The sequence below is a fragment of the Castanea sativa genome, chromosome 1, assembly GCF_040712315.1.
Source record: "Castanea sativa cultivar Marrone di Chiusa Pesio chromosome 1, ASM4071231v1".
NCBI lineage: Eukaryota > Viridiplantae > Streptophyta > Magnoliopsida > Fagales > Fagaceae > Castanea > Castanea sativa.
In genome coordinates this window covers 45,425,440-45,497,528 of record NC_134013.1, presented here as the reverse complement: position 1 = coordinate 45,497,528, position 72,089 = coordinate 45,425,440, and the positions used below count along the sequence as shown (strand labels likewise).

General features: G+C 36.0%; 2 protein-coding genes and 1 pseudogene across 2 annotated transcripts; 1 reads left to right on the top strand and 2 right to left on the bottom strand.

The window, feature by feature from the left end:
• Positions 1 to 30,915: 30,915 nt before the first annotated feature.
• On the bottom strand, positions 30,916 to 31,521 carry LOC142628012 (uncharacterized). The gene has a single exon (XM_075801944.1). The coding sequence runs from the start codon at positions 31,519 to 31,521 to the stop codon at positions 30,916 to 30,918; it is 606 nt and encodes a 201-aa protein (XP_075658059.1).
• Positions 31,522 to 61,900: 30,379 nt separating this feature from the next.
• On the top strand, positions 61,901 to 63,457 carry LOC142628006 (uncharacterized; annotated as a pseudogene).
• Positions 63,458 to 63,852: 395 nt separating this feature from the next.
• On the bottom strand, positions 63,853 to 65,302 carry LOC142627997 (uncharacterized). Its single transcript, XM_075801920.1, has 3 exons — positions 65,261 to 65,302; positions 65,073 to 65,148; positions 63,853 to 64,490 (listed from the first exon to the last, which is right to left on the bottom strand). The coding sequence occupies exons 1-3, from the start codon at positions 65,300 to 65,302 to the stop codon at positions 63,853 to 63,855; spliced, it is 756 nt and encodes a 251-aa protein (XP_075658035.1).
• Positions 65,303 to 72,089: the final 6,787 nt, after the last annotated feature.

The following is a 72,089-nucleotide window of genomic DNA, read 5'->3' as shown; positions in this document are numbered from 1 at the left end:
AGTATGTTGGGCAGCAACATTTAGTGTTTATGGAACATATATTCTCAAGATAAAATTTATAGTCTCTTAACGGAGATATAAAATATTCTCTTGAGATAAGTTTAATAGGTTCAGTTATTCAGAGAGTTAGGCCTAACCACTTTGGTAAGAGGTTACTAAAGTATATATTTATAAAATTGGATTTCAGAAATATATAATGAATAACTTTAAAGGATTAAACCGGGTACTCAAGGATAAGATGTAGTAATTTACAAAGTGGCAGTTTACATTCATGACTTTGTATTATTACGAATATTTTATAAAGGGGTTGCATGTACAATAAAGTCTTCGGATATAATTTATAAATAAGGCATAGAGTACAACTATATTTATATAGTGGTGTTAAATATAATTAATGGTAACTTTGAACTTGTCAAAAGTTGATAGAAAAGCCCAAGGCCCATTGAAGCTAGTGTCTTATTGGTCCCTTTTTGGTCTTACTCTAAGCCACACACTAAAGCCCAATTAGAAAGGCCCAAAAGGCTAGACCAATTAGATAATTAGTTATAAGGAGATAAACATACAGATTTTTAATGTATGAAAATGAGAGACATCAGTGTGAAATGATGTGTATGTGAGAGAGAGACACTCTATCATTCTCCCTTGAAAACTATTTGAGAGACCACACATCTTGGGCAAAAAGTGGAATTGGAGTGAAGATTAAAAGTGTTCCTGTGTACTTCAATCTTTGATTTTGAATTTCATCGCACCAAGGTACGCTCTCTTGTTCTAGAATTCTGAAATTTATATAGCACATGTTATCAATTGCGAATGAAATAGATCCGCTAATTTTCCGCTACGTAAATGCATATTTCCTTCAGTGATATCTTATTTGTTGGCAGCCTTGGATGAAATGATTTGATATGCATGATAGATGTATGCTAGGTTTAATATGAGTTGCTATGATATATGTATGTTAGGATTTTGGGATGATTGATGCCATGTTGATTGCTAGATGTATGCTAGCGTATGTGTGGGTATAGATAACAATATTGAATGAGTCTTTAATGAGATTAATGTTGGGGTTTATGCCCTAAAATCCAATTTATTGGCATGTTATAAATAATTAAATTTTGTAATTATATGAGACTATTTATAAATGAACTAACGGGACATTATCTTAGTCCATGAGATGCATTGTATGTGATTTAGTCATAGAGGACGTAAATCACAAGTTCTTTGTAAACTCAGAAGTTCTTTGTAAACTCAGAAGTTCTTTGTAAACTCAGAAGTTTAGTTCATAGTCGGTGATGAAATTGGGTGTTTCATCTGCGAAGACTATAATATATCAACTAAGATGATTTGTCTTGATCATGGAAATGGAGATTTCTAGTTGGTATGTTGATATGTTTTAAGAGTTAAGACATATTGAATTGGATCGCTATGAGATTTATTTTTCTCCTAACGACTGTCAAGTAAATAACAAATCTCATGACTTTTATTTACATCAACTCTAAATCCTGAGAGAATAATGGACCTGATCATGAGATGTAGGTTGCTTTGATATATCAAGAGTGAGATCTATTAGTAACGGTTAAAACCTCAGTATGTTGGGCAACCACATTTAGTGTAGATGGAACATGTATTCTCAAGATGAAATTCATAGTCTCTTAATGGAGATACAAAATATTCCCTTAAGATAAGTTTAATGGGTTTGGTTATTCAGAGAGTTGGGCCCAACCACTTTAGTAAGGAGTTACTAAAGTATATATTTATGAAATTGGATTTTGTAAATATATATTGAATAACTTGAAGGATTAAACCGGGTACTCAAGGATAAGATGTAGTAATTTACAAAGTGGCAGTCTACATCCATGACTTTGTATTACTATAAATATTTTATGAAGGGGTTGCATGTATAATAAAGTCTTGGGATATAATTTATAGATAAGGCATAGAGTGCAACTATATTTATATAGTGGTATTAAATATAGTTAATGGTAACTTTGGACTTGTCAAGAGTTTATAGAAAAGCCCAAGGCCCATTGGAGCTAGTGTCTTATTGGTCCCTTTTGGTCCCACTCCAAGTCACACACAAGAGCCCAATTGGAATGGCCCAAAAGGCCAGCCCAATTAGATAATCAGTTAGATACAAAGGGAGAAACATACAGATTTTTCTATAGAGAATTGAATGAACACTATTGTGAAGTGGTGTGAGACATCATTCTGAAATGGTGAGTATATGAGTGTTGGACACTTTCCTATTCTCTCATTGGAAACTGATTGAGAGACCACACATCTTGGGTATTAAGTGGAATTGGAGTGAAGATTAAAAGTCTTCCCAAGTGCTTCTGATCTTTGGTTTTGAATTTCACCACACCAAGGTACGCTTTCTTGTTCTCTAATTCTGAAACTTATATAGTACATGTTATCAATTGCGAATGAAGTAAATTTGTTAATTTTTCCGCTGCGCATGTTTTGTATGAGATACAAACAAGTATTTTCCATGTATTTTTCCAACAATTAAGATGCAAGACACAATGATTAGAAGCCAACCCATAGGTCGGGTGAAGTTGGGTGCCTAACACCTTCCCATTTATAATGTTAGGACATATTTTATGTAATTAACTAATCCTTTGACAAAACAGACTTTACTTATAATTGGATAGATCTAAGATGAGTTTAGTACTTCAAGAAAACATGTTATTCAAGCCAATTACTAAAGCCATGAAGATTGGACCAAAAAACAAGTGCAGAAAAGTTGTTCATTAAAGCTTGATAGATACCTCGATAGAAGCCTATCTATCAAGACTTAATAGAGAAAGCTCGACAGATGCTGAATCTGTCAAGATCTACAAAATCTGATTTTTCAGATTTGATTTTTTGCCCATGCTGAAATATTTGTGTAAGGTTTCTTTTCTCACAACCCTAGACATATAAAAGGCTTATTTTAAAGGCCATCACAGTGGGTATGCACATAGAGAACAGAAGAAAAAGTGATCGAGTGCCTTATTCTCTTTGAAAGAAGTTACTGCGTCTTTTTCGCCTCAGGGTTTCGTAACCAAGTACTTCTTGATCTTCATTGTTAATGAAGTGAAGAACTTTGCAACCAACAACATCTTCTTTAAGTTGCTAGAGTTAGTCACGTATTGGGATCCATGCATCATTGGTTAGTCACGTACTGGGATTTGTCCAAAAGGGTGGCATTCATATATTGAGGAGTTCAGAGGTTCTGAAGCGGTAGAAGGTTTTTGCTGTAAGTTCATCTACGTGTTTTGTACTAGATCTAAAATTTCTCTTTATTATAGTGGATTGCTTTTCGGGAAAGTTTCCCCCCAGGTTTTTTACTACAAAACTAGTTTGTTTCATTGGTTTTCCTAGATTATCATATCTTGTCTTATTTACTTTTCCGATGTGCATGATATTGATGTTTGTTTGTTTTAACAAGATTTATTCATAATTAATCTAATTAACAACTTGGGTTTAAAACTTGTTAATTCTATTAACTGGGGTCTAAATTTCCCAACAAGTGGTATCAGAGCAGGTACACTCTGATTGGATTAATTTCTTGAGTGTGATCCTTGATCCCCGTTGTCATGGATTGTGGACAATCTCTTTTGATTCCTCCTTTATTTGATGGCACTAATTATGCATACAAAAAAGTTCGTATGAAAGCTTTCTTTGCTGGCTTTAGGTGAAAAAGTATGGCAAGCTATTGAAGTTGGCTAGATTAAGCCAAATGAAGTGCCGGTGGATTGGGATGAAGCAACAATCAAAGCGGAAAATTTCAACAGTAGGGCCTTGAATGCTTTGTTTTGTGGGGTGACCAATGAGGAATTCAAGAAAATATCATCCACGGAAGTTGACAAGGAAGCATAGACCATCCTTGAGACCACCTATGAAGGTACCAAGGCAGTAAAGGTTGTGAAGCTTCAAAGACTCACTAGTAGTTTTGAAGAAATAAGGGTGGAGGAGGATGAGACCTTTGATGAGTTCTATGGTAAACTCAAGGATATATAGCATAATCCAAAATTGTTAGGAAAATCCTTAGGTTCTTACTTGAAAGATTCCATACCAAGATCACTGCCATTGAAGAAGTGGAGGACATTGATCAAATTCCTTTGACCAAGCTTGTAGGGAACCTTCAAACCTATGAGATGGGATTAGGTTTAATGGGAAAAGGGGGAAAGAGTAAAAACTTGGCTCTTAAGAGTATAGAGGAAGAGATTGATGACTTTAAAGATGAAGATGAAGATGAGGATGAAGATGAGGATGAGGATGAGGATCCAACTTTCATAGCTAATGAAATTATCAAGCTTCTTCAATATAGGAAAAAGGATAAGGACAAACCTCCTAGGAAATCTAAATCCTCTAGGAAGGGAAAGATAAACCCCTCATCCAATGCCATGAGTGCAAAGGTTTTGGTCATATGAAGATAGAGTGCCTAAACTACCTTATAAAGAAAAACACCAAGAAGTCAAAAGATAAAGGGTTGGTTGTTACCTTGAGTGATATTGAGAATGGCTCTTCTAATGAGTATGTGGATGAATGTGGTCACTTTATGAATTTTGTTGTCACAACCAATAAGGTGATTATGGAGAGTGCTGGCGACAATGAGGATTCTTCTGATGATGAAGTACCTAAGAAGTTGACCATTCAGGAAGCCTATGATAAGCTATGCACTAAATTTATAAAATCTGAAAAGACTTCTCATCTTTGTAGAAAAGAACTTAATTAGGTAAAAATTGAAAAATCTGAATTGTTAGTCAAACTAGATGAGACTACAAGGTTAGTTGAGACTGTTCTTATGGAGAACACCTCATTAGAAGAGAAGGTCAAGAATCTCGAGGTTGACCTTAGTCAAGCTAGAACTTAAATAGAGAGGATGTCTAGTGCAAAGCTTGATGAGGTCCTGAGTGCTCAAAAGCCTAGTTTTGATAAGGCTGGCTTAAGATATGTTGACTCCTTTGGTATGAAATCCATAACCGATTTTTCTAATTCTAAATCCTTTGTTAGACCTCACTTTAGAAAGTTTTGTAGTCCTAAAACTACTCATGTTTGTCACCATTGTGGTGTTTCTAGACACATTCGTCCTAATTGCTTTAAGTTGTATCCTCAAAAGTAAGTGCCCAAACGGTCACAGGTTTCCTTTCAAGGAATTACACCTTTGTTTGAAGAGTTATTAAAAGTTTTAAGCTTTTTAACTCAATTTCAAGATAATTCTATTTCTTCCATGTCCTTTAGTAGACATACTAGGACATGTGTCTTTTCATCTTCATGGCTAAAAACTCATGCTGTATGAGTGTGAAAGGAGCCTTAGACTTAATTGTCTTTTTCTATATGTCCTCTACTTTAATTCTTTCTATATAAAGTAGGACTTTCTTGCTTGATTTCTTATCTGTTTTTGGAATCATGCTTTCATATTTTTTGTCTGTTTTTGTTTAGTTGTTTAGTTTTTATTTTGTTTTGTTTTCAAAATTAAAAATAAAAATCAGAAAAAATACAAAAATAGTGTGTGTTTGTGTATATTGGTACTTGTGTACCTTGGATGGCCATTGAAACAAAATTTTCTAAACTTTGTATCTCTTGTAACTTAGATGAGCACTTTAATGCACAGCTAAGCAAGTGAGCTTTGTGGCTCATGTTTGTGATGAGTTCGATTAAGTTTGTCTCTTTTACACTTAATACTCATATCATTCTTTTTGACGGGAAGGACTAGAAAATTCTAAGAGAAAGGTATAAATAACCATCTCACCACTAAAGCTTGCCAATCGTGTATAACATCTGTGTGCTTCAGCGTAGCAAAATTGTGATGTTTTATGGCTTACATAATTGGGTATTTTCTCTCTCTTTATATATGCCCATGCATGATATGTTCAAAAAAAAATATGCAAAGAAAAATCAAAAGCAAAAAGAATCAAAATGCTTTTAAATATGATTGCAAGCGTGTTTTAGGAGATATTGTAGTTATAGGATGTACCTTGAAGGTGATAGTCCCCATCAAGCAGTTATGATTGTGTGTGAGTGTATTTGATTTTCTCATATCTCAAATCATCATAATATGAGATACTTATGTACTCCTGCTATGTTTTCACACACAACATGCATACTCTTTGCTACTCTTGATACATATGCAAGTACAATGTGATTTAGCCATCACAAGGGATACATGTGTTAATATATGCTCACTAAACTGTCTCAACCTATTTTTGAAATATAAAATTGGTTAGACTTGTTTAGTATGTGTGTGTGTTTTGGATCTATATGCTTTGCATCTTGGTTGAGATGAGTTTTAAGAGCTTAATTTGTTGGTTTGATGTTTGAGTGAGTAGCTTGTTTCATGCATTTATCTCTATGTGTTTTTCCCTTCTTGAAAAACCTCTTTTCTTCAAGCTTGACAGCTCCTTGACACATCCTTGACAGATATCGTTTCTATCAAGCCTTATTCTTTGTTGGAAAAAACTGGTTTTGTATCTCATACAAATCACACATCAGAAGCAATAAACATAGATCTATTTCATTCATGATTGATAACATGCACAATGTAAATTTTAGAATTTAAGAACAAGATAGCGTACCTTGGTGCGGTGAAATTAAAAAAAAAAAGATTAGAAGTACTTGGGAACACTTTTAATTTTCACTCCAATTTCACTTTATGCCCAAGAAGTGTGGTCTCTCAATCAGTTTCCAAGGGAGACTAATTGAGTGGCCTCACTCACACATACACACCATTTCACAATGATGTCTCTCTTTTTACAATAAAAAATTTTGTATGTTTCTCCCTTTATAACGAACTGATTATTTAATTGGGCTGGCCTATTGGGCCTTTCCAATTGGGTTTTAGTGTGTGGCTTGGAGTAAGACCAAAAGGGAGCCATAAGATACTAGCTCCAATGGGTCTTGGGCTTTTCTGTCAACTCTTGACACGTCCAAAGTTACCATTAATTATATTTAATACCATTATATAAATATAATTGCACTCTAGGCCTTATTAATAAATTATATTTCAAGACTCTAATAATATCATTTGACCCCTACATGAAATATCCATAGTGAACAAAGTCATAATGAACTGTCACTTTGTAAACAACTATTTTATCCTTGAGTACCCGATTTAATCTTTTAGTTATTCACATTTATTGAAATCCAATTTCAATAAATATAAGCTTTAGTAACTCCTTACTAAAGTGGGTGCCCTGAATAGGCAGTCCATTAAACTTATCTCAAGGGGATATTTCGTGTCTCTACAAAAGAGATTATGGATTCCATCTTGAGAATATGTATTCCCTCAACACTATGTGTGGTTACCCAACATACTAAGCTTTTGACCATGAATATTAGATCTCACTCTTGATATATCAAAGTAACCTACATTTCATGATCAGGTCCACTACCCTTTCAGGATTGAGTGTCTATGAAATTAGAAGTCGTGAGATTAATTATTCAGGTGACAGTTGTTGATTGAATAATTAATCTCACAGTGGTCCAGTTCAATATGTCTTAACTCTTAAGACACATCAACACATCAACTAGAATTCTTCACTTCCATGATTAAGACAAATCATCTTAGTTGATGTGTTATAGTCTTAGCAGATGAAACGCCCAATTTCATCACCGACTACGAACTACATTTTGAGTTTACAAAGAACTTGTGATTTATGTCTTCTGTGACTAAATCACATACAATGCATCTCATGGACTATGATAATGTCCCATTAGTTCATTTATAAATAGTCTTATATAATTAAAAATTTTAATTATTTATGACATGCCAATAAATTGGATTTTAGGGAACAAACCCTAACATTCTTGTGATCTCAACCAATCCTCGACAGCTTCTCAAATCATCGAGGAAAATTTATAAGCTCTTTGTCTGCCCGATAGATTCTCAACAAATCCTCAATCCATTGAGATTTCTGGGTTTTCTCTCGATAGCAACTCTACAGCTTCTTGATCTATCGAAACCCTCTTGCATGCATTGTTTTTCACATGTTTTGCATCTTTCTATTATCTTGTCATCCATAGCATCTTATTTCATTACATTCATGCATTTTTATGGATTCCTTTTGTCCCTTTGATCATCTTTATGTTTCTCGGGTGAAGTTTATAGCTTCTTGTACCATTTTTCAATCATGACAAAAAGGGGGAGAATATGTGGTTTCTTTTTAAGATTCTACATTTTAGGGGGAGAAATACATGCCATTGTAAGGGGGAGTTGTGTTTCATCTTGTTAGGGGGAGTGTTTACCTCCTTATTGTTTTAGGAGCTTCTTTTAGCTTCAAGTACACCGGTCTTGTGACCATTTTTACATACATTTTGCTTATCTTTGATATATATATATATAATGTATGTCTTCTTCACCTATCTTTACATGTGTTGTTTCTTTTCTTTTATACATATGTTTCTTTATGTATGCAATCTTTATTTCTGTTTCACACATGATAACTTGATGAGTTTTTGTTATAGTGTTTCAAAAAGACAGGTTATGAAAGTCTACCATGCCATGAACTCTCTTCTTGCAATGTTTTTCAAAAGTTTATGTAAGGTTAGACTTATTTTGTAACTCAATAAGTGATTATGAGTTTAGTGATTTAAGACTTCTCTTATGATTATTTCTTTTGTTGTGGTTTTGTCATGGATTGCCAAAGGGAGAGATTGTTAGGACATATTTTATGTAATTGGCTAATCCTTTGACAAACATACTTTACTTGTAATTGGATAGATCTAGGTGGGTTTAGTACTTCAAGAAAACATGTCGTTCAAGCCAAGTATTAAAACCATGAAGATTGGACCAAGAAACAAGTGCAGAAAAGCTGTTCATTAAAGCTCGATAGATATCTCGACAAAAGCCTATCGATCGAGACTTAATGAAGAAATCTTGATAGAAGTTGAATCTGTCGAGATCTACGAAATCAGAATTTCCAGATTTGATTTTCGGCCCAAGCTAAAATACTTGTGTAGGATTTCTTTTCTCATAATCCAAGACATATATAAGGCTTATTTTAAAGGCTATCACAGTAGGTATGCACATAGAGAACATATGAAAAAGTGACCGAGTGCCTTATTCTCTCTGAAAGAAGTTACTGCATCTTTTGCACCTTAGGGTTTTATAACTAAGTACTTCTTGATCTTCATTGTTAATGAAGTGAAGAACATTGCAGCCAACTTAATCTTCTTCAAATTGCTGGAGTTAGTCATGTACTGGGATCTATGCATCATTGGTTAGTCACATACTAGAATTTGTGCAAAAGGGTGATGTTTATATATTGAAGAGTTCAAAGGATCTGAAGCGGTAGAAGGTTCTGTTGTAAGTTCATCTACGAGGATTGTAGAGTCTAGGGACAAAGGTTTTGTACTAGATCTAAAACTTCTCTTTATTATAGTGGATTGCTTTTCGGGAAGGTTTCTCCCTAGGTTTTTTACTACGAAACTAGTTTGTTTCATTGGTTTTTTACTAGGTCATCATATCTTGTCATATTTACTTTTTCACTGTGCATGATTTTGACATGATATTGATGTTTATTTTTTTTAACAAGGTTTATTCATAATAAATCTAATTAACAACTTGGGTTTAAAGCTTGTTAATGCCATAAACTGAGGTCTAAATTTCCCAACACATAACCTAAACTCCGAAACCATACTTTGGTAGTAAGATTAGTCCTTCCATGTAAGTGCACTATTTTATGGTTCCTAAACCTAATCTAGGTGGCGACAACATCTTTTCTCTACCCTGGTCCACTCAGCTGAGAAGTACTCCTATTTCCTTTAAGGAGGAAGCTGCTGCACCACACATACGTATTTGGGAGCCCTTGAAAGATGAAGATTGGTCTGTGGAGCTACAGATTCTTTTCAAAGTAGAGAGTGAGGAAGGAGGCAACATTGCCTAAGGACAAAAGGACAAAAATTATTGTGCCTACTGATGGGCAACTTAGCAATTGGACTTGGGTTGGGTTTTCTAAGAATATGGGAAATGAATTTTGTAATGCAAGTTTAGATGTGCTTTTCAACATTTTTAATAATATGAATTCTGATTAGACTTATTTTGATGTGTTCCATAATATTGAAATTCTACACTAAAATGATTTTAATAAATTTGAAAATGAAATTAATAAAAAATTGAAAAGGAAAATTAAACCTACGGAACCAACTTTTGAAACTCTTGATTTAGGCAATAATGAGAATCCACGCTTAATTAAACTTGGCTCAACCCTAAGTAAAAAAAGAAAGAAAAGATCTTCAAGAACTTCTCACAAAATTCCTAGAGGTGTTTGCGTGGTCCTATGAAGATCTCCCCGACATTGATCCCGAGATAGCCTAACACCACATTAATACCCATGCTCACATGGTACCCATTAAGCAGAAGTTGAGGCGTATGAGAACCAAGTGGCTTTTTATGATTAAGGAAGAGGTCACAAAACAGTTGAAAGTAGGATTCATTAAACATGTGCACAAAGCCAAGTGAATAGCCACTGTTGTGTCTATACCTAAGAAGGATGTAAAAGTAAGGATGTGTGTGGATTTTAAAGACCTAAACAAGGCTTGTCCTAAGGAAAATTTCCCTCTTCCTCACATAGATGTCTTAGTGGATAGCATCACCGGTAGTTCCTTGATGTCCTTTATGGATGGTTTCCTAGGATATAACAAAATCAAGATGACTCCTAAGGACATGACGAAGACCACCTTCACCACAGAATGGGGGATCTATTGTTATATGGTGATTATTTGGGCGCAAGAATGCAGGTGCGACCTATCAAAGAATGGCTATAGCCTTGTTACATGACATGATGCACAACGAAGTTGAGGTATATGTTGATGACATGATTATGAAGTCCAAAGATAGAGAATTCCATATAGCTAATTTGAGGAAATTGTTCGAGAGGATCAAGGAGTATAGACTAAGATTGAACCCATTAAAATGAACCTTTGGAGTAATTGTTGGAAATTGCTAGGCTTTTTGGTAATTGATAGAAGGATAGAGGTTAACCCATCAAAGATCAAAAGGATATGCCTCCACCCAAGAGTAGGATTCTTAGGCCAACTACAGTACATCAGCCAATTCATTGCCAAGCTCACCTTCACTTGTGAACCCATCTTTAAGCACTTAAGGAAGAATGAGCCTCATACATGGAACAATAAGTGTTAGAAAGCCTTTGAACTTATCAAGGAATACCTTCTCCATCCACCCATCTTAGTGCTCCTGAGGCATGGAAAGCCACTACTCCCTTATCTCTTGATCATAGAGAATGCAGTTGGAAGTATGCTTGCACAAGAGGATGGTGATAAAAATGAGAGAGATGTATACTACTTGAGAAAGAGGTTCCATGATTATGAGTCTAGATGCACATCCATAGAAAAGTCATGTTTTGCTCTTGTGTGGGCCGTGCAAAAATTGAGACAGATCATCCTACCTTTTCAGATATGGATAGTAGACAAAATGGACCCATTGAAGTATTTGTTTGAGAAGCTACTTAAGTGGAAGGTTATTGAGATGATTGATTCTATTGGCAGAATTTGATTTAAAATATATGGCTAGAAAAACCATCAAAGGAAGTGTCATGTCACATTTTTATGCCGAAAGCACTATGGAAAGAGAAAATGGTAAAGAAGATTTCCCAGATGAGGATATTTTGGATATTGAACTAAGGGCATGGAAGATGTATTTTGATGGAGCTAACCAATATGGAAATGGGATATGAATACTTTTGATAACGCCCAATGGATCTCACATACCTTTGGTAGTCAAGTTGAACTTCAAAGCAACTAACAACATGAAGCTTGTATTGCCAAAATGGAAGTTCTTCAAGAGTTATGGGTAAAGGAGGCAGAACTTTTTGGATATTCAACTTTGGTCTTAGCCCAAGCATAAAGATTATGGATGGTGAAAGAAGAACACTTGAAGCCTTATCAGCAATATTTAGAGGATTTGGCCAAAAATTTTGACAAGATTGAATACAATATCATACCAGTTTGCAGATGCCTTGACTACTTTAGCCTTAATGGTTGAAATACCTGAAGGAGTATGGACGTGACTCTTAGAGATTGAATAGAGCTATATGTTGGTGCGCAAGGAGAATGCATTGTCTTCAGTTTTGGCTATGTGGGGGTTAGCTCTATAGAAGGTCCTATGATGGTATACACCTTTGTTGTCTAAAGAAAGAAGAAGTCGAGAGAGTTATGAGAGAAATTCATCAAGGGATTTGTGATCACCACATGAATGGGAGGATGTTAGCAAAAAAGATTTTGAGTATGGGATACTATTGGAATACGATCGAAGTTGATTGTATGGACTTAGTGAAGAGTTGTCACGCCTGCCAAACACATGCAACCTTGAACCATGTATCACCCAGTGAGCATAGACGTGATTGGAAGAATAGCCCCTAAGGCCTTAAATGGACACGAGTTCATCCTAGTGGTGATTGACTACTTCACCAAGTGGGTAGAGGCGAGTTCCTACTTTGTACTAAAAGCCAAGCATGTATCTCGATTCATAGAGAAAAACATCATTTGTCAGTTTGGGGTACCACAAGAGATCATCTCGAATAATGGTTCCCACTTTGAAGGAGAAGTTCACTGGATCATGGAATTGTACAACATTGAGCATGCCAAGTCCTCACCATACCGACCACAGACCAATGGGGCCATAGAAGCAACCAATAAGAATATCAAGAATGTCCTAGCCAAGATGGAAATAAGAGTGAAGCAGTGCTTTGCGTTGAGGTGGAAATACAATCTTTTAGGGGACTGGTAGAAACCAGGGTCCTAAAAGAAGAATGGATGAGAATAGTTGGCTTTGATAGTTAGAAAGAGAACTAGAGCACAATACCAAGCACAGGGTTATCAAAAGAGGAATGCTAGAGTATTTAACGAAAAGGTGAAGCCTAGAAACCATAAGGAAGGAGATCTAGTCCTAAAGGTACTTAGAGACAAGACTTTCAATCTAAGAGGAAAGATGAAGCCAAGATAGGCTGGGCCTTTTATTATCACGAAAATCATGTCAGGAGGTGCTACAAGAATTACAGATTTGGATGGGGAAGAGATGCTTCACCCAATCAACCTAGATAGTCTTTGAAAGTATGAGATTTGAAAAAGCAAAAGGAAAAGCCTGCTAGGTTGAAAACCCAAAAGGACGGCCTAGAAAAATATTATGGTAAAGAAACCCCACTAGGTTGAAAACTTGAAATGGCAATCTAGGCAAAAGATAGGGTAAAAGACCATGGGCATGGCAAAAATTCCCACAAGGATGTCATGGGCAAAAGTTACATGTCAAAGAAAAAAGAAAAGAAAAAGAAAGAAAAGAATTTAAAGACAATAAGCAAAGATAATAAAATGATTGATTCTCTTATTGCTTAAATTAAAAGGTGATAAATTGTTTTCATAGGCAATTTGGAACATTCCAATTCTTTATTAAATTCAAAAGGAAAGACATGAGAATCATAAAGTGCAGAAAGGTAAAATTTGGGACATATCAAGGTAGTCACTCAGTCCTCTTCCTTTTGTTGGAGTTCCTGTAATCCTTCTCTCCCCTACCGATCGACCTCATGTCAATAGCAAACCAAGCTTTGTATCCTGAAGTAGGATGGAGAAATTGAGGGAAACAAATTTCCTTAGCCACCACCCTCTTCAACCAAGTCTCACAGATTCTACCCAAGATCCTTATTAGTAAATTCCAAGGTATAGAAGATGCCATTATCACTAAGAGCTCCTTGGTGGTCACCAAATTGTCTTGTAATACGACATGTAAAGTAGTAAGTGCAATAGCGAAGCCCAACCAATGGAACACAGTTGTCTTTGAAAACATGGTTGACCATGTCTATAATACACCACCATTGCACCACCAATTAGATTGAAATTGACTTGAAAAAGATGTTTTAGGAAAAGTATAACTCTTTCACAAATAAAGTAAGCTATTTTTGAAAAATAAAGACTAAGAAAACCCTAGAGCATTCGTATGCATACACGTGTATGTGCACGCATGCTCAAGCTCTGCGTACGAATGCTTCATACATGCGCATGCATACACAGGCATGCGTACGCTTGTTAAGGTTCCAAAAACTATGAAAGACAAGTTTTTCTACATGAAAGAAGGATTTTAGAATGAATATACATCGTTTCTAAACCCATATTTTCTCACTATATAAAGCCATACATAGTAGCTTTTCAAAACACAGAGAAACTCCTAATGGGAAATACGATATTCACTAGAAATAGTGAATCAAAGAGGGAGTTTTTGACAAAACATCCTTAAGTCAATATTTTTCTAATTGAGGCCTTTTCTAGCCTTGATCTTGGGTTTTTAAGATTACTAATCACTTTTGTATTTGATTGTGATAGATTTGACTGAGGAGAATGGTCAAAATCAAGCCAAGGAGCCTTCGTCTTGAGGTATAAAGTTTCTTACCACTTCTCTTTTATTTTTCATTGTTTTGATCATTATTTCTATTTCTGCTGTTTATTTTTGTGTCATAATATGCCTGCTTAATTTAGGTTTTATTTATCTTTTGATATAAAGCATATTAGGTTGTTAGATTTGTAGTTTTACTTCTACCCTGTTCTGCATTTTTGAGTTTCTAGGTTAGGGTTTAGGGTGAGTATGTATACGCATACCTTCTACATGTGCACGCATACTCTAAGTATGCATAGGTATACAAATGGGCTGCGTACACAGGCCCTATGTATGCCAGAAATCCTAATTCAACCCCTTCTGCTTTTGTTTCTTCATTTCACTTATGTAATATGCCTCTCCCTTGTTACTCTTTATGCTTGTAAGTCTCTGTTTCTCTTTTTATTTGTTTGATTGTAGATGTATGTTAGGGTTTAGGATGAAATGTCATGTTGATTTCTAGAAGTATGTTAGCATGTGTATGAGTCTAGAATGACAATGTTGAATATGTCTTTAACAAGATTAAGACGCAAGACACAATAAGTGGAAGCCAACCCACGAGTCGGGCGGTCTTGGATGCCTAGCACCTTTCCAAGCCGTTCCTAAACTCCGAACCCATACTCAAGTAGTACGTTCAGTCTTTCCGCGAAGGGCACTATATATATGGCTCCTAAACCTAACCTAGGTGGTGACTCCATTTCTTTTCCCTGCCTCAGTCCACTCAACCGAGGTGTACTACTCCCCCCCCATTGTGCCCACAGACGTGCATGCCATTTATAGCAATAACCTTGAGGAATAGTAGTTTGCCAAGACATGGCAAATGTACACATCTTTCACAATATTCTAGCCAAATTTGAAAGAGATCATAAATAAAGAAGTGAATCTTGCATCCATGATAGCATCATAAATGCACAACCAATCTTCATGTTTGGAGACCATCAAGAACATCTTCATGTTTACTGTCACTTTGCCAAACCAAACTCAGCAACCGAAGATTTTGTTTCCCAATCAAATTTACATTTTTGGTCTCCTTTAAATTCCTTACATTATCAAGTTCCTTTATTAACACCTGGTTTCGAAGGTTTAGTTCTTTCAGCTCACTTATTTGATAACCATTTTTCTTGCCAACAATGAAGAAGCTCAATGATTTGAGGCAAGATAGTTTTCCCATTCCTTTAGGCATATTAGTAAGAAAATCACAACCATTGATGCAAATATAGATAAGTTTTTTCCTGTGCTTCATAACTTTGGGAAACTTACAAATGTTAAATCAACACTCTATTTTCAACATTTACAGGTTCAAGAGGTAGTTTGTTGATTCAGGTATTACTTTGTTTATTGAATCACATGTTGACATAACAAAAATGTTTTAAACTGCTTATTGATCATGTTAGGGTCTTATTTTTCATGTGTTGGTGAAGGAAAGATTATGGTTTTGTATCTCATACAAAACACATAGCGAAAGCAACAAACAAGGATCTATTTCATTCATGATTGATAACGTGCACTACATAAATTTCAGAATTTAAGAACAAGATAGCGTACCTTGGTGTGGAGAAATTCAAAACAAAGATTAGAAGCACTTGGGAACACTTTTAATCTTCACTCCAATTCCACTTTACGCCCAAGATGTGTGGTCTCTTAATCAGTTTTTCAAAGGGAGAATGAAAGTGTGTCTCACACTCTCTCACACACCGTTTCTTTTTCTTTTCTAATCTCTTCTAATAAAAATTCTGTATGTTTCTCCCTTTATAACTAACTGATTATTTAATTGGGCTGGCCTATTGGACCTTTCCAATTGGGCTTTAGTGTGTGGCTTGGAGTGGGACCAAAAGGGACCAATAAGACACTAGCTCCAATGGGCCTTGGGCTTTTCCGTCAACTCTTGACAAGTCCAAAGTTACCATTAATTATATTTAATACCACTATATAAATATAATTGCACTCTAGGCCTTATTAATAAATTATATCCCAAGACTTTATTATACACGTAACCCCTTCATAAAATATTCGTAGTAACACAAAGTCATAAATATAGACTGCCACTTTGTAAATTACTACATCTTATCCTTGAGTACCCGGTTTAATTCTTTAAAGTTATTCATTATATATTTATGAAATCCAATTTCATAAATATATACTTTAGTAATTTCTTACTAAAGTGGTTAGGCCTAACTCTCTGAATAACTGAAACCATTAAACTTATCTCAAGGGAATATTTTATATCTCCATCAAGAGACTATGAATTCCATCTTGAGAATATATGTTCCATCAACACTAAATGTGGTTGCCCAACATACTGAGATTTTGACCGTCACTTCAGATCTCACTCCTGATATATCAAAGCAACCTACACTTCATGATCAGGTCCATTATTCTCTTAGGATTAAGAGTTCATGCAAATAGAAGTCGTGAGATTTATTATTCATTTGATAGTCATTAGGAAAAAAATAAATCTCACAGCGGTCCTGTTCAATATGTTTTAACTCTTAAAACATATCAACCAGAAGTCTCCACTTCCATAATCAAGACAAATCATCTTAGTTGACACGTTATAGTCTTCGCAGATGAAATACCCAATTTCATCATCGACTATGAACTATAAATTCTGAGTTTACAAAGAACTTGTGATTTACATCTTCTGTGACTTTTCACATAAATCACATACAATGCATCTCATGGACTATATGATAATGTCCCATATTCATGTTACCATTATTTTAGATAATAATAAAATAACTTTATCAATCACAATATTAAGTCATACATCATGTCATACATAATGTCATACATAATATCATACATAACATCATACAATAGGATTTGAGGGCACTAATCCTAACAGTTGGCATATCCTTTAACAAAATGCAATTTACTTGTAATTTGATAGTTCTAATATGTGTTTAAAATATCGTGAAGTATGTTGAGTAATCAAAACCAGTGATAGCATTGTATGCATGAAGATTGATCCAAGAAACGAGTGGAGAAAAGTTGAAATAGTGAACATTGACACTAGTCTTAACACAAGTTAGACACTAGCATCTATCGAGATTAAATGAAGGAACTTGACACTAGCTTGAAACTTCTCGATCTATCAAGCTATGCAGATCCAGAATTTTAAGAAGATAATTTTAGCCAATGATGACTTGGATTACTAGAGCTTCGTTTACTAAACTCTTAGAGGGCACACAAGTTTTATTTTAAAGTCATAAAAAAACATAAAGACTCAATTAAAGAACTCATATACTTTTGGAGAAGTTACTGTGTTCTTGCGCGCCTTAGGGTCTTGTAACCAAGTGCTTCCAGATCTTCAACATATATTAAAGTGAAGAACTTTGCATCCAACAACAAACTTCAGTTGTTGGGAAGTTAGTCACGTACTGAGATCCATGCAAAATGGAAGAAGTCTCTACAAGATCAAGTTCAATTGGGGGTTGGAGTAAAGTAGTGGTAAGATTCCTTGTATCTGTAACTGCTTGATTCTTGATTAGTGATTCTTGGGAGTGGTGACATGAAAATCACCTGGCTAGTTTTGCCTTGCAAGAGATTTTCCCCATTAGTCAACAAATCACCATGACAATTCACTTTTCTTTGCACTTTAGTTTATTTGGTGATTTGTGTGTGCCTTCACAATTTGTATATAATTTGACCTAATAAATCAAACTTGGTTAATTGAATTAATTAACTAGAGTTAATCCATAACCATACAAATCTTGGTACTTTGATAACAAGAAAACTGAAATCTCATTCCTAAAAATACTTTTTGTTTCAAAAATAAGGACCGAAGAGCTTCAATAATATGATTGTAACTAGGTGATGCTTGAATGCATCACCTTTACCAAATTATAAATTGAAGGATTGAACTTTTTTTATGTCTTCGTTCAAAGAAATGGCTTGTGATGAGATCGTTTTGAACCACAAGTGACATATCATTTATGGAAATTATCCCTTTTACAAGATTCTACCATAAGGCATACAAGCCTTATAATAGATTGTGGTAGGTAATGCATAAAATCATGCATTTCGAGATTTGAAAGAAGGACCTCTAAACTAATTCATTAAAGATATCAAGACCAACACCATGCAACTCCAACGATGCTTTGGAGGGAATAAAACCACAAGACATTTACAATTGTACAACCTATCCATCTCAATGTCATGATCATTACAGAATACTCAACAATAAGCAAAACATTACCTTAGATACTGATGATGCAAAAAATCAACAATTGAGCTCTTCGTCGTAACGAATGGACGATGTTGTGAATAGGGTCATCTCTGTAGATAAGAAACCTACAAAATGAACTAGGTGGAAGGATAACATGTTGGTGTGGCGTCAGCCAAACTGCCTCTAATGCTTAAGTCAGTAAAGGAGAAAGGTTCTAGAGAGAAAGAGAGTGAAGGATGATTTTGTAGAGTATTTGTGTGTAATTGGGCATACCTTGGGTTTCTTTTGTCCTATCTTTTATAGTTTTATGCCTCATTAATGGGCAATGATGTGCTGCATTTATGCTCAACGACTAGTGCGTTACAGAATCTTTATCTGGAGGCCACAACTCATTTTGTGACCGCTGGTCCGTTAGTTACGTTTTGTCATCAATGATCGTAATAAATGCGTAACGTCTTCTCTAGGTGAATGACGACCTTTGTATATTGATGAACATAAAATTCTGGTTCATCAGCTGTCCCCTTGTTTGTTATCTCGTCTTTTAGACAAGATAAGAACAAATTCGTCTAACGCTTCGTATTCTGTGTGCTACGCATTTATGACAATTTGATGCTTGGGTGGTTGAGCACCACGTGTATGGCAAGAATGTGTTCGATGTGCGAACATGTCTCGATTTTCCTGCGTGAGTTTTGACCACTTGTTTTGCATTTTTCCCTCCTCTTTCCTTTCTTCTGTGTTTTTCCTTATTCAGCTCTCTGTTCTAGGGTTTATTTCTACGAGCTTCCTTTCTCTATTCAATGTTTCTTGGTAAGTCCTTCTTGCGTCTTCCCCTTTTCTGATTCTTCCATGGTAGATTATTCTGCTGTTAGAGCTGATTGTCCTTCTATAGCCTTCTTTTTTGCTCATTTAGGTAGTTTACTTGAGTTTGTAGAGGGGGAGTGTCTTGAAGGGATTAGTTCTTTCGTAGGAAGGGACTGCCCATATACTTCTACTCTTTCTTCCCTGTTTCCTTTAGTTTCCCATTTTGTTGAGGTAGCTAGATTGTTGAGGATGTCCGAGGTAAGGTTAAGTGATTTGGAGACGGGGTTATCCTCGTCTGATGATCGTGTGGTCTCGGGGGCCCTTCTGTTTTTACAAGGCCTGGAACATCTCGTGTTCTCTCTCTAAGAAGGACGAGAAACAGATTAGGGACAGATTTTAGTTCCCTGATTCTATAAAAATTAGGATCCCGAGTGACGAAGAAAGAGCTTGTCACTCATATGCTGATGAGGTTTGTTTCTGTGAGGACAATTTTACCAGCGTCCTTTGTTTCCCTGTTCATCCCTTTGTTAGGGATCTTTTTTCCTATTTGCATCTTACTCGGCATAGTTGGTGCCTAACTCTTGGCGAATCCTTGTTTCTTGCATGGTGGTATGGATGTCTGCCAATGAGGGTGATACCATTAGGAGGGACGAATTCCTCTATTTTTATCATCTCAGCAAGTCTAAGGACCCTAACTATCATGAGTTTAAGCCATGGGATAAGGCTTCTAGGTTAATCCTTGATTATCCCTTGTCTCTCTGAAGCTGGAAGCCAAATTTCTTTTTTATCTCTGGAAATGGTTGGGAGTTCGTCCCTGGTGAGGACTTGGATGAAGCCCCTAAATTATTTCGTAGTTGGGGAGTTCCCATGTATGGTTTATCTTCCTTGTCTTTTTAGATGTTTTTTCCTTTTCCTAGGGGTGATGGTGATATGTAACTTGCTTGTATTCTTGTTTTGCAGTTGCCCAATGTCCTCATCTAAAGAAGAGGTACCAGCTGCATGTGGCAAAAGTAAGGGAATACTTAGAGAACGTCAAGGACTTTGACGAGCTCGTCTCTCCTCAATCTATATTTCTTCATTTTTTGGGTCCAAAATCATCTACTAAGGTTCGGAAAGACTTGGAAGTTGTGAAAAAGAGTAAGTACTTCTTTTCTTTATTTTTTTTAACCATTTCTTCGTCCTTTTAGGAATGACGACTAGGTTTAGCAAGCAAAAGTTAGCTGAAGTTCAAGAAAAGAAGGCCAAGTGTGGAATCGTCAGTGGCCTTTTGTCCAAGAAGAAAGCTGGTGATGTTGTTAAGAAAGAATCCATGAAGATGCCTCCTCCTACCAAGCATCCTGCCTCTCCCACTTTGTCACTGGATATGATTGCCTCTCGTGGAGAGGAGGTTAGGAAGAAGAAGAAATCAGGTGGTAAATCTTTCCTTCCTACTTTCTGGGACGATGCTGATGCAGCGGCTCTGAAGGTCCACAAGGCACTTTCTGTGGACAATTTGAGTCCTCCGATGGTGAAATCGTCCACCGAGGTGATGTCGTCTCACATTCAGAAGCTTTTATAGGTAAGCGTTGTAGGCCATTTTTACTTCTTCTTTTCCTTTGTTTTATTTCTGCTAAGGGAGGTTTATCTGCTGAGAACGAGACGTTTAAGAATAAGGTTGCCATCCTTGCTGCTGAAGCTGAGAATGACAAGGAGCGCGTGGCAACCCTGGAGAAAAGCCTACAAGTGGAGAAGGACTTCTGCAAGCTAAAGGACAAGCAGATTGGTGACCTAGAGTTACAACTACAGAATGTTGGGGCCATAGTGGTACAACATTTTAAGGACTCTGACGAGTACTCTGATGAACTATGCAAGTACTACGTGGAGGGCTTTGATCTTCTTGTGAAGTGGATGGCAAAGCACCACCCTGGCTTGAACCTCTCTGGCTTGGCTATTGAGGATGTTGAAAAAGTGCTTATGTCTGATCGTCCTTCTGAGGCTACAGCAGAGAATGTGACGGAGAAAACCACAGATGTAACTGAAGGAGTGAAGGAGGCCACTGTTGTAATCCCTGCAAACCCTATCCTTGACAATCAGTAATGTTTTTATTTTTTCTACTTTCTTTTTTATTTTCTTGCAAGGCAAGAACAATATTTCTCTTTTGGGCCTGCTATTTTGGGCAACTAAACCATTCCTTTGGGCCTGTTGTTTTGGGCGACTAAAAAACTCCTTTGACAATGATAGATAGGTTTATGGATTTCCTGTTTTTAGCTGTATTAAGCAACTCTTTTATGTTTGGACAACTCTTTTATGTTTGGACAACTCTCTATGAAAAGGTTAGTTGCATTGAGACAACTCTTATGTTTAGCTTGCGTTTTAGCAGCTTTTTCATACTTAGCTTGTATATGAACAGCTCCTTACATCCGGTTGGGGTGGAATGATTTTTTATTGAGTCATATTTGACTGACGATCTCAATTGTGTTTGAACAACTAAGTATTTTAGCTGTGTTTGAACAACTTAGTATTTTTAGCTGTGTTTGGACAGCTTTTGATTAAGTCATGTTTGAATGACAATGCTAGATGTGTTTGAACAACTTAGTATTTTTAGCTCTTTTTGGACAATTTTTTATTGAGTCATGTTTAAATGACGATGTTAGTTGTGTTTGAACAACTTAATATTTTTAGCTACGTTTGAACAGCTTTTTTATTGAGTGATGTTTGAATGACGATGTTCATTGTGTTTGAACAACTTAGTATTTTTAGCTGCGTTTGAACAACTTTTTATTGAGTCATGTGTTAGGATGTGTACCCTTAAATCTTATTATATGATGCTATGTATGTTATTATGTACTAGTCGCTAACTCGTGCGATGTACTGGTTTAGGATTTATCTCTTATTTGAGTAGTTTTTGCTAAGAAACATGTAAATTCAAGCTTATAGAACATGTTTTTAGCATCCATAAAAGTGCCACTAAGAAACATTACATATCTGAAACACACGGGCATGTAATGTGGTTCGAGCTAATTAATACAAAGTTAGAACATCTGTGTTTATAAATTATTCATGAACAAATAATTAGAAAGCTGGTATTACATTTTGAACATAAGATGATAGTAGTACATTTTTATCTTGTAAATTAACACAAATCAAACAATTAGAAAACATAAAACCATCTTCCAAAGATAATCACATATTTGAATCATGTACTGAGTAGATAACTTGAAACTTTCTCACATCTTAATTCTCGTGTGCAGTACATTGCAACTCATTAAGGTAATTTCTCTATGTTCTCCCCAAGGTTTTGGTGCTTCCATTTGAAGCATTCACTTTCTCCTTTGATTGCTCATCATCCAAATTAAATGCTCCAATTGATCCTCCACCCAAAATGGAAATTCCTACACACACTTTCTTTGTCTATAGCACTGTGACTCACACACACATGCACATAAATACATATATAGAGATTCAAACTAAATGATATGCTTTTAAAATCTTAGCGATATTAAGTTAGGATCTAAGACACAAAAAATGCATCTCCAAAATATGAATGCAAATTAATTTTGTGTTTCTAAGATCTTACTAACATCAAATTTGGGTCTAAGACACAAAAATTCATCTTTGAAATATGCATGCAAATGCTACAAGCACGTGACGGAGCCCCAATATTTACTTTTCCTTTATTATCTATGTGATGCGCAAATAAGCACATTATATGGCATTCAACCCAAGTATTAAAAATCATAAAGTAAAACTAACCATGCCCAAAATTATGGAATTGAATTAAGAACTTTTAGCACCAGAAACAAACCACATAACCATCAACGATATAAATAAAACTACCTTTTCATCTACGGAGAAGACCTTGACGGTACATAAAACTATAATTCCGTTGACTTTTGGGTTAAGCATTAGCTGCATTGTTAATATTGTTGTCATTATTAGAAAGATCCAAATGCCAAAGAAGTCACGATAATCTGAATTTTTATTCAGCACAGATTAGGTATATTCAAAAAATTTCAAAACAATTTGACTAAAGAATCGATTTTGACTAATGACTTATGCATAAAAAAATTAAGGACTACAATATTCAACATTAGTTACATCAAAATCATCAAGAAAAAGTAAGCCATAGAGTCATAATTTTTAAGGAATCCACATAAAACCCAAAAGCTTTACTATTTTCTTTTCCTAGACCAAGATAAAGGAATATAAGAACTAATCAATGAGGGAGATTGAGCAAGCAATAATGGCAAAACAAAAAGAAGGGATGAATATAACATTTTAACATTGCTTTACTAACCCTTTCCTCCTCAAGTGTTGTATCCAAACAAATCCAATCTTTCTTGAACTCGATCAGATCAAAGGTCAAATCCTTTCTTGTACAATTAAGATACTCAAAAACTTCTTCAGGTTGTAAATTTTCCAACATGAAGCAAATTCTAATTTAGCAACAAACAAATAAGATAAAGTAATTGAAATTTCTTTGCATTTCCATCCTTTTCATGCTTCTTGATTCTAGGCAAATCAAAGTATCCATATGACACTGCTTGAATTAAACATGAAAGATCTAATTTCTTCCAATTAACTGTGCTTTCACAAAAAACAAAAAAAAAACAGACTAAAAAATTGGTTGTTTGTGGCCGAACAAAATATATTCTACTAAAGTATCAATTGAACCACTAAACTCCTTCATCTCACCATGAAGCTTCTTTTCTTTTTTTGATAAGTAAACTATGAAAGCTAGTAACATTTATTATTCAAATATTTGCAGCTATGAATTTTCACAAAAAAGAAGAAAAACTTAACAATAATGGCAGTGGTCAGACAATTCATTACATCTCACTCACTGGCTATGATAGTTCATTATTGTCTGATTTAAAGGTATGCAAGTGCTTGAGGTCAACTGCATATCCAATTGTTTATCAAAAAAAAATTGCACATCCAATTTCTATTGAAAATATCAACTACATCTTACATGAAATTCACCTCATGGAATTCACTTGAACTAAAAGCAGCCAAAACACCAAAAAGCAACAGAAACAAAGGCCCATACGCACAATTAGAAATTTTCTGAAAACCCCTATTTATCGGTGGCAAACCAAAGCCCAACCACTCAGCCAAAGAAACCCACTGCCACAAACTAACAAAATTCTATGAACAATTAAAGAGGAGAGAAAGAGCAATATATAGAAAATAGTGTTAAAGCAAATTAAGGAGCGAGGGGATTCTTACCTTGATTCGAGAGATGTGATGGTGAGAACTGAGAAACAATGGAGAGGCAAAGAGCTAGTACACCTCCTTCTTCTCCTGGTGGAATGGCTCATTAGCAATCACAGCAGCATGGTCAGCTTAAGGCTGGCTTCGTAACATGCTAGAATGGTTGAAAAAGTGAACCAAGACAATGAGAAGCCAGATATTCCTATTGCCTGCCTTCCATGGATACATGGTCAGATCCATGCATCCAATTTTCTATAAAAACTCTTACTGGAATAGGCGTTGACGGTCCCAAAGGCACAAAATTATCGCAGGTATCAAACAATAGCCAGTATCACCTCTCAATATGGATTTGGGTGATTTATGGAGGGACACGTGCATAGAATTTTCTGTAAAAACTCTAACTGGTGCAATTCCAATTGATTGTGTAGTTTGCCTATGAAAAAGGATTGCAATCCAAGAGTTAAGTCTAGCAGTTATCTTCTCGGTTAGAGGATTGCAATCCTTTAAGCTAAGCTTTCTAGTGATAAAGAGGTTTTTCAAAAAATGTGATTGGGAGGTTTCCTGCTTTGAATTGCAGAACCAAAATGATTTGTTGCCGGAGATCAGGAGTTATAGCAGCACAAAATACCCCACCCAGAGAGACCAATGAACTCCTTCAGACTACCTTATCAGTTTTTTTAGAGGTACATTAGCGACTACAAAGAGTAAAGATCATCTATAAGACAGAATATTGTTTAGATTTATGCAATTTGCAGTAAAAAGTTGCATTGTTTTTCTTCAAATCCAGCCTTGATCGCTTACAGTCGCTGGGGAAGAGTGTCTCAGATGGGAGTGGAGACAAAGGAGATGGATATGCGGCTAGGGTATTTACTTTTGGGGTTTCCTGTGTGTAAGTGTATTAATTTTTATTTATTTATATATATTGTGCTGGGTTCACGCGCATATGATTGTTTTTAATTTTATTTTTGTAATATTGTGCTGACATGGAAAATTGTGGGAGTTTCAGAGGTTTCGGTTTTATATATAAATATATATATATATATATATATATATATATATATATATATATATATATATTTAGATAGATGACATTATGTAAGACTTAATGTTGTGTTTATTAAAATTGTTTTATTATTATCTAAAAATAATAGTAACATGAATATTGAGACATTATCATATAGTCCATGAGATGCATAGTATGTGATTTATGTGAAAAGTCACAGAAGATATAAATCACAAGTTCTTTGTAAACTCAGAATTTTAGTTCATAGTCAGTGATGAAATTGGGCATTTCAAACGCGAAAATTATAACATATCAACTAAGATGATTTGCCTTGATCATGAAAATGGAGATTTCTAGTTGATATGTTGATATGTTTTAAGAGTTAAAACATATTGAACTAGACCGGTGTGAGATTTATTATTCTCCTAACGATTGTCAAATGAATAATAAACTCACGACTTATATTTGCATGAACTCTTAATCCTGAGAGAATAATGGACTTGATCATAAGGTGTTGGTTGTTTTGATATATCAGAAGTGAGATCTATAGTTACGGTCAAAACCTCAGTATGTTGGGCAACCACATTTAGTGTTGATGGAACATATATTCTCAAGATGGAATTCATAGTCTCTTAACAAAGGAGATGGGAGTGGAGACAAAGGAGATGGATATGCGGCTAGGGTTTTTAGTTTTGGGGTTTCCTGTGTATAAGTGTATTAATTTTTATTTATTTATATATATTGTGCTGGGTTCACGCACATATGATTGTTTTTAATTTTAGTTTTTTAATATTGTGCTGACATGAAAAATTGTGGGAGTTTCAGAGGTTTCGGTTATATATATATATATATATATATATATAGATGACATTATGTATGACTTAACATTGTGTTTATTAAAGTTGTTTTATTATTATCTAAAAATAATGGTAACATGAATATTGGGACATCATCATATAGTCCATGGGATGCATAGTATGTGATTTATGTAAAAAGTCACAGAAGATATAAATCACAAGTTCTTTGTAAACTCAGAATTTTAGTTCATAGTCGGTGATGAAAATGGGCATTTCAAACGCGAAGACTATAACATATCAACTAAGATGATTTGTCTCGATCATGGAAATGGAGATTTCTAGTTGATATGTTTTAAGAGTTAAAACATATTGAACTAGACCGGTGTGAGATTTATTATTCTTCTAACGACTGTCAAATGAATAATAAACTCACGACTTATATTTGCATGAACTCTTAATCTTGAGAGAATAATGAACTTGATCATAAGGTGTTGGTTGCTTTGATATATTAGAAGTGAGATCTATAGTTACGGTCAAAACCTCAGTATATTGGGCAACCACATTTAGTGTTGATGGAACATATATTCTCAAGATGGAATTCATAGTTTCTTAACAAAGATACAAAATATTCTCTTGAGATAAGTTTAATGGGTTTGTTATTCAAAGTGATGGGAAAATTAGACCCCGGTTGAAAGAATTAACAAATTTTAAACCCAAGTTGTTAATTAGATTTATTATGCACAAAAACTTGTTAAAACAAACAAACATCAATATCATGTCAAAATCATATGCAGCGGAAAAGTAAATAAGACAAGAAATGATGACCTAGGAAAACCAATAAAACCAACTAGTTTCACAGTAAAAAACCTGGGGGGAAACCTTCCCTAAAAGCAATCCACTATAGTAAAGAGAAGTTTCAGATCTAGTACAAAACCTTTGTCCCTAGACTCTACAATCCCCGTAGATGAAATTACAGCAGAAAACTTCTACTGCTTCAGAACCTCTAAAATCTTCAATATATGAACGCCACCCTTTGATGCATGGATCCCAATACATGACTCACTCACCAACTTAAGAAAGAAGAATGTTGGCTGCAAAGTTCTTCACTTCATCAACAATGAAGATCAAGAAACACTTGGTTACAAAACCCTAAGGCGCAAAAGACGCAGTAGCTTCTCTCGGAGAGAATAAGGCTTCGGTCACCTTTTGCATATGTTCTCCTTGTATTTTCTTGTGTGACGGCCTCTAAAATAGGTCTTATATATGTCTATGGTTGTGAAAAAAGAAATCCTACACAAATACATAAGCATGGGCCGAAAATCAAATCTAAAAATTCTGATTTTCGTAACCTCGATAGATACCTCGATAGATAGTATCTGTTGAGCCTCATTAAACCTCGATAGATAGCCATCTGTTGAGTAGGTGTTGAGCAACTGTCCACAGGTGTCCGCAGGTGTCGAGCTATCTATCTAGCTTTAGTGAACGCCTTTTCTTCACTTGTTTCATGGTCCAATCTTCATGGCTTTAATACTAGACTTGAGCAACATGTTCTTTGAAATATTAAACACATCCTAAATCTACCCAAATACAAGTAAAGTGTTTTTTGTCAAAGGATTAACCAACTACATGAAATATGTCCTTAACACAGAGAGTTAGGCCTAACCACTTCGGTAAGAAGTTACTAAAGTATATATTTATGAAATTCAATTTCATAAATATATGATGAATAACTAAAAGGATTAAACCGGGTACTCAAGGATAAGATATAGTAATTTACAAAGTGGTAGTCTACATTCATGACTTTGTGTTACTATAAATATTTTATGAAAGGGTTGCATGTACAATAAAGTCTTGGAATATAATTTATAAATAAGGCCTAGAGTGCAACTATATTTATATAGTGGTATTAAATATAATTAATGGTAACTTTGGACTTGTCAAGAGTTGACACAAAAGCCCAAGGCCCATTGGAGCTAATGTCTTATTGGTCCATTTCGGTCCCACTCCAAGCCACACACTTAAGCCCAATTGGAACGGCCCAAAAGGCTAGCCCAATTAGATAATCAGTTAGATATGAATGGAGAAACATACAAAATTTTCTGTAGAGAATTGTAAGAACATCACTGTGAAGTGGTGTGTATGTAAGTGTTAGACACTTTGACATTCTCCCTTTGAAAATTGATTGAGAGACCACACATCTTGGGCGTTAGTGGAATTGGAGTGAAGATTGAAAGTATTCCTAAGTGTTTCTGATCTTTGGTTTTGAAATTCACCGCTCTAAGGTACACTCTCTTGTTCTCAAATTCTAAAACTTACATAGTGCATGTTAACATTTATGAATGAAGTAGATCCGTTATTTTTCTGCTGCGTATATGCATATTTCCATCATCATGTTTGAATGACGATGTTAGTTGTGTATGAACAACTTAGTATTTTTAGCTGCGTTTGGACAGCTTTTTATTGAGTCATGTTTGAATGAAGATGTTAGTTGTGTTTGAACAACTTAGTATTTTTAGCTGCGTTTGAACAGCTTTTTATTGAGTCGTGTTTGGATGACGATTTTAGTTGTGTTTGAACAACTTAGTATTTTTAGCTACGTTTGGACAGCTTTTTATTGAGTCATGTTTGAATGAAGATATTAGTTGTATTTGAACAACTTAGTATTTTTAGTTGTGTTTGAACAACTTAGTATTTTTAGCTTTGTTTGGACAGTTTTTTTTAGTCATGTTTAAATGACGATGTTAGTTGTGTTTGAACAACTTAGCATTTTTAGCTGTGTTGAACAGCTTTTAGTTGTGTTTGAACAACCTAGTATTTTTAGATCTGTTTGAACAGCTTTTTATTGAGTCATGTTTGAATGATAATGTTAGTTGTGTTTGAACAACTTAGTATTTTTAGCTGTGTTTGAACAACTTAGTATTTTTAGAGGTGTTTGGATAGCTTTTTATTGAGTCATGTTTAAATAACGATGTTAGTTGTGTTTGAACAACTTAGTATTTTTAGTTGTGTTTGAATAGCTTTTTATTGAGTCATGTTTGAATGAAGATTTTACCCTCTACTTGTGACTTAGGTCGTGGTATTGGAGTGTCTTTTAGGTTAACCACTTTTTGTTTTGTCTTGAATGACAATTATGTTGGTTGTGTTTAACCAACTCTGATTTAGTTGACTTTGGTAGTTGTGTATGAACAACTTCAATGGCTTTGATGCTGTTGGTTGTGTGCAAATAGCTTTTAATTTGAAATTTTAGTGACGGAGATCCTTGAGACGTCTCCCAAGGACGACTCCTAAGCGTTGCACTCGTTTTGATAGTGATAGATCATGGATACTCGTTTATAAATATGTAATGACAAGTCTTGGATAATCATTGATAAATACGTAGGGATAGTGCTTTCATGTATTATTGATCTTATGAATGACGAACGTAATGGTTGTCATATATGATGATATGAAGATTAAGCAGCTTGAAAATGTAAAGCATTCCTTACTGGTAGTATTTCTTCAAGTGTTCTATGTTCCATGGTCGAGGCAATTCTTGGCCATCTAGAGACTTTAGGTAGTAGGAGCCTTCTCTAGAATGACGGATTACTTCGTAGGGGCCTTCCTAGGCTGGTCCCAGTTTTCCTTGAGATGGGTCCTTTGCTGCCTATGACTCCTTCCTAAGGATGAGGTCTCCTGTGTTAAACCTTCTTACCTTGACCTTTCTGTTGCAGTACCTGGTCATTGCTTCTTTGTGTTTGGTCATTCTCTTCATAGCTTCTTCTCTGACTTCATCAATTAGGTCCAAATTGCTGTAAAGCTGCTGCTGATTCTTCTGGTCTTCATATGTTTTGACTCGGAAGCTCGTCAGTCCTACTTCCACTAGTATGACAGCCTCAGTGCCAAATGTCAGTCTGAATGGTGTTTCTCCTGTTGGAACTCTTGTGGTCGTCCTATATGCCTAAAGGACATTTTGTAGTTCTTCAGGCCATGCCCCCTTTGCTCCCTTAAGCCTGGTTTTGATAATTTTGAGTAAGCGTCTATTTGTCACTTCTGCCTAGCTGTTGGCCTGAGGGGGTCTTAGGGAAGAGTAGTGATTCTTGAATCCTAAGTCTTGGCAAAATTTTTAAAAATAGGGGTTGTCAAATTGCTTTCCAATGTTTGATATTATGACATGTGGGACTCTAAACTTGCATATGATATTTTTCCACTCAAAGTTTGTGACTTTAGCCTTTGTTATCATCGTCACTGGCTCTGCTTCTACCCATTTTGTGAAATAATCAATAGCGATAATCAAGAACCTAAGTTGCTTCTTCCCTAAAGGGAAGGGACCCATGATATCAATTCCCCACTAGGCGAAGGGCCATGGTGAGGATATGGGTATCATCGTTTCTACTAGTCTCGTCTGTACATTTGCAAAGTGTTGACACTTGTCACATGCTCTGACGATGTTGTATGCATCTTTCTATAGGATTGTCTAGTAATACCCTGCTCTGAGTGCCTTTCCTGCTAGGGATCTTGCCCCAGCGTGATTTCCACAGATTCCCTCGTGTATCTCGCGGAGTACATAATCCGCTTCTTCAGAACTAGCACATCTTAGATATAGGAGTGAGTATCCTCATCTGTAGAGCATATCGTCAATAATGACGTAGTGAGTTGCTTTGATTTGTATCTTCCTTGCTTCCATCTTATCTTCAAGGAGCCATCCTTCTTTCAAGTAACGGATGATGGGAGTCATCCACTTGTCTTGTTCTTTTATCTTCAAAATTTTCCAACCTTCTGTGCTTGGCTCCCCCCTTATCTCTACACATAGATCAGAGGTTGCATTGTAGTCATATACCAAGGCCAATCTTGCTAGGAAATCAGCTTTTGCGTTTTTGGTTCTTGGGATTTGCACAAAGTCTAGGTTGTCAAAGTGCTGTGAAAGTCGTTGGATGATCTTCAAGTATTTCTGCATCCTTTCTTCTTTGGCCTCGTAATCTTCCTTCACTTGTCCAATTATTAGCTGAAAATCAGCTTGGACGATAAGATTCTTTGCTCCCAGAGCTTTTGCTAGGCTTAGCCCTATAAGCAATGCTTCGTATTCTGCCTCGTTATTTGTTGCTGGGAACTGTAATTTGACAGCATACTTCAGTGTTTCTTTTTTTGGAGATATGAGCACTACTCTTGCTCCTCCTACTTTCATCATTGCAGACCCATCCGTTTGGACCGTCCATGATTCCATATGAGGTTCTTCTTCCTTATAGGGGTAAGTGAATTCTACAATAAAGTCTGCCAGCACTTGGGCTTTAATTGCTGCCCGGGGCCAATATTCAATGTCGAATTGGCCTAACTCAATTGGCTATTGGATGAGTCGTCCTGCTGCATCCATCTTGTTCATCGTCTTTCTTATGGGCTAATCTGTCTTGAAGACGATAGGGTGTGCTTGGAAATAAGGATGAAGCTTTCTAGAGGCGACCAACAACGCAAAAGCTATCTTTTCCATCCTTGGGTAATTTGCCTCTGCACCCTGAAATACCTAGCTGGTGTAATAGACGGGCTTCTGCACATTCCCTTCTTCTCTGATCAGTGTCGAACTTACCGCAGTATTGGATGCTGCCAAGTAGAGGTATAGCGTTTCTCCCATCACCGAGGGGCTTAGCAAAGGTGGCTTCGTCAGGTACTCCTTTAACTTGGCAAGGGCTTCCACTCATTTGTCAGTCCACCAAAAAGCTTTTTTCAATACCTTGAAGAACAACATGCACTTTTCTGTTGCCCTAGAGACGAACCTGTTTAGGTATGCAACCTTTCCTATCAGGCTCTGCACCTCCTTCACTGTCTTTGGTGATTTGACATCAATTATTACTTTTACTTTGTTTGGATTGGCCTCTATTCGTCGTTGGGACACCATGAATCCCAAGAATTTTCCTAAAGCAACAACAAAAACACATTTTGCAGGGTTTAATTTCATATTGTACTTAAGTAGTGCGCTAAAGGTTTCTTTGAGATTGTCCAAGTGGTTGGCTTCATCCTTGCTTTTTACCAACATATCATCTATGTACACCTCCACATTCCTTCCAATCTGATGAGAAAAAATTCGGTTCCCAACCTTTGATATGTGGCTCCAACGTTCTTCAATCCAAAAGGCATAACTTTGTAGTGATACAACCCTTGGCTGGTAACAAATGAGGTCTTCTCTTGATCATCTTCGTCTGTAAGAATCTGGTTGTATCTATAAATGCATCCATGAAACTTAAAAGCTTGTGTCCAGCAGTCGAGTCTACCAGTTGGTCAATCCTTGGCAAGGAGAAGCTATCCTTTAAGCAGGCCTTATTCAGGTCTGTGAAGTTGACACACATCCTCCACTTGCCATTTCTCTTCTTTATCATAACCACGTTTGCAAGCCAATCTAGATAGAAAACTTCTCTAATGAAATTAGTTTCTAGTAGTTTCTCCACTTCTTCAGTTATAGCTTTGTTGCATTCTGATGCAAACACTTCTCACTTTTGCTGCACAGGTTTGCATTTTGGGTTGACATTAAAACAATGTTGTATGATCTTCCTATCAATCCCAAGCATATCATTATGTTTCCAAGCGAAAAAATCTTGATTTGCCCTTAAGAATGAGATCATTTTCTCTTTCTCAGGGGCTAGAAGTGTCATTATGATCTTTAATATCTTCGTCAAGTCTGCTGGGACAATCTCCACTTCTTGTGGTGTTTCTAACAATTCAAAAATGGGCTCTGGTTCGTTGATCATCCATCTGTGATTCTCTTTAGATGCTAAGGTAGCTTGATAGCACTCTTTTTCCAAAACTTGGTCTCCTTTGATTTCTCCTACTCCATGGGCTATTAGAAACTTCACTTCCAGGTAATATGTTGACGTTGCTGCTCTTAGTCTGTTGAATGCAGGTCTTCCAAAGATGATGTTGTATGTTGAGGGACAATCAACTATAAGGAAACCAATTTCCTTGGTGACTTATGCTGGATAAGTTCCTATAATCATAGTTAGAGTGACAATGCCTCTAGGGATGATTTTATCCCCCGCGAAGCTTACCAAAGGCGAGGTGAATGGCCTAATCTTCTTCTTATCCAGCTTCATATGCTAAAAGGCGGGGCAAGTAGATGATATCTACTAAGCTTCCGTTGTCAATAAGCACCCGGTGGATGTTGAACTCTTCTACTCTAAGCATGATTATAAGTGGATCATCATGGGGTTGCCTGATGCCATGATCGTCTCTCTTTAAGAAGATAATATCGGGTTCGTCATCCCTTGGCATCTTTATTGGAGGGAGTCGCGAATGGAAGTTGTTTATCTCCCTTCCCTGTGCCTTTTTCAGGGATTTCAATGTTCCACCTATTGTTTTTCCTCTTGAGATCGTCTTTATTTCTCTAGCAGGGGGTTTGGTGTCCCCTATCTCCAAAGTTCTGTCCTAGTCGTCCATTCGTTGGTATTTGCAAAGTTCCGTCTTTCGGACGTATTTCTACAACTTGCATAATTGGATTAAAGTTTCCACCTGGTCTTTCAAGTTCCTACACTCATCAATACAATGCCCGTAGTTCGAGTGGAATCTACAGTACTTGCTCTTGTCTCTTCTTTCTACTAGAGTGCAAATTGGCTTCGGCCATTACAGGGAAGGATCGTCTCTTATCTGCATAAGGACCTGCTCAATTGGCATTATTAGAGAAGTGAAGTTGGTAAACTTGGGTTTCCTATTTGGAAGCTCCTTCTTTTTCCCTATGGTATGTCCACCACTTCGTGTCTCCTTCTTCTTATTCTTACTGCTGTTTATTCCTTCATCTCTCTTCCGTTTTGCCTTCATCTCCTTTACAAGAACAACATCCTTTGCATTCATGTACTTCTGGGCTTTATAAAGCAATTCCGCTACTGTTTTTGGTGGATTTTTAGTAATTGAGAAGAAGAAATCTCCTAGTAGCAATCCTACTTGGAAGGTTGTTAGGATGACTTGGTCTTCAGCTTTGTCTACTTGCAGTAGTTCCTTGTTGAACCAAGTGACGTACTGCCTTAGTGATTCTCCTTCTACTTGCTGAATGTTAAGAAGATGGCCTGTTGGCTTTTTGTGTCTCACGGCCTCCATTTTTGGTTCATAGTAGTGTGAAATACATACTTTGTCTTTGCCTCGAGCTTAGCATTCCCTGCGGAGAGTATTTATTTCATGGTCTTACAAGATTGAATTTCCTAGTTTATAGTGGTTTGATCAAACACCTTGTCTTAGCTTAGAGCTTTGCATTCCATGCAGAGGGTGTTTTGTATCATGGTACTACAAAATAAGCCTGTTAAAGGGATGAAATGTGGCTACACATGATTCTAGACAATGGTATACACTAGACTAAGTATTATAGTATCCTCTATGCTGAGTTCTTACTATTATTACTTAGAGGCTAAATGTAAAACAACATATTATTAGTGTTTGATAAGAGTTATCATAATAGCACTAATAATGAGAATAGTTCTCAATCAATCATAGTATTCAATGTTCACTCTATGCTGAGGGATATTGCATATGGGATTGGGTTGTCGTTACATATATTATATTATGGTTTTATTAAGGTTTCATATGTTAGGATTTGTGCCCTTAAATCTTATTGTATGATGCTATGTATGATATTATGTATGACATTATGTATGACATGATGTATGACTTAATATTATGATTGATAAAGTTATTTTATTATTATCTAAAATAATGGTAACATGAATATGAGACATTATCATATAGTCCATAAGATGCATTGTATGTGATTTATGTGAAAAGTCACAGAAGATGTAAATCATAAGTTCTTTGTAAACTCAGAATTTATAGTTCGTAGTCGGTGATGAAATTGCCATTTCATCTGCGAAGACTATAACGTATCAACTAAGATGATTTTTCTTGATCATGGAAGTGGAGACTTCTAGTTGATATGTTGATATGTTTTAAGAGTTAAAACATATTGAACAGGACTGATGTGAGATTTATTATTATTCTAACGACTGTCAAATGAATAATAAATCTCATGACTTCTATTTGCATGAACTCTTAATCCTGAGAGAATAATGGACCTGATCATGAGATGTATGTTGCTTTGATGTATCAGGAGTGAGATCTAAAGTGACGGTCAAAACCTCAATATGTTGGGTAGCCACATTTAGTGTTGATAGAACATATATTCTCAAGATGGAATTCATAATCTCTTGATGGAGATATAAAATATTCCCTTGAGATAAGTTTAATGGGTTCAGTTATTCAGAGAGTTAGGTCTAACCACTTTAGTAAAAAATTACTAAATATATATTTATGAAATTGGATTTCATAAATATATAATGAATAACTTTAAAGAATTAAACCGGGTACTTAAGGATAAGATGTAGTAATTTACAAAGTGGCAGTCTACATTTATGACTTTGTGTTACTACGAATATTTTATGAAGGGGTTGCATGTATAATAAAGTCTTGGGATATAATTTATTAATAAGGCCTAGAGTGCAATAATATTTATATAGTGGTATTAAATATAATTAATGGTAACTTTGGACTTGTCAAGAGTTGACAGAAAGACCCAAGGCCCATTGGAGCTAGTGTCTTATTGGTCCCTTTTGGTCCCACTCCAAGCCACGCATTAAAGCCCAATTGGAAAGGCCCAATAGGCCAGCACAATTAGATAATCAGTTAGTTATAAAGGGAGAAACATACAAAATTTTAGAAGAAAAAGAAAAAATAAGAAATGGTGTGTGAAAGAGTGTGAGACACACTTTCATTCTCCCTTTGAAAAACTGATTGAGAGACCACACATCTTGGGCGTAAAGTGGAATTGGAGTGAAGATTAAAAGTGTTCCCAAGTGCTTCTAATCTTTGTTTTGAATTTCTCCACACCAAGGTACGTTATCTTGTTCTTAAATTCTGAAATTTACATAGTGCACATTATCAATCATAAATGAAATAGATCATTGTTTGTTGCTTCCGCTATGGGTTTTGTATGAGATACAAAACTAGAATTTTTCCTTTACCATACTATATGTTTATATGCTAAATTGATAATGTCCAGTTTACTTATTATATTCATGTTTATTGTTTTCAGATTCTATCATGGCGTCATTTAGCCCACTTGTTACTATTCTTAATCAAAACAAACTGACTAGATCCAACTATGTTGACTGGAAAAGAAATTTGGACATTGTTCTTACAGCTGAAGAGCACAAATATGTGCTTACTCAACCATGTCCTAGCTTTCCTTCATTAGATGCTCCTTTTAAGGAAAAACAGCAATATGATCGTTGGCAAAAATCTAATGAGATGGTCAAGTGCTATATCCTAGCCTCTATCTCAAATGTTCTACAACATCAAATGCAGGATGTAGAACTAGCTTCGGACATTATGCTAAGTCTGAAGGAGATGTTTGGTGAGCAAGGCCGTTCAACAAGGCAAGAAACCATGAGGCAAATTTATAATACCAAAATGGCTGAAGGTAGTTCAGTGAGAGAGCATTGTCTTACAATGATCTCTAATCTGAACACATTAGAAGTTTTAGGTGCCGACATTGATGGAGAATCCCAAGTGGATATGATACTCTAGTCACTACCGGAATCATTCAAGGAATTCAGACTCAATTACAATATGAACAAAAAGATTTATTCTTTGTCTAAATTAATGAATGAGTTAGTGGCGGCGGAAGGCATCCTTGGTACTTCTAGTGTTGAAGCCAATGTGGGTGAAGCATCTACTTCTCAACCTAAGTCGAAAGGGAAGGGTAAGAAGAAGAAGAAGAAAGACTTCACTAAGCAAGAGGGTAAGCAAATTTCCTTAGGGGTTGTCGACAAAGGAAAGAAGATCAAAGGAAAGTGTTTCCATTGTGGTGAGAAAGGACATTGGAAGAGGAATTGTCCAAAGTTCAAGGCTGCCAATAATAAGGGTATGAAAAGTTCATTCCTCCTTGAAATATGTTTAGTACAAAATCCCACAGATTCTTAGTATGTGGATTCAGGTTGTACTAATCATATCTGCAATTCTTCGCAGGGGTTCTAAGAGACCAAAAAGCTTAATGAAAGGGAATTGTTTCTTACTTTGGCTGATGGGAGCAGAATTCCGGTTGTAGCTGTTAGAGTTGTTAATTTATGCTTTGAGTCTAGGGTTTTAATATTGAAAGACTGTCTTTATGTACCTAATGCTCGTAGGAATTTAATTTTTGCAACTTATTTGGGTAAACATGGATATTGTTTTATTCTTAAAGACAATGTTGTAATAAAGAAGGGTAAAGTGTTTATCTATTCTAGCAATATTGTAGATGGTCTTTATATTTTAACTCCTGATAAGTATGAATTATATAATTTTGAATTAGATAATAACTCTCATGTAAAATACTTAAAGAGAAAGTTTCCTTCTACTAGTGAAGCATATCTTTGGCACTTACGTTTGGGTCATATTAATTCAAACAGAGTTCAAAGACTTTGAGGGCCCATGGACTTTGATGGTTTTCCAGTTTGCGAATCTTGTTTGGAAGGTAAAATGACAAAACGACATTTTAATGCAAATGGCAGAAGAGCCCAAGATTTGCTAGAACTAGTACATTCAGATGTATGTGGTCCTATGTCAATCCAAGCAAGAGGTGATTATGAGTATTTCATTACATTCACTAATGATTACTCTAGATTTGGTTATGTGTACCTAATGAGACAGAAGTTCGAAGCCTTTGACAAGTTCAAAGAATTTAGGGCTGAAGTTGAGAATCAATTGGGTAAACACATAGTGGCCATTCGATCTGATCGAGGTGGTAAATACCTTCTTGGGGATTTCAAGGATTACTTGACTGAAAACGGGATAATATCCCAGTTGACTGCACCTGGAACTCCACAACAAAATGGTGCAGCAGAAGGAAGGAATAGGACTCTTTTAGATATGGTTAGATCTATGATGAGTTACTCAACTCTACCAATTTCTTTTTGGGGATATGCCTTAAATACTGCAATGTATCTTCTGAATTTAGTACCTTCGAAGTTTGTTCCTAAAACACCTGTAGAGTTGTGGAATGGACATAAGCCTAGTATGTGACATCTCCATATTTGGGGTTGTCCAGCACATGTGTAAAAAGGAAAGTTTGACAAGTTAGAGTCTAAAATAGAAGTGGTATTTTTTGTAGGGTATCCAAAAGGAACTGTTGGAGGTTTATTCTATAGTCATAAGGATAATAAAGTGTTTGTTAGCACAAATGCCAAATTCTTGGAAAATGACTACATGAATAATATTACTCCTAGAAGTAGAGTTGTATTGGCTGAAATGAAAGAACTTGTAGTTGAACAACCAATGGATGAAACTGGGGAAGATGTGGTTGTATCGGATACACCACAAGTTATTACTTATGAGATGTCTAGTACAAAGGTTCCTCATCGTAGTGGGAGAATTGTTCGGCCTCCTATAAGATATATAGGTTTGGGAGAAACTTATGAAGCTATCTTAGAAGAGGCTGAATCGGATCCCTACACTTATAAGGAAGCCATAAATGATATAGATGCACATCATTGGGTAAATGCTATGAAATCTAAATTAGATTCTATGTATTCCAATCAAGTTTGGTATCTTGCAGAAGCGTTTAACGGCATTAAACCTGTTGGTTGCAAATGGGTTTACAAGAGGAAGAGAGGGATAGATGGAAAGGTTGAAACCTGTAAAGCAAGACTAGTGGCGAAAGGGTATACACAAAAAGAAGGCACTGACTATGATGAAACCTTTTCGCCAGTAGCCATGCTTAAATCTATTAGAATTCTTTTATCCATTGCTGCTCATTGTGATTATGAGATTTTACAAATGGATGTCAAGACGGCATTTCTTAATGGCAATCTTGAAAAAGAAATCTATATGATGCAACCGGAAGGTTTCATGGCAAAGAACCAAGAGCATATGGTATGCAAGTTAAAAAGGTCCATTTATGGACTTAAGCAAGCATCTAGATCATGGAACATCAGATTTGATCAAGAAATCAAGTCATTTGGTTTTGAACAAAATCTTGATGAACCATGTGTGTACAAAAGACATCGAGACAAAGTAGTAATGTTCCTAGTGCTTTATGTTGATGACATTCTACTCATTGGAAATGATGTAGAAGTAATGTCATTGGTTAAAGTTTGGTTGTCAAGCTAGTTTGATATGAAGGACTTGGGCGAAGCTAATTATATTCTAAGGATCAAGCTTTGGTGAGATTGAAAGAATAAGATGTTAGGCTTGTTACAAGCTGGATATATAGATAAGGTTCTAAAATGGTTTAGCATGCAAAACTCCAAGAAAGGATTACTTCCTTTTAGACATGGAGTTCCTTTGTCTAATGACCAAAGGCCTAAAACTCAAAAGGAAGAAAATATGATGAGACAAGTTCCTTATGCTTCTGCTGTAGGAAGTCTCATGTATGCCACGCTTTGTACTAGACCAAATATTTATTATTCAGTTGGCATGGTCAACCGATATCAATCAAATCCAGGACCAAAACATTGGCAAGCTGTAAAGCATATTCTCAAGTATCTAAGGAGAACGAAGGATTATATGCTTGTTTACCGGTGTGAGGATTTGATTCCCATTGGCTATATAGATTCAAATTTTCAGTCGGATCTAGATTTCAGAAAATCCATGTCAGGTTGTGTATTCACCTTGGGAGGTGGAGCCATAAGTTGGAGGAGTGTTAAGCAATCTTGTATTGCCGACTCTACCATGGAAGCTAAATATGTTGCTGCTTGTGAAGCAGCAAAGGAGGCTATTTGGCTCAAGAAATTCCTTTCTGATCTTGGTGTTTTGAGAATTGAGCAAGTTCCTATTACATTATTTTGCGACAATAGTGGAACGGTTGCACACTCCAAGGATCCAAGGAATCACAAGAAAGGAAAGCACATAGAAAGAAAGTACCACATCATTCGAGACACTGTTGCTCGAGGAGATGTGGTTGTTGTAAAGATTAATGGTGCAAAGAATCTAGCAGATCCCTTTACCAAAGCCTTGCCTCAAAGTACTTTCAAGTCACATTTGGAGGAGATGGGAGTTAGATTAGTGCACAATAGTCTTTAGGGTAAGTGGGAGACTGTTAGGATGTGTGCCCTTAAATCCTATTATATAATGCTATGTATGACATTATGTATGACTTAATGTTGTGTTTAATAAAGTTGTTTTATTATTATCTAAAAATAATGGTAACATAAATATTGGGACATTATCATATAGTCTATAAGATGCATAGTGTGTGATTTATTTGATTTAGTCGCAGAAGATATAAATCACAAGTTCTTTGTAAACTTAGAATTTTAGTTCGTAGTTGGTGATGAAATTGGGCATTTTATCTGCAAAGACTATAACATATCAACTAAGATGATTTGTCTTGATCATAGAAATGGAGATTTCTAGTTGCTATGTTGATATGTCTTAAGAGTTAAGACATATTGAACTAGATCGCTGTGAAATTTATTATTCTTCTAACGGCTGTCAAATGAATAATGAACTCACGGCTTATATTTACATGAACTCTTAATCCTGAGAGGATAGTGGACCTGATCATGAAGTATAGGTTGCTTTGATATATCAGGAGTGAGATCTATAGTTACGGTCAAAACCTCAGTATGTTGGGCAACCACATTTAGTGTTGATGGAACATATCTTCTCAAGATGGAATTCATAGTCTCTTAACGGAGATACAAAATATTCCCTTGTGATAAGTTTAATGGGTTTAGTTATTCAGAGAGTTAGGCCTAACCACTCTAGTAAGGAGTTACTAAAGTATATATTTATGGAATTGGATTTCATAAATATATAGTGAATAACTTGAAGGATTAAACCGGGTACTTAAGGAATTAAGATGTAGTAATCTACAAAGTGAAAGTCTATATTCATGACTTTGTATTACTACGAATATTTTATGAAGGGGTTGCATGTACAATAATGTCGTGGGATATAATTTATAAATAAGGCCTAGAGTGCAATTATATTTATATAGTGATATTAAATATAATTAATGGTAACTTTGGACTTGTCAAGAGTTAACTGAAAAGCCCAAGGCCCATTGGAGTTAGTGTCTTATTGGTCCATTTTGGTCCCACTCCAAGCCACACACTTAACCCCAATTGGAAAGGTCCAAAAGGCCAGCCCAATTAGATAATCAGTTAGGTACAAATGGAGAAACATATAGAATTTTGGGAGTGAGAAATATAACACTATTGTAAAATGGTGTGTAAGAAGTGTTAGACACTTTGACATTCTCCCTTTGAAAACTGATTGAGAGACCACACATCTTGGACATTAGTGGAATTGGAGTGAAGATTGAAAGTGTTCCCAAGTGCTTCTGATCTTCGTTTTTGAAATTCACCGCTCCAAGGTACACTCTCTTGTTCTTAAATTCTGAAACTTACAAAGTGCATGTTATCAATAGCAAACGAAGTAGATCCGTTATTTCTCTACTGTGTATGTTTTGTATGCGATACAAACATGTATTTATCCATCAGAAACATACCTTGGATATGATTTGAAAAAAGTTTTCTCTTGAGTTTTGGTTGGATTTTTTAGTAAAAAACAGTTTTGGGTTGAGAGAGGCATGAGGGAGGCAAAAGAAGTGAAATAGGGTATGTTTGAAAAAACATCTACATCAACCTTTTAAAACTAAAAACACTTATTTTTCGCGGGTTACCATCTCGCGAAGTACTCACAAAAAATGCATCTGAAGCACAAATATTTTCTGCGGGTAAGCAATACTTGTGAAACAGTCGCAAGACAATCGCGAAAGTTTCTATCTAAATTTTATGTTTCCATGTTTTTGCCTTAACCCATTTTCACGAGAAAAGCTTAGTCGCAAGCTTCTTGCGAAAATGCCTCTGAAAAAGTTTTTGTTGAAAATAAGAAAAATGCACTTTGAACAAAAACTCAAAACACGAAAGTATAAAAACACTTTCAAAGACAAATAAAATACTAAAAAATCTTTTTGTGTTTGATCAAGAAGCGATTGAGTATATAAATCACATTTGAACACATACAATCACACAAATGAAATAAGCATTCATTGAACAAAGTCTTGTGTGTTTTGTGTGAGTATTAAAAGTGGAACAGTCATTAGTTTAGAGAGAAGCTTCAATGATCCATTCAATCAAGTCATACACAACTAGTACTAAGTCAAGTGGACTATCTCAATTATAGAAATGAACATATATGATCTTCCACAAGAAAATTATTACATCTCTTTGAAGCTTTTTATTTGGCTATTTTACAAATCATAACATTTGATCATTTTGTAACAATACATCTCATTTTGAGATCGATGCCTGAAATTTGGGATATTTCAATTTTAAGAGTAAGCCTTTGGCTTTTTGAGGCACCATATATTTTAATACAAGTCGCTTTCCCTTTTTCCTAGTCAAATACTAATATGTGCGACGGCTTTTGCAGCTCAATTACTCTTTTTGAGATTAGACATTTGATGAGCTATAAACAAAAATATAAAAATGTTGGAAAAGACATAGGCACAAGTCTATGCATGTATCAATACCAACAAGACTATTGACTAATCATTCATGACAAGCTTGAAGATCAATTTACAACAATCACACTAGATTTCAAGATTTTTCCCACAAAAATAGATGTGAATACAAATCAAGCTAAGCACGTAAATGCACTACGCCATTAGTACGAAGGTACTAGGCCAAACTCACATGTGATATACATAACACAAGCGATCAAACTTTTTAGATATTTTTAAATATTTTATGGGTTTTTGAATTTTTCAACACACTAAAAAACATAACAACAAAAGTAAGATCAACAAAAACAAGAACAAAATGCAACTTGCAAAAGAAACATGCTATGAACTGGAAGCAATGGCACAAGAAGATTTTATATGACATGATGCATAAACCTATGACCCTAAACATTGGAAGAATTAATGCATGGGCATAGCGAGTAATCATGCATGAGTACCCTTCTTCACCCACACTTTGCGAGTGTTTTGGGGTAAGAACCTTGGATGGAGGGGTACAACCAACATAGCTTTCCAATCTCTAAATTAAGCTAACAAGGCATAGAGAGATGTTCTTCAACATTTCGATGACGTCTCCAATGAGATGTCCTTCATGCTCTCCCTTAGGTTGTGTTCCCTTTGGCCTTTTCTTTGAACTTTTTTGGCCATGCATGGAGTCAGCCTTCTTGAGTGAATGAAGCTTGAAACAATTGGGTCTTGTGTGCCCTTGAACGCCACAATGATGACACACATGCTTCACTTGAGGCGCCCTTCGATTTTTGGGTAATGACTTCCCTTTAAGTTTTGGTTTTGCACCAGTGGTTCTCTTCTCAGCAGCAGGGGTCTCAGTCTCAGGCTTCACTTCTTTAAGTTTCTCAACACTCTTAACTGATAAAAACCTCACTTCCTTCTTGGGTTCGCTGCTAGAGCTTCCTTCTCCGGTATAACCCAAACTAGTCTTGTCATGTGAAGATTTTTGTGAGGACAGCACGCTGTCAAGTTTCTTGGTGGAGATACACTCAACCTTGACATTAGCTTGGATTATTTCAAGTTCAAGAAACTTGATCTTTAAGTAAGCTTCAACCAGCTCTCCCTTGAGTCCTTCTACTTCACACTTTACCCCTTTAAGTTGCACAAGAGTACACTTATGGTCTTCTTCGATCTTCTTCATCTTTCTCACTGCATGGTTAGCAACCTTGGCATATTTTCCACAATCTTCTAGCAAAGAATCATATACTTCTTGAAGGTTTTTCTCACCTTCATTTTGGCATACATCTTCATCTTCCGATTCTTCAACTTCCTCACCCTCGGAATGCTCACCAAGTTCATTTATCAAATTGCTTAATTCATCCCTAGAATCAACGGAGGTAATTGCCATGAAAGCCCTATAGTTCCCGTCACTGTCACACTCTTCTTTCATATCTAAATTTGAGCTTTCGAAGTTGCTAAGTGTAGTGGCAAACACTTTACCCTTCCCTCTCAAGTAGTTTGGACATTCTTTCTTGATGTGTCCATGGTCGTTACATTCGTAGCACACAACTCCTTAGGGGAGGGGAGGTTGAGAGTCCTTCCCATCTTTCTTCTTGACCTCCTTCCTACCACCGTTGGATGATGAAAACTTTCCTTTGCTGAAAGACTTCCCACTATTCTTCACCTTCAGAAATTTCCGAAAGTTTTTCACAAGGAATGCTACTTCCTTCTCCACATCATCTTCTTCGGAAGAGCCATCCATTCTCTCATTAATGGTTTTGAGAGCAAGTGATTTACTTAGCTTGTGAGAAGGCAGTCCCAGCTCATATGTTTGGAGAGATCCATTAAGCTCTTGAATCTTGATCTCATCCAAATGTTTGCTTTCTTCTATAGCAGTGACCTTTACACAGTAGCTCTCCGGTAAGGAACTCAAAATCTTTCTCACCACCTTGGCATCCTCAATCTTTTCACCGAAATTGAGCTTGGCAATCATGATTTCATTGAGCTTCCCATAGAATGAGTCAAATGACTCATCGTCACTCATCTTGAGTTCTTCAAACCAAGTGGTAAGAATTTGGAGCTTTGTGTCCTGACTTTCTCGGTACCTTCATAGGTAGTCTCGAGAATTGTCCAAGCTTCCTTGGCGGTCTTCACATGCGATATCCTTTGAAATTCATCAGTGGACACACCACAAAAGATAGCATTAATTGCTTTGCTATTGGCATTTGCCAAAGCAAGAGCTGCCTTGTCCCATTCGGACTTGGCTATCATGGGTCCAACATACCCATTCTCAACGGAATCCCATACAGACTCATCTATAGCACAAAGGAATGCCCTCATAGGAACTTTCCAAAAAGCATAGTTGCTCCCACCAAAGTATGGTGGAGTATTGAGAGATTGTGACCGATCCATCACAAAAAGGGTCTTGGATTGCACTTGGGTAATGAAACCATAGCAAGTGCACCCACTCTAATACCAATTGAATACTTGGATTTGTGTTAAAAACACAAGAACTGTTTAGACCCCAAATTAATAAATTACGGCTCGGTTGATTTTACTCTAACTTAAACTAAGTGCGGAATAGAGTAAATGTGAGCAAATAAACAATAAAACTACCCTAAGCCATATTCAACAAATCATAGCAGTAAAATGAAAGCTAAAAGAGTAGGGAAGAGAAATGCAAACACAAGATAACACACCAATGTGTTATTGAAGAGGAAACCGAAGAACTCGGCGAAAAACCTCTCTGCTGCCCACCAAGCAGTAAATCGATCTACTAGACAATAAGTTGGGATACACGAATAGCAAGAGACCCTCCAAGCCTAATCTACCCAGTGCACCTAACCTTTCCAAGCTCATACTCTAACGAGGCTTCTCAGAACCGTGTTTTGTCTAACTTTCCGGATCCCGCAATGCACCTGATTGCATCCGCCAAAACTTGGCTTCTTCCAATACTTCCCAATAGCATCAAAACCTCACTTTACACTCAGTATGGGTATGGTAAGGGTTTGAGCTATCAACCTTTCATGAATTTGGAAATGGAGAGGTAGGAGTAGAGGAAAACCACAATGGATGGTGTAGAGAATTGTGGGTATGACAGTCTCTCACTCTTAAGGGTTTGTGGCTAGGGTTTTCTCTTTGAAAATATCTCTACTCAATATGTGGGTAATGATGGTATATATAGTGTGTATGAGGATGTAGTGGAGCAGATATGACAAAATAGCAAAACAAACTGTTTCGCGGGTATCTCGCAGGAAGGCCTTACCCGCGAGACACTAGCGAAAACTAGCTGTCATCATCTGTCTTGACTTTTCACATTCCAGTCATGTGCTGAGCACATGCCTCACTTTGCGAGAAGGTTACTCGCAAGCTACCTGCAAAAACTTCTTTTGTCTTCAATAATTTCCTTGAGTCTTCACACTCTCTCTCTCTCACATAACACTTACAAATAAATCCCACATGAAATACAGGGTACAAAAGATCGAACAAAATTACAAGAAAATTTGGCACGAAATTAAAGCCAACACAAAACAGTTGTAAATCACAACTTTAGGCTACAACAACGAATTAAAGCCAAAAAAAATGTTAAACCGAAGATTTAGGCTACAGCACAATTCAGAACCAACTGGACAATAAAAGAAATATAGCAACAGAACACACCACTGTGCATGAAAGTTCAAAACATTCATGGATAGCCTAGTGCAAAATGGAAACTACATAAGCATATATGCAATAGGCAAACAATGTATATTGTAAAGCTGTGATTTACAACTATTTTGTGTTGGCTTTAATTTCATGCCAAATTTGATTGTAATTTTGTTCAATCTTTTATACCCTGTATTTAATGTGGGATTTTATTGTAAAGGTTATGTGATACAGAGAGAAAGTGTGAAGACTCGAGCATTTGAGGACAGAAAGATTTCTCACGGGTAGCTCGTGACTAAGCATCCCGCGAAGTGATGCATGTGCCCTGGACATGACTAGAATGTGAAGAGTCATGACAGATGGTGATAGCTGGTTTTCACGAGTGTCTCGTGGGTAAGGCCTTTCCGCGAGATACTCGCGAAACAGTCTGTTTTGCTATTTTGTCCTATCTACTCCACTACATCCTCAAACACACTATATATACCATCATTACCCACATATTGAGTAGAGAGCTTTTCAGAAGAGAAAACCCTAGCCTCAACCCTTGAAAGTGTGAGATTGTTATACCCACAATTCTACACACCATCCATTCTGGTTTTCCTCTATTCCTACCTCTCCATTTCTATATCCTTAAAAGGTTGATAGCCCAAACACTTACCACACCCATACTGAGTGTCTAGTGAGTTTTGGTGCTACTGGGAAGCATTAGAAGGAGCCAAGCTTTGGCGGATGCCATCGGGCACATTGCAGGATCCGGAAAGCTAGACAAGACACGGTTCCGAGAAACCTTGTTGGAGTAGGAGCTTGGAGGGCTTAGGTGCATTGGGTAGACTAGGCTTGGAGGGTCTTTTGCTATTCATGTATCCCAACTTATTGTTTAGTGGATCAATTTACCGCTTGGAGGGTGGCAGAGAGGTTTTTCACCGAGTTCTTCAGTTTCCTCTTCGATAACACATCGACGTGTTATCTTGCGTTTGCATCTCTCTTCCCTACTCTTTTAGCTTTCATTTTACTGCTGTGTTTTGTTGAATATGGCTTAGAGTAGTTTTATTGTTTGTTTGCTCGCATTTACTCTTGTTTCCGCACTTAGATAAGTTAGAGTAAAATCAACCAAGCCGTATTTTTTTAATTTGGGGTCAAAACAAGCTCTTGTGTTTTAACACAAATTCGAGCTTTCATATATCAAGGACAATCCACAATCATTCCAACTCACAAAAACCCTAAAAACTCAAGCACATGTCTACAAGACGTTTTACAATGGGTATGATATGCACAACAAAAATTAGAACAATGATCATACTCAAGAATCATACTATCAAAACCCTCAAAACCCATTCAATCAAACTCAACAAAAAGAACACTAATCATATGTATCAAATCTCAACAATAGCCCAAAATCCAAGAAATCCAGTGTATAAACATGAAATACTTAGAAAAAGATAGAAAACCCATACCTTTTCTTGAAGATTGAAGTTGAGATGATGAAGAAAAATGGAGGTTTTTGATGGAGAAACACGGTGAGTTTGCGAGATAGAGAAGACAGTGAACAGTCAAAAATATTCAAGGGAAAACTGTCTTTAAAGTGCAAATCACACAATTTTCGCTACTGAATTGCGTCGCAAACAAGTCGCCAAAGTAAGCTGCCAGAAACCCTTGAGACAAAATTTGAAAAATTTTGCTAAGTGTTTTTCGCGACTGGAAGTTCCACTCGCGAGAAAGTCGTGACAGGAGTCGCCAAACCTTCTAAGTAAACTCGCAACTGAAGCTTCCGCTCACGAACAAGTCGCCAAACTGAGTCGCGAGGAATTCAAAAAACTCAGATTTTTGAAATATTTTCTAAGTCTTTTTCGCAACTGGGACTTTGACCTGCCAGGGAGTCGCGAAAACCTTCTGAGTAAGCTTGCGACTGAGGCATGCAACTGGCTTGACCCGCGAGGCAAGTTGCCAAAACAGGGTTGCACAGATTTTTTGAAATTTTTCAAAACAAAAATACTTTCCAAAAACAACTAAAACACTCAAAAATATTTTTGTGTTTGATCAACATATACTTGAGCATGTGCAACATATTTAATCATGTACAATCACACAAATGAATAAGGCATTCATTGAACATAGACATGTGTGATGTGTGTGGGTACCAAAAATGAGATAGTCCTTAGTCTAATGTGAAGCTTCAATGATCAATTCAACCAAGGCATACACAATTAGCACGAGGAGAAGTGATCCATCTCAATTATAGAAATGTGCATATATGACCTCCAACAAAATTTGATAACATTAGTTTGAAACTTTTCATTTGGCTCCATTTACATCATAACATTTGATCTTTTTGAATCAATACATCTCATTTTGAGATCGATGCTTGAAATTTTTGATATTTCAATTTGATGAGCAAGCCTTTGGCTTTTTGGGCATCATACAATTTTTCACAAAAGTCGCTTTTCCTTTTTCCTAGTCAAATGCTAGTATGTGCGAAGGCTTTTGCAGCTCATTATCCCTTTTTATTTTGAGATTTACATTTGTTGAGCTTTAAAAAAAATAAAAGTGTGGGAAGATATATAGGCATAAGGCTATGCAAGATTCAAGATCAACAAAACCATTGACTAATCATTCATGAAAAGTTTGAAGATCTATTTACAACAGTCACATAGATGTCAAGATTTCTCCCACAATGATACTAGTGCATAAAGAACAAGCTATGCTCATAAATGCATAAAGCCATTAGTACAAAGGTACAAGGCAAAATATGCTTGTGACAAAACACAATAATGCCGATCAAACCTTTTGGATTTTCTACTTTTTATGTGATTTTAGATTTTTGATATAAAAGCAAGAAAAGATTGATCAAAACACAAGAATTTAAAGCCATTCAAAGCAAAAAGAAGCAAACAAAACAGAATTTTCAACACATGTTGAAATGAAAACAAAAAGCACACCACCAAACAAAGTCATAAAACATAGGAAGTATTAATGCATGGACATGTTATAGTGCTTATGCTTGAGTACCCTTTTTCACCCACATGACACTTGCATTTGGGGTGATATCCTTAGAGGATTGGGTACCATTGTTTTGAGATTCGAACCTTCTAGTGAAGCTTGTCAAGCAGGTGGTGAAAGCATCAATCATTTTCATTACATCCCTCATTCCGGATTTACATTCTTGACCTTTAGGTTGCTCAGCAGTCCAATTTCCTTTGCCATGTCTTGGTCCTCTCAACCTTTGAGCACTTGCATTCTTCAATACTTGGAGCTTATGACAATTTGGTCTGGTGTGTCCTGAAATTCCACAGTGATGGCAGAAATGTTGAGTTCTAGGACCTCGTTGTGACTTTGGGAGAGATTTCCCTTTACCCTTAGGTACAACCACTGATTGGTTAGGTGGCTTAGTCAAAAACCTTTGGTCAGTCACGTTCCACTTCTTTTCTGGCTTCACCTTCTCAACAACAGAAGTTTCTACCACTTGTTCCTTAGCTTTCACAAATTTCATTTCCTTGGAGATATTAGCAACCAAACTACTTTCTCCAGTGTATCCCAATCCACTTTTTTCGGAAAAAAGTTTTTGGTGAGCAAGCATTTCATCAAGCTTCTTAGAGGAGACTCACTCTATTTTAGCATTAGCTTGAACCACCTCAAGCTCAAGAAATTTTATCTTTGAGTAGGCTTCGGTCATCTCTCCATTCAGCGTCTCAACTTCACACTTAGTCTCCTTGTATCGAACTAAAAGACTCTTGTAGTCTTGCTCTGCTCTCTTCATTTTCTTAATGGCTGCATTAGCCACTTTTGCATATTCACCGGTCTTCTCAAGGAGAGAGTTGTAGGTCTCTTGCAGTCCCTCTGCTCTTTCATCTTCCTCATCATCGGATTCTTCTGCTATCCCCACCGACTCCAATTCAGTGTACTCACCAAGCTCTTTCACCAACACACTTAAGTCATCCAAAGATTCCACATGTGCAATGGTCATGAATGCAGAGAAGTTTCCCTCTCCATCACAGCTTTCATCTGAATCTGAATCTGAGGAGTCGGAATCACTAAGAGTTGTAGCATACACCTTGCCTTTCCCTCTCAAATAATTTGGACACTCTTTCTTGACATGTCCATGTCCATTGCATTCAAAACATGTGATTCCTTGAGAGGATTGAAAATCCTTCCTATATATCTTCTTAAATTCCTTTTTATCTTTTTCGGAACTTGGGAACTTTCCCTTTTCAGCAAATTTTCTATTCTTCTTGAATTTCAAGAACTTTCAAAAATTCTTTACAAGATATGCTACATCTTTCTCGACCTCATCCTCATCCGATGAGTCGTGAGTTTCCACCCTCTCAATGATTGTCTTTAGAGCAAGTGATTTGGTCTTCTTTTGTGATGGCAATGATAGCTCATAAGTTTGAAGTGAGCCAACTAATTCTTGAACTTTGATATCATCAAGGTCCTTGTTCTCTTCAATAGCTGTAAACTTCGCACGAAAGCTCTCTGGCAATGATCGAAGAATTTTCCTCACTATCTTTAAGTCCTCCGTCTTTTCACCAAAGTTGAACTTGTCGATAATTACCTCATTCGACTTGCCATAGAATGAGTCAAATGACTCGTCGTCACTCATTTTCAGCTTTTCAAATTGAGTGGTTAGCATCTACAATTTAGTGTCCTTGACTTTTTTTGTTCCTTCATAAGTGGTCTCCAATATTTGCCATGCCTTTTTGGCAATTGTTACGTGAGAGATCCTGTGAAACTCATTTGGAGAAACACCACAAAAAATAGCATTTAGTACCTTGCTATTTGCATTGGCTGCTGCAAGTGCCGCCTTATCCCATGTGGATTTAGCGGATTCCGGCCTAGTCCATCCAACATCTACAGCATCCCAAACAGTCTCATCAATTGAACACAAGAATGCCCTCATGCGAACTTTCCAAAAAGCATAGTTGCTTCCATCAAAATATGGTGGAGCATTGAGAGATTAAGATTGATCCATCTCAAACGCGGTCAAGGATCGTACTTAGGTAATTAAACCACTGCAAGTGCACCCGCTCTGATACCAATTGAATGTTCAAAACGTGTGTAAAACACCTTAGAACGTTTAGACCCCCAAATTACAAAATGCCAACACAAGCTTATTATCAAACAATGTATGTGCGGAATATGAAAATAAGCTAAATCAGAATTGATAAAACAATCTAAACCAAAATTAATCATAACCACAACAACAATTAAAAGGTAAAGATTAAGGGAAGAGAGATGCAAACACAAAGACAACACAGCGATGTGTTATCGAAGAGGAAACCGAAGTCCTCGGCGTAAAACCTCTCCACTGCCTCTAAGCGGTCAATAATCCATTAGAGAATGAAGTTAGGATACATGAACAGCAGAAGACCCTTCAAGCCTAATCTACCCAGTGTACCTAAGTCCTCCAAGCTTCTTGCTCCAACGAGGTTGCACCGAACCATTGTCTTCTCTAGCTTACCAGATTCTGCTATAGCCCATAGCATCAACCAATATCAATTGGTCCCTTTCTAACTGCTTCCTAAGCACCAAATAACCTTGTGATAGATATGCGTATGGTGAGAAAATGATTTGGCTAATGTACCTCTCAAGGATTTAACAATGGAGAGGATGAGAGTAAAGGAATTTGGAGAATTAAAGGATAAAGATTGTGGATGAGTCAATCTTGTTTTTTCTAGGGTTTCTCTCTCAAAATTCTCTCTAGAAGCTCACTACAATACATGGGTATAAAGGGGTATTAATACTGGTGTGTGTTTGGAATGCGAAAGGTCAGTTTTAGTCAAACAAGGCATTCTGCCGACTCGAGCTCGCGACTGGAACGAGTCGCAAGTTTAAGTCTCAAGCAACTTGCCTGGCCAGCTGGAGGTTTTGTCCTGTAGTACGACAGCTGGCGTGACTCTTTAGCTCCCCCAGCATGCTTCACACGTGTGCCTTTTTGGCGACTCGCCAGTTGCGAGCCAATCGCGAGGTCCAGTTGCGAGTCCTTGCTTGAGTGCACACTTTTGAGCTTTTCTTCACATTCTCTCATACACTACCCTTACATGATTCCCACCTAAATACAAGGGTTTCTAAAGACTAAATTACAAGCAAATTGGCACGGAATAAAGCCAACAAAATGATTGAATAAATTCAATCTTACAAAAAGTATTGTGACTTCCAGTCACAAAAGGAAGTAGGAAAGCTACAGATGATCCTAGACTCCTTATTCCAAGGAAAAAGTTCAAAATTCCTATAGTGAGTAGAAAGTTTTAGATGGTATAAGTGAAGAAATTCATTAAGGTTATCATGTCCCCATCATGGACAGATACCCAAATTGACATACAGCTAATAATCGTCCTTCATGCGTTAGGGGCAAGCTGGCTAGGTGCAATATTGAGAGCAAAAAGAAGTTGCATGATGAAAGGATGAATAGGAAAACGAAGGCCACATGAAAAGGTAGCTTCGTAAAAACTCACCTCACCACGAGCAAAGGAACAGGCTTTTTCATTGGGACGAGGTAGTCTTGTAATGACCCATTCAGAGAATTGGAACCTTTTTCGTATAGATTTCAAGTGTCTCTATTCTAAAAAGCAAGACTCGGAGAGAGCATGGAAAGGGATTGAGGACGAAGAAGAAGAGGGTTTTGAAGAAGAGGAGGGTTTTGAAGATGACAAGGGTTTCGACATCACGATTTCAAAATCTTTATCAGTAGACTCATTACTCGATGACAGACCAGTTTCTAACTCACTAGACCTAACATCGATGTCCCTGTACTCTATAGCAGTCATCCCTAGGTGATGAACAATCAAAGAACGACGAATCAAAGGGAAAAGGCTAGTCAAAACAGGTCTAAAGGCCCCACAATCTCAAGGTAAAAACAAACCAACTTGGGGACGATGCCAACTAGAGAACTCAAGAAATACTCCTAGTTTAGCAAAGAAGAACGAAATAGAGGAAGCTTCCTACCTAATGAAAGCAAAATCAACCATTAATGGAATCTAGAGGAAAAGGAGTCTTACCGTACAGAGGGAGCAGAAGCTTCCTTTTTGTTTCAAACTTCAAGTTTAGTGTATAATGAAGAAGAATAAGGATATGAGGAGTTTTTCGCTAAAAAATGAAGCACAATCAATGCACAGGAAACACAAGGAAAGAACATACGTGCGACCAACAAGGGGAGGGGATGTGGCAATCATCTGACGAGAACGTCACCCCATAATAAATGTGATGAGATGAGAATCTTGGGGCACGAATAAACTGACCCGCCCAAGAAGGACTTTCCATATTCCTTTGCTCGTCCAAACAAAGGATGACAAATGAATAAAGGGGGCAACTGACAAGTAGCGCATAACTGGTTGTCTGTCACTCGCAAACTGTACATAATAATGACGAGTAAGAGTATGCTCCATCTTTCTTTTCTCTTCATCATTTATAGGACACGTTTTCTTAGACAATTTTGTTTGTTTATGGGTAGGAGTATCAATAGGATTTGAACTATCCATATAAAATCTTTTTAAAATTTTATCAATGTATTGTTCTTGAGATAATTGAAGTATTCTTGATTCTCTATCTAATTTGAATTCCTAACACATACGAAGCTTCACCCAAATCTTTCATTTCAAATTGGGATTTTAGAAAATCTTTAACTTCACATATAGATTCAACATGATTACCTGCAATCAAAATATCATCAACATACAAAGATAAAATTATAAAATCACTCCCACTATTCCAATGATATACAAAATTATCATAATCATTAGCTCTAAAACCAAATTTAACAATTGCATTATGAAAAGTGTAATACCATTGTCTTGATGCTTGTTTCAAACCATACAATGATTTCTTAAGCTTATACACTTTATTTTCTTGACCCTTAACTTTATAACCATCAGGTTATTGCATAAAAATGTCTTCCTTTAGGTCTCCATTTAGAAATGCAGTTTTAATATCCATTTGATATAATTATAAATCTAAGGTAGCAACAATGCACATTAAAATTCTAATGGAAGTGAATTTAGCAACAGGAGAATATGTTTCCTCATAGTTTATACCAGGTTTTTGTGTGAATCTTTTTGCCACTAATCTAGCTTTATATTTTTCAATACTACCATTACACTCAAACTTTCTCTTTAATATCCATTTACTACCAATTGCTTTCCTATTTTTAGGCCATTCCACTAATTCCAACACATTATTTTTGAAAGCGGATTTGTGTTAAAAACACTAGGGTTGTTTAGACCCCAAATTAATAAATTACGGCTCGGTTGATTTTACTCTAACTTAAACTAAGTGCCGAATAGAGTAAATGCGAGCGAACAGACAATAAAACTATTCAACAAATCACAGCAGTAAAATGAAAGTTAAAAGAGTAGGGAAGAGAAATGCAACCACAAGATAACATGCCGATGTGTTATCGAAGAGGAAACCGAAGAACTCGGTGAAAAATCTCTCTGCCACCCTCCAAGGGGTAAATCGATCCATTGAACAATAAGTTGGGATACATGAATAGCAAGAGACCCTCCAAGCCTAATCTACCCAATGTACCTAAGCCCTCCAAGATCCTACTCCAATGAGGCTTTTCGGAACCGTGTCTTGTCTACCATTCCGAATCCTACAATACGCCCGATTGCATCCGCCAAGCCTCACCAGTTTCTTTTGGCAAATCCCCAAAACTTTCCAAGCTCTAAAACACTCTCTACACTCTGAAAGGTGTAAGTTGTGTTTGGGTACAAATCTCTTCTCAAGGTATGACAATGGGAGAGGGAAGGAGAAGAGGTTAGAATGATTTCTCACTAAGGATAAGTAGCTCTCTCTCTAAAAGATGGGTGTGTGTGTTGTAGAAAACCTATCTAGGGTTTTTTCTCTCTGAATGGCCTCTCATACTTTTGTGGGTAATGAAGGTATATATAGTATGGGTGAAGGGTAAGAAAGTCACACTAAAAAATCTTCCAGACAAAGAGTTTCGCAGGTATCTCGCAAGAATGCCTTACTCGTGAGACACTCGCGAAATCCTCCAGGCTGGCATGACTACTCCAGATAGTCGCGAAATAAACTGATTCTTCATTTTATGCTAGATTCTTCACCAACTTAAAACTAAATGCAATACAATAAAATGCCACAAAATACAAGGAAAAAATTAAAGCAAATACAACACTTTTTGTCATGGAATAAAGCCAACATAAAACATAATTGTAAATCACAACTTTACAATTTTTAATTATTAAATCTAATTCTTCCTTAATAGCTTCTTTCCATTTCAATAAATTTGGGGCAAACAAAGCTTCTTCAATTGCTAAAGGGTATTCAACATCCCCTTCACTTATAAAAGTGAAATAATCTTTTAATTTAGTAGGAGGATTTCTTTCTCTTTGAATCCTACTAAGTGTATCATGAGGATTTTCAATATTATGAACAATAACATATTCATTATTAACCACTTCCTTCTCCATATAAATTTCAAATAATTCTACTAATTTATTGGGATCTTTTGTATCTATTTCTTCTTCTAAGAATCTTGCATCTCTACTTTCAGTAACACTAATAGTTCCATCACTATGGTGAAAAACCTCTCTGCTGCCTTCCAAGCGGTAAATCGATCCACTAGAGAATAAAGTTGGAGTAAATGAATAACAAAAGACCCTCCAAGCCTAGTCTACCCAATGTACTTGAGCCTTCCAAGCTCTTGCTACCAACAGACTTCTCAGAATCATGTCTTCTCTAGCTTTCCGGATCTCACAATACGCCCGATTGCATCCGCCAAGCCTTACCAGCTTCTTTTAGCAAATCCCCAAAGCTTCCCAATCTCCAAACACTCTCTACACTCTGAAAATGTGTGGGTTGTGTTTGGATACAAATCTCCTCTCAAAGTATGGCAATGGAAGAGGGAAGGAGAAGAGGCTACAATGATTTCTCACTAAGGATGGGTAGCTCTCTCTCTAAAGGATGAGTGTGTGTGTTGTTGAAAACCTATCTAGGATTTTTCTCTCTAAATGACCTCTCATACTTTTGTGGGTAATGAGGGTATATATAGTATGGATGAAGGGTAAGAAAGTCACACTTAAAAAATCCTCCAAACAGAGAGTTTCGCGGGTATCTCGCAAGAAGGCCTTACCTGCGAGACACTCGCGAAAAAGACAGCCTGGCACGACTCTTTAGCTTCCAGTTATGTGCTTCTCACATGCCTTTTTCACGGGAACCCTTCTCGTGAACTTCTCGCGAGCTAGTCGCGAAATGTGAGTTTTGGCTACTTGTTTTGGCGACTCGCCCAGTCGCGAAATCCCAGTAGCAAGTTCATCCAAAAGCTCTCGCGACTCTCTCGTGACGCATCTCACGACTCGCTAGTCGTGAAAACGCCCAGTAACAACCTTTTTCTTTTAATCGTTTTTGACGTTTCCAATGAACAAAATGTAGGAAAAACTAGTTTTGTATCTCATACAAAACACACAGCGGAAGCAACAAACAAAGATCTATTTCATTCATGATTGATAACATACACTATGTAAATTTTAGAATTTAAGAACAAGATAGTGTACCTTGGTGTGATAGAATTCACAACAAAAGATCAAAAGTACTTGGAAACACTTTTAATCTTCACTCTAATTCCACTTTATACCCAAGAAATGTAGTCTCACAATCAGTTTCTAAGGGAGAATTATTAAGTGGCTTCACTCACACATACACACCATTCCACAATGATGTCTCTGTTTTTCTTTTTCTCTTATAAAAAATTTTGTATGTTTCTCCCTTTATAACTAACTGATTATCTTATTGGGCTGGCCTATTGGGCCTTTTCAATTGGGTTTTAATGTGTGGCTTGGAGTGGAACTAAAAGAGACCAATAAGACACTAGCTCCAATGAGCCTTGGGCTTTTCTGTCAACTCTTGACAAGTCCAAAGTTACCATTAATTATATTTAATACCACTATATAAATATAATTGCACTTTAGGCCTTCCAAATAAATTATATCCTAAGACTTTATTATACATGCAACCCCTTCATAAAACATTCGTAGTAACATAAAGTCATAAATGTAGACTGCCACTTTGTAAATTACTACATCTTATCCTTGAGTACCCAGTTGAATCCTTTAAAATTATTCATCATATATTTATGAAATCCAATTTCATAAATATATACTTTAGTAATTTCTTACCAAAGTGGTTAGGCCTAACTCTCTGAATAACAAACCCATTAAACTTATCTCAAGGGAATATTTTGTATCTCCATTAAGAGATTATGAATTCCATCTTGAGAATATATGTTCCATCAACATTAAATGTGGCTGCCCAACATACTGAGATTTTGACCGTTACATTAGATCTCACTCCTGATATATCAAAGCAACCTACACCTCATGATCAGGTCCATTATTCTCTCAGGATTAAGAGTTCATGCAAATAGAAGTTGTGAGATTTATTATTCATTTGACAATTGTTAGGAGAATAATAAATCTCATAGCGGTCCAGTTCAATATGTCTTAACTCTTAGAACATATCAATATACCAACTAGAAGTCTCCACTTCCATGATCAAGACAAATCATCTTAATTGATATGTTATAGTCTTCGCAGATGAAACGCCCATTTTCATCACTGACTAGGAACTCCATTTGAGTTTACAAGGAACTTGTGATTTATATCTTTTGTGACTAAATCACATACAATGCATCTCATGGACTATGATAATGTCCCATTAGTTCATTTATAGATAGTCTTATATAATTAAACAATTTAATTATTTATGACATGCCAATAAATTGGATTTTAGGGCATAAATCCCAACACAAAACACATTCTTAATTATTAAAAACGATGAGATTAAGATTAAAACTTGAATTGCATATTATGTTAAAGTGTTAAAATTCAATTTTACATGGTTAAAATCAAACTTAAACAACATCATAACATCAAAATCAGTTTTAATCAAACAGTAGTTTCAAAACTAAAATATGCAGAGAAATGACTGCATAATTTTCACAACTATGAAAACAGTTTTATTTAATTCTAAAACTCAATCACATGTTATAAAAGCATGATATTGAAGACCACTCTGATACCAATTGTTGGAAAATCTAGTTTTGCATCTCATAAAAAACACAAAGCGGAAGCAACAATCATGGATCTACTTCATTCATGAGAGATAACATGTAACCTTGAATTCTATAACACAAAATAGAAAGCGAACCTTGATGCAGTGAAATTCAAAACCAAGACTTGAGAACACCTTCAATCTTCATCTCAATTCCACATGGTGCCCAAGATGTATGGTCTCTCAATCAGTTTTCATGTACGATGATTCGCAAAGAAAAATCCTACTTCTCCTTGTAGAGAAAAACTGTTTTCTTTCTTTTCATCATACGTACATTCTAACTACCTTGGTATTTACTTTATTTAATAACTCTTATTAAATAAAATCTGATTATCTAATTGGGTTAGCCTTTTGGGCCTACCTAAATGGGCTTTAGTTTGTGGCTTGAGATGGGACTAAATGGAACAAATAAGACTCTAGCTCTAATGGGCCTTGGGCTTTTCTATCAACTCTTGAGAAGTTCAAAGTTACCTTTAATTATATTTAACACCACTATATAAATATAATTGCACTCTAGGCCTTATTAATAAATTATATCCCAAGACTCTAATAATATCATTTGACCCCTCCATGAAATATCCATAGTGAACAAAGTCATAAAAAATTGTCACTTTGTAAATAACTATTTTATCCTTGAGTACCTGGTTTAATCTTTTAGTTATTCACATTTATTGGAATCCAATTTCAATAAATATTAGCTTTAGTAACTCCTTACTAAAGTGGGCGCCCTGAATAACTAGTTCTCATTAAACTTATCTCAAGGGGATATTTCGTGTCTCTACTAAAAGAGATTATGGATTCCATCTTGAGAATATGTGTTCTCTCAACACTACGTGTGATTACCCAACATACTGAGGTTTTGACCATGAATATTAGATCTCACTCCCGATATATCAAAGTAACCTACATTTCATGGTCGGGTTCACTACCCTCTCAGGATTAAGAATCTATGAAGTTAACAGTTGTGAAATTAATTATTTAGGTGACAGTTGTTGATTGAATAATTAATCTCACAGCGGTCCAGTTCAATATGTCTAACTCTTAAGACACATCAACACATCAACTAGAAGTCTCCACTTCTATGATCAAGACAAATCATTTTAGTTGATGTGTTATAATTTTCGCAGATGAAACACCAAATTTCTTCACCGACTACGAACTATATTTTGAGTTTACAAGGAACTTGTGACTTACATCTTTTGTGACTAAATCACATAAATCACATACAATATATCTCATGGACTATGATAATGTCCCATTAGTTCATTTATAAATAGTCTCATATAATTAAATAATTTAATTAATTATGACATGCCAATAAATTGGATTTTAGGGCACAAACCCTAACAATTACGTCTCATGGTGAGTGCAAAAAGTACATCTGACAGATAGAGGTTTCTTTCTCCAGGTATAATGACCTTCATAGTTCCAATACCTAACACATCACAATATGTGTTATTTCCCATGTACACACGATGATCACCGGCTTTAACCTCTTTCATGTCAACAAAGAAATCTCTCGTCTTTTCCACATGGCGTGACAATGCAGAGTCTACCCATCATGCTCCGGAGTCAACATCAGTTAACAGAGATTCAGATACCACACAAATTATATCCTTGGAACCTCCATAATTAGGTTTGTTATTGTTTCTATTTTCATGACAATTAGATTGATAATGGCCAATTTTTCCACATTAAAAACACTTTCCCTTACCCCTTTTATTCTTATCATTGTTCTTGAAATTCTTTCCTTTGCCTTTGAAATTTTTAGAAAGGTTTTCCTTGTCATTTTTAGGAGTTTCATTCTTGGGGGGTTGACTAGTGGAAGCAATTGTTAAGAGAGATTTAGATGTATTCTTTTTATTTATTCTTTCCGCTTCTATTTCCAAAAGAGTTGGTAAGTTTTTCATGTTCACAGGGATTGTAAAATAGTTTAGAGCTACCACTATAGAATCCCATGAGTCAAACAAACTATGCAAAATAGTAGACACTTGCATCTTATCAGGATTTGGATTTCCTAAGACAGCTAACTCTTTTGCAATTACTGACATTTTATTGACATGTTCAATGACATTATCACTTTCATTCATCATGGTTCCATTAAATCTCTCTATTAAAAGTTGAATGTATGTTTCAGAAGATGCACGATATGCTTCAGTAATAGCATCAAACATGGTTTTAGCATGTGTATATTCTTCAAAAAGAATTTCAATGTCAAGTTCCATCAACGTAAGCAAAATATTTCTAGTAATTTTATCATCTTCTAAATGTTTTTCGTGCATTCTTTTTGCAGCAGCATTAGAATTTTTAGGTGGTGGAGTTGGAATGCTAATATAAATAACTTACTCAATCTTGTCTTGAAAAAGTATGTGACGGATACGACGTTTCCAAACAAAATGATTAGCCCCATTTAATTTTTCAGTTTTGCTTAATTCTTGACTTATAGCTTTACTAGTCATGATCAATCAATAAGAATTAAAAGGATTTTAGTTTAGAAAGCTGACCGTGATGGAGAAACCCAAAAAATAAATTTGTGTGTACCAATTCTGTACTGATTTCTGCTCCAACACTCCCTTTTTAGCCCAGCCAAGCTTTCATGTTAATTGAAGAAATCCTTTGTACGTTGGACTAATTTGAATGGCCTTCCACCACGTAGCAAGAGTCCCACCCAATCACAAAATCTACACATCCACAGCAATGCAACCTTTTCTCTAACAAACTTCTTCTTCACAATAGTAGTAATACTCCAACAAAAAATCATTGATGAGATTTTCTTCCTTCGTAGGCCCGTGGACTAGAGTAGAGCAAATATCTAAATGAAAAGAAGTTGGATTCAAAAAATAAAATACTTGCACGGCTTTACTAGGAAAATGGACTTGCTTCAATGCTCTGATACCAATGAAGCAAAAATTGAAATAGAACTCTTACTCAACTAAAACACTAAAATAGTAAATATCTGAAACATATATTTAAAATGGAGAGATAAGAGTGAAATAGTGTTTGGGTTGAAGTGGGTTTTTCACTTTGTAAGATTTTTGTGTGGTTATCTTATCTAGAGATCTCAAGTGGGATATTTAAAGACCCACAAAAGTTTCCAACGTTCATTTCAATTCCTACAAATTAGGACATGAACGTTAAAGTCTCTAACGTTTATTTAAACATTAAAATCAGATCTCTTCTTCACCTCACTGCCCCCACTCACAACTCATTATCCCTAAGAAATCTCAACTGCATATTTGACCTTGTCAAACCCCACACAACCAATCATAGCCAAAACATTCAATTCCATTATTCAAACAATTTTATTAATAATAATCATCTTATATACAATATTGTGTAAGGTAATCTCTTTTGAGAATTACACACGTACACATTATGGGTTATTTAACCACACAGTTCAATATCCATATTGTGGGCTATTTGGCCACACAATCCAACAATTTATGGTTTTCATTGTGTGTGATGGACTCATTAAGAGGTTATGGTTGTTGGTGAAACTCATTGCTCAAAGCTTGAGATGTTTATGACTTGTAGCCTATGTATTTGTACTAAGTCCTTGCAGAAGAACATTAGTTTGATTATTTGAAAGTTACCCACTTGGCCATTTCAAGACTTCTATTTGGGGTTTTGTGAGTGCAAGTTACTAGGCTTTGGGATGAATCTCTGGGTATGAATTTTTTAATCATGGTATCATATAAACGTTTTTCATTGTCAAGGTTCTACCGAGCAAACGAAACTATAATGGCTGATTAAATTTCCTAGGATGTCTTCAAATAGATATACGTCTTGGAGTAATTGGGTTTGAGTGGCTGTCACACGGAGTTCTCTGGTTTTGGTTTTTGAACCTGTGACTTCTTAGCATTATAGGGTAGAGTCTTAAGGGTAGGGTTTTGTTTCCCTTTTTGAACAAGTACCAATAGTTAAGATATGTCTATAGAAGCTAATGTGCCATTTATAGGAACTCAATGTGCCACTAGTTAAGATAGGACTTCAGGCACTTGAAAAAAAAAATATTGGACTTTAGGTCTCTGTCATCAACAACTAGACCAAATTTATGATTCTTCTCTACTAAAAACTGATGCGTAATAAGACGGATGCCATATAGATTTTTGAGCTACAACTTATATGAAGGGGTTCCTGTAGTTTTCTTATTCTAACTCATGGTTGCAACAAGGACCTAGTTTTCACATTGTCTGCTGTTGTTCTTCCTCTGGTATGCTAAATTCATCCGCAATATATTGAATAGTTTGCAGCATCACGAGCCTATGCTCAAGGTGGGCGCAAACAGTATGATCTTTTCCGCAATGGGAAAGCTAGGTGATGAGGATTTCAGAAAATATGGAAGAAAGAGATGGATGAAGATTCTTCTCTGTGAACGGGTAGTGAAGATGAAAGTGACAATTTAAAGACCCTAAAAGTTGTCCTGAAGAAGAATTCAGGGAGTGAGACATCAGGCAAAGGAACATTCTGACCTAATTGATGCTGATGACAGTGATGAATTAAGAAGTGTCTGGTCTGGAAGTGATGAGGAGAAGACGTTGTGGACTGGTAGTGAGGATGATGACGACGGTGATATTCCGAAAGAAGCCTACCCAAATGAAAGTAGTGATAAGTACATAGACGAATTGTTTGAGTTTGAAGAAATGCCTAAATATCAAACAATCTCTGTGAAAGCTGAAGATGAACCAGAAGAATTGTCCCCAGGAATTCAAGCTAGGAAAATTGCAGTTGAAAATGCCTTGAAAAAATTGAGGAAAGGTCCAGATGGGCATTACTCCAATGTGTGGAAGGTCATGAGTGATATAGATATTCTAATTGGAGCATTTGAAAGGATTGTTTCTGGACCAGAGTTCACGGATCTTAGACAGCGAGGGACTAAGAAATTTAATATGCAGTTCTGTAAGGATATACAAGCACGTATGAGAGATCCAAATTACAAGTTCTCACCTGAGTTAAAACTGAAGCCGAAGAGAAGTTAGTTATGAGAAAGAAGTGGTAGAAAGCACAGTCTAGGAGGAGGAAAGCACAAAAGCGTTAAGTTGTAATTGTTTCCTTTTGGCACTTATGTGAGTTAAATGTGTACTATATATCCCTTTCAACTTGTGCTTCTCAAATGTTCAAATCTATAATCATCAGTACTTTATTTTGTTAAAGAGTAATTATAGGTTTACTTAGTTTGTAAGATTATCCTCCAATATTATAATTATTCATATAAACCGTGCAACTGAGAAATATTTCTTCATTTCTTAAACAACGTTACTGTTTCCTTTTATGTGTGCTCTTTTATTCATGGCTTAAAAATAAAAACACCCACTTGGGGTTCGAGTCGATTGCAAAAACACCTTCTGGAGTTTCAATTCTTCCTTATATCTCCCTGAGATTTCCATATCCATCAAGTTGACCTCTGAAGATATCTTTTTTTTTTTTTAGCTCTTATAGATGGAAAGTTGATTGTGGTGTCGTTTCGCACATGTAGTTCATCATGTCTGTTGGTGGATAGGTGTAGTGGGACACCCGCCTGTTGGTCATCATATTGGATAATGGATGATCATACTCATTTATTGGCAATCCTTCATAAATGCCTCCATATGCACCTAGTTCATGGCCTCCTAAGGCAGCAAAACCAGCATCATTGCCAAGAAAACCTGCATGGTCATGCATTGGAATTGTTTTGTTTTGAAAATTTTCATGATCACCAATTGTGACTCCATCCCCACCCAGACCTAGATTTTGCATTGCTGCCGTCAAATTGTGATTGAATTCACCTGTCACAGTCTTGGCCCCCCTACTCTGATTAATGTACCATTCAGATCTCCAATCATTATCTACTCTGCCAAAGGTGGGAGATGTGGGCTGATATTTGAAGGGATCAAGGCCATTGATCAGATATTGGGTTTGGTTCTGGTTCTTGGAATTATTGAATAATTCGTCATGTTTCTTGTTGGAACTTGGAGACCAAAGCTCTGCATGTTTACCAGATCTAACCAGCTTATTGATCAAAATAGCAGAATCCACACTACCTGTGACAGTGACCTTCTGCTCGTCTGCATCTATTCTTACTTTATAAACACCTGAATCCAATACCAAAGTAAATTAATACTTTAAAAAAAAAATACAAAATACAAAATCCAAAAAGTTCAGCGTAAAATCAACGCATTAATTCTTTTGTTTTTTTGGTTTTTGTTTCTGAAAGGGTGACAAGGCTATAACTGCATTATTGGGTAGAATATGATAATGATAACTAAATTTTCAAGTAAGAAATCTGGAATATGAAACAGTCCTAAAGAATGAAGAGGAATGAACAACCAAGTATAATCACCACCTGCTCTGTGCTCACTTGCACATACGACTAGAGTCCAACATCCAAAATTCTCGACCCTCCAAATGACAATGTTGAAAATAGAATATCACATCATCACCGAAATAATAGTAATAAAGGAAAATAATATTAAGAGTAGCCATTGATGTTACCAATTGACCGTGTCTAATTTACATTTTCCCTTGCCGTTAATAATCACGCTGATTCACTAACTTTAACAATTGTTCAATTAGTAATGATCATAATTATTAAATAACTGATGGGAGTAATATATAATAAAATTTTATTTTTCAAAAAATACAGTTCAGAAATTTGATCATATTCGTGTTTGCACCTTCAACTTTTCGGAGGAGTTTTCTCACTTTCAGCATGCACCCTTGACAGTTCATGTGCACTTTGAGAACATATGTCTGCGAAAGAAAGGAATGAATAAAATCTAACAAAAAAAAGAAAGCAAAAGTTTAGTGAGAAAAAGATAAAAATGCTTAATTGCTTTGGAGAAGAATGGCTTGAAGTAGGGACCTCAATCTTTAAGAACTCAAACTCATTTGATGGCATTTTCATCGGTGATTCTTCAAAATGGAGATGTCTGGAACTTTTTGCTTCCTATTTTCTGCTTTCTTTACAGTAGTATATTTCTTCCCAATTTAAGAGCCACCATGTTGTAGGAAGTTCAGGTAAATCAAATGAGTTGGGAGCGTTCCAAGTTCCAACAATATGAAGAGCAAACACAAGCTAGAGGGGCCCAGTTGTTCTAATGAGAGAGAGAGAGTTAGTTTAAACGGAGAGAGTTAGTTTAAACGGTGAGAATTATGATTTGACTAGACTGAGTAGCTTCAATTAACTTAAAAAAATGTGCTTATCTCCGGTTTATTTAAGGTTTTTAGTTTCTTTTTAATGTTATTCATGAGTTTTACGACATTTTTTGGTACTATTTAATTTTTATGAGTTTCACTGTACTATTCAGCTAATTTTTAACTTCTTCTTTTTTTATTTTTTTAACAAAAAATTTTCAATTCCATCTAAATATGCTCTTCCAAACTACTTTGTCTGATTTCCTCATGCACTATACATTTTTCGGCTAACGAAATAACGGCCTAGTATTTCAGTGTTTTCTCGTGATGGCTTGGTTGCAGGGTAGGGTATACTATTGCCAGTTGCGAAAGTCCCATTTAGTCCAGCAGCAAACACAGAAAATAAAAAAATAATAATAATAAAAAGGGCCAAAATTTTCACATCCAACTAACATACATAGCATTTGAGAAAGTACTCTATTGGACCATCACAACACAAAAACACAAAGGGTGAAAAAATCAACCAATCATTCTTTGTTAAGAGAGTTTTCCTTTTTAGGATATTGCTTTCCTTTGTGTCAAATAGCCAGTAAACGTTTGGATAAATGTACTTGGGTTTGGCCTATGTTCAGATTAAGCTTAGACATGATTTGAATTAATCACCTATCAACTAGGTGGAAAAAAACACAAAAGATACTTTTTTTTCTTTTTTCTTTTTTAATATCAATGAAAGTTGTTTTAACAGTGTTGTATGTTACGATTGACTTTGTAGTCTGATATATACTGTTTCTCTTTCTTAAAAAGGAGGCTTCTTGGGGGACCTAAACTTAATGTATTTTATGAAATTATACGAATTAATAGGCTAGTTAGAAATTCGGAGTTGTATAAGTTGAAGCACAAGATAAGGCCTAGTTTGTGACGAGCTGAGTAGGCCTGTATTGGAATTTGGAAGAATGCCAAACTTTATCGACCTAATTGTGGGCTTAGCCTAATTGGCCCTAATAACCTCTGGCCTGAATTCTATTCACAGCAAGTACAAGACAATAAATAATAAAAAAAATATTTTAGAAAAGAGATTAAAAGAAAAATACACGAATAATTATAATGCAAAGAAAAAAAAATGTTAGTTTTTAAAATTGTTGATTGCTGAACAATAGTACTCGGTTGAATTAATTCCTCTCAAAGTCATCTGTAAGGGTGATGGATCCAGGAGTATATATTGAGTCAGAGGCCCAATCCGAGGACATTAAGTAGTCCGAGGATAGACAAATATCTTCCTAAGAATCTAGGTTGGTAAGTTAAGAAATAGTCTGATCATGATTGTCTAAAAAGGTGGTCCAAGAAGGAATACTTTCTTGGCTGAGCAAAATCGAGGTCTAAAGGTACGGTCTGCCACCTAGAAGCAACGTTCTAGGAGATCCTATAGGTAAGGAAATACATCGTAAGAGCACAGAACAGGGAAAGACTATGAAATATCTAGGAGAAAGCTGCTACCACCACATTGAATGCTCTGCAGCTAACTCTCTGGTCGCATTAATGAGGAGGTGATGTCTGTGCATCAGTGTGCAACCTTACAACTACTTCTAAAAGCGTCAGGGAGGTGCTAATGGGACAAGTATCCATACTAACAATCTAATCCATATGTGGAGGGTAGAGAGAGGAGGAATAATGGTATAAAAGGCAGAGGAAACCCCCAAAATGGTGGATCAAAAAGGAAATAGAAAAAAATACTGTATACTAAAGAACAATATTTGTAAACCGTCATTAAGTGAGATATATAGAAGAACTAGCCTCCTCAGATTGAGTCTAAGGACAATTTTCATTATATAAATTTGCTTCATCTTTGTTTTATAGGGATCTTGACCCATTACAATTGATATACAAACTCGTTAGAACCTAGATTTCCAACCCACTCTCTACAAATTCATTATATTGGGCTCTTTGGGCCTATCCTGTCACTATTTTTGGTTTAGGTACAAATTGTGTCCTTACAATTGGCGCCGTCTGTGGGAAAGCCTTGCATTTTAGTGAGTTTAATGTCTAGTTATGGTAGGTTTAGGTACACACTAGGCAGAGTCTATGAGGTTCCAGCGTCAAGATCACTTTCTTAATCTTGAACGAAGTAAGGACTAGGAGGGAAGTGTGCACACCATTCATACTAGCAAGAGTGAGTCACGAGGTGGGAGCAGAGTCTCTCATGAGGAAAATGCTAGAGCCATGCAGTTGGAGATTGATCATTTGAGGAGAAAGTTGCGTCACAAACGACAGAAGCGAACTCCTTCCATTTCTGACTTTTCTTCTGATGGTGGTGGGTATAGCAGTTACAAGCCCAGGTCAAGGAATCCCTTTAATGAGTCTTTCTCGTATGAAGTAGACAATCCTCTATTGGAAAATACTGGTTTTGTATCTCATACAAAACACACAGCAGAAGCAACAAACAAGGATTCATTTCATTCATGATTGATAACATGCACTATGTAAATTTCAGAATTTAAGAACAAGATAGCGTACCTTAGTGTGGTGAAATTCAAAACAAAAGATTAGAAGTACTTGGGAACAATTTTAATTTTCACTCCAATTCCACTTTATGCTCAAGAAGTGTGATCTCTCAATCAGTTTCTAAGGGAGAATAATCGAGTGGCTTCACTCACACATACACACCATTTGACAATGATGTCTCTCTTTCTCTTATTCTTAATAAAAAATTATGTATGTTTCTCCCTTTATAACTAACTGATTATCTAATTGGGCTGGCCTATTGGGCCTTTCCAATTGGGCTTTAGTGTGTGGCTTGGAGTGGGACGAAAATGGACTAATAAGACACTAGCTCCAATGAGTCTTGGGCTTTTCTGTCAACTCTTGACAAGTTCAAAGTTACCATTAATTATATTTAATACCACTATATATATAATTGCACTCTAGGCCTTATTAATAAATTATATCTCAAGACTATATTATACATGCAACCCATTCATAAAATATTCGTAGTAAAACAAAATCATGAATGTAGACTGTCACTTTGAAGATTACTACATCTTAATCCTTGAGTACCTAGTTTAATCCTTTAAGTTATTCATCATATATTTATGAAATCCAATTTCATAAATATATACTTTAGTAACTCCTTACTAAAGTGGTTAGGCCTAACACTCTGAATAACCAAACTCATTAAACTTATCCCAAGGGAATATTTAATATCTCTGTTGAGAGATTATGAATTCCATCTTGTGAATATATGTTCCATCAACACTAAATGTGGCTGTCCAACATACTGAGATTTTGATCGTAACTTAAGATCTCACTTTTGATATATCAAAGCAACTTACACCTCATGATCAAGTCCATTATTCTCTCAGGATTAAGAGTTCATGCAAATATAAGTCGTGAGTTTATTATTCATTTGACAGTCGTTGAAAGAATAATAAATCTCACACGGTCCAGTTCAATATGTTTTAACTCTTAAAACATATCAACATACCAACTAGAAATCTCTATTTTCATGATCAAGACAAATCATCTTAGTTGATCTGTTATAGTCTTTGTGGATGAAATGCCCAATTTTCGTCACCGACTACGAACTACATTTTGAGTTTACAAGGAATTTGTGATTTACATCTTCTGTGACTAAATCACATACAATGCATCTCATGGACTATATGATAATGTCTCAATATTCATGTTACCATTATTTTTAGATAATAATAAAACAATTTTATTAAATACAACATTAAGTCATACATAATATCATAAATAATAACATACATAGTATCATACAATAGGATTTAAGGGCATTAATCCTAACAATGACATAAAACCAAGGTCTTGCCACTATGGCTGTGTAAGGAGAATATGCATCTACCACTATAAAGTTGACCTCTACCACCTCTGACCCAGTTTGCACTGGTAGTTTGACTTGCCCCATTGGTATAACATGAATATTGAGACATTATCATATAGTCCACGAGATGCATAGTATGTGATTTATGTGAAAAGTCATAGAAGATATAAATCACAAATTTTTTGTAAACTCAAAATTATAATTTGTAGTTGGTGACGAAAATTGGGTATTTCATCTGCGAAGACTATAAGAGATCAACTAAGATGATTTGTCTTGATCATGGAAGTAGAGACTTCTAGTTGGTATGTTGATATATTTTAAGAGTTAAGATATATTGAACTGGACCGCTGTGAGATTTATTATTCTCCTAACGACTGTCAAATGAATAATAAATCTCACGACTTCTATTTGCATGACCTTTTAATCCTGAGAGAATAATAGACCTGACCATGAGCTGTAAGTTGCTTTGATATATCAGGAGTGAGATCTAGAATAACGGTCAAAACCTCAGTATGTTGGGCAACCACATTTATTGTTGATAGAACATATATTCTCAAGATGGAATTCATAGTCTCTTAATAGAGATACAAAATATTCCCTTGAGATAAGTTTAATGGGTTTGTTATTTAGAGAGTTAGGTCTAACCACTTTAGTAAGGAGTTACTAAAGTATATGTTTATGGAATTGGATTTCTTAAATATATGATGAATAACTTAAAGGATTAAACCAGATACTCAAGGATTAAACCAGATACTCAAGGAATTAAGATGTAGTAATCTACAAAGTGACAATCTTCTTTCATGACTTTGTATTACTATGAATATTTTATGAAAGGGTTGCATGTACAATAAAGTCTTGGGATATAATTTATAGATAAGGCCTAAAGTACAACTATATTTATATAGTGGTCTTAAATATAGTTAATGGTAACTTTGGACTTGTTAAGAGTTGACAGAAAAGCCCAAGGCCTATTGGAGCTAGTGTCTTATTAGTCCCTTTTGGTCCCACTCAAGCGACACACTTAAGCTCAATTGGAAAGGCCCAAAAGGCTAGCCCAATTCGATAATCAGTTAGACACAAAAGGAGAAACATACAAAATTTTTCTATAGAGAATTTTAAAAAAGAACACTATTGCGAAGTGGTGCATGTAAGTGTTAGACACTTTGACATTTCTCCCTTTAGAACTGATTGAGAGACCACACATCTTGGGCGTTTGTAGAATTGGAGTGAAGATTGAAAGTGTTCCCAAGTGCTTCTGATCTTCGGATTTGAAATTCACTGCTCATAGGTACACTCTCTTGTTCTTAAATTGTAAAGCTTATATATTACATGTTAACTTTTATGAATGAAGTAGATCCTTTATTTTTCCGCTGCGCACATGCATATTCCCATCAAATGGTATCAGAGCGGTCTTCATTTCGTATCTGTTTAACATGTTTATAGTTTTGGAATTATAGAAAATAGTTTCATGTTGCTAGAAATTTGTTTTTTGCATGATTGTTGAAATTATTGATTGATAAAAATTGATTTTGATGTTATGATGTTGTTTAATTTTTAGTTCAAGTATGTTAAACTGAACTTTAAGGCTATAGCATCAATGTAATTCAGTTTTGACATCTATTTATGTTCATTATGATCGTATGTTGGTTGTTTTGTACATGAAAACATTGAAAAACTGTCTTAGAAAAATTCTGCAAAATTCAAAATTTGCGACACTCGATCGATTGAGGATTTGTCGAGCATCTATCGAGCTGACAGAAGATCACTCGATCAATCAAGGATCTGTCGAGAATCGATCGAGCTTCGTAGAACTTTTTCTCGATCGATCAAGAATCTGTCCAGAATCGATCGAGCAACCAAAACTTTCCTTGATCGATCGAGCAACCAAAACTTCCCTCAATTGATCGAGGACTGTTGATTCAGAATTTTTCCAAAGTGTTTTTACATATGTAAAAAGCAAGGCAATGTGTAATTAGTTTATGCATGTTTTAATTTTAAAAACCTTTATTTTAAAACATCTAGTGGGAGAGAGATACAAGGGTTGGATCTCACGGCCTCCATTGACGGTTTATAGTAGTGTGATTAAGCACCTCGCATTGGCGTATAATGCCTTGCTCCCTTCGGAGGGTGTTTAATTCATTGTACTACAGGTTAAACTTCGTAATGATGAATAATATGTGTTTTTACATTAAGAACGACCATGCTACCGCGGAGTTACTTAATGACTCACATAGAATTCAGTCAATGCTGTACACTAGACTAAGTTTAATGTTAACCTCCCTTCGGAGTTATGCCATTATTACTTAGATGCTAAAGGAAAAACGGCATATTATTAGTGTTTGATAAGAGTTATCAAGATATTACTAATAATGAGAATAGTTCTCAATTAATCATAGTGTTTATAATATACTTGCTACCAAGGAATTATAGATATGGATTGGGTTGTCGTTGCATATATTATTTTATGGTTTTATTAAGGTTCCATATTATATGCTTATATGCTAAATTGATAATTTCCATTTTACATATTATATTCATGTTTATTATTTTTAGATTTGAACATGGCATCATTTAGCCCACTTGTTTCTATTCTTAATCAAAACAAACTGACTGGATCCAACTATGTTGACTGGAAAAGAAATTTTGACATTGTTTTAACTGCTGAAGAGCACAAATATGTGCTTACTTAACTATGTCCTAACTTTCCTTCATTAGATGC

What these genes read in the sequence shown, in the direction of transcription:
- LOC142628012 (XM_075801944.1), bottom strand. Translation starts at nt 31,521, where the DNA reads ATGGAATCATGGACGGTCCAAACGGATGGGTCTGCAATGATGAAAGTA.
- LOC142627997 (XM_075801920.1), bottom strand. Translation starts at nt 65,302, where the DNA reads ATGAAAATGCCATCAAATGAGTTTGAGTTCTTAAAGATTGAG. An exon ending in TTGAGTTCTTAAAGATTGAG is followed by an intron (nt 65,149 to 65,260) that starts GTCCCTACTTCA and finishes TTTCTTTCGCAG; the next exon opens with ACATATGTTCTCAAAGTGCA. An exon ending in ACTCCTCCGAAAAGTTGAAG is followed by an intron (nt 64,491 to 65,072) that starts GTGCAAACACGA and finishes TATTGGATTCAG; the next exon opens with GTGTTTATAAAGTAAGAATA.